Below are 72,089 nucleotides of genomic sequence, written 5' to 3'. Positions count from 1 at the left end.
AGAATGTAGTATCCAGGAAGCTGAATGAAAAAAGTGTTTCAGGGTGAGAGATGATCAACTACGTAAAAGTTCTGAGAGGTTGAATAAGATGAAGACTGAGAATGGACCTTTGTATTTGGCAGTGAAAGGGTCAATGGTGATCTTCGGAGCAGTTTTGGTGGTGTGGTGGAATTAAAACCTGATTAGAGGGGCTTAACATGAGAATAGGAAGCAAGCAGAAAGAGCAAATTTGAACACTTGAGGGATTTTTCTATAAAGGGAAGAGATAGGTGCTAGAAAAGGACATGGAGTTGAGGATTTTTTAATATGAGATAATATGTTTGATTGCTTCTGGGATTTAGCTAGCAGAGAAGGAAAAATTGGTAATCCAGAAAGGTGAAGGGATAAATATAATGAAGTCCTTGAGAAAGCAAGATGAGAAGAGCTTCATTGCACAAGTGGAAGGGTGGGCCTTAAAACAGAAGCATAAATAGTATGGTTGTGCTGGATGCAGTGGTTCACACCTGTAATCCCAGTACTTTTGGAGGCCAAGACAGGAGGATTGATTGAGGCCAGGAGTTCAAGACCAGCTTGGGCAATATATAGTAGCAAGACCCTACCTCTACAAAAAAAATTTTTAAAAATAATTAGCTGGGCATGATGGCATGCACCTTAAGTCCCAGCTACTAGAGAGCCTGAGGTGGGAGGATCTCTGGAGCCCAGATTTTGAGACTACAATGAGCAATGATTGCACTCCAGCCTGGGTGACAGAGCAAGATCCTATCTCTTAAAAAAAAAAAGAAAAGAAAAAAAGGTCTTTAAAATAGGAGAGAACAAGGAGCATTTGGCTATAGTTGTAAGTAGGTTGGTAGAGGATGGACATGGAAGTTCTCTTCTGATGTCTTCTATTTTTTCATAGAAACTAAGTCATGAGCTGAAAATGAGACATGGATGAAGAGGTGTTAGAAATTTAAGGAGAGGAGATCAGGTCACCTCTTATAAAATGGGAAAATGAATTGACTTATAAAATGGGAAAATGAATTGACTAAAGAAAGGTAGGATTGGAGGGTGGCACAGACAGTCCCTTTGAGGTATTTGGTCATGAGTTTAAAATGAGACAAACCATCATCACTGAGTTTTCTTTAGCTATGTTCAGCTACAGAGGGGAAGGGTAGAATAAGATGAAATTGGATTTAACCAGAATTTTTCTAGAGGAGTGTGACCCAAGAGAGAGGGGAAAGACAGCAAAAGGCTAGGCGTCATGGCTCATGCCTGTAATCCTAGCACTCTGGGAGGCCAAGGCGGGTAGATCGTTTGAGCTCAGGAGTTCGAGACCAGCCTGAGCAAGAGCGAGACCCCATCTCTACTAAAAATAGAAATTAGCTGGACAACTAAAAATATATATATAACAAATTAGCCGGGCGTGGTGGCGCATGCCTGCAGTCCCAGCTACTTGGGAGGCTGAGGCAGTAGGATTGCTTGAGCCCAGGAGTTTGAGGTTGCTGTGAGCTAGGCTGATGCCATGGCACTCTACTCAGGGCAACAGAGTGAGACTCTGTCTCAAAAAAAGAAAAGAAAAAAAGACAGCAAAGATGCTTATGAAAGAGAAATTGTAATGATGACCTGTAGAATTTCAGCTGGGAGGAAATTAAAGTAAGGCCTAAGTGGAGGTGGAGGGAGGTGGGAAGGGAGTTAGGGAAGTAAAAATAAATCCATAGATATTCTATTTTAGGTTTTGTTGGGATTGAAAAAAATTAAAGTTGCAGTACTAGGGGGAGGGGAGTAAGTTGAAAAAATAGGAGGTGGTAGTCAGGAAGTGAAATATTTGAAATTGAGATCTTGAGGGGTATACTTATTGGTAATGACACAAGGCCTAGGGTGTGACTATAGGTATGGATGTCTGAGATGGAAAGGAAACCTTGATCACTGGAGGAGAGGAAACCACATCAGGTATGGTGCACATCAGGTTACTTAGTTTGGTTAATATAAATCAGTCCCTCTATCAATTATTTTCTGACCACATCTAGTTTCAAAACCTTGGAACTAGGCCCTGGATGACAACAGTAATAATAATTACCATTCATTAAAAAACAACATGTCAGTCCACTTAACATTCATTATCTTATTCCTTTTTTAAAAATAATAACCCTAGCAGGTTTGCATTACTATATTTTTATAGGCAATAAAATTGAAATTTAAATGGTAAAGTACCTTTCCTAAGATCAATCATATTGAAGCACTGGAGTTCAAATTCTGTTCTGACTTGTTCAGAGTTCATGCTTTTCCACCTCATCATAATACCTGTCAGTAAACTGCCAAAGGTAAAGCTATTCCCTGAGAGGTCAGCCAACTGGGTTTCTTTTGTTGTTTTTTGTTTTTTTGTTTTTTGTTTTGTTTTTTTTTTTTGAGACAAAGTCTCACTTTGTTGCCCAGGCTAGAGTGAGTGCTGTGGCATCAGCCTAGCTCACAGCAACCTCAAACTCCTGGGCTCAAGCAATCCTCCTGCCTCAGCCTCCCGGGGAGCTGGGACTACAGGCATGCACCACCATGCCCGGCTAATTTTTATATATATATATATATATATTAGTTGGCCAATTAATTTCTTTCTATTATAGTAGAGACGGGGTCTCGCTCTGGCTCGGGCTGGTTTTTGAACTCCTGACCTCGAGCAATCCATCTGCCTCGGCCTCCCAGAGTGCTAGGATTACAGGCGTGAGCCACTGCACCCAGCCTGGGTTTCTTTTTATAAAAAAGATGCATACATAGCTAAGCACCTCTTTCAATCTCCATGATAGTTTGGACCTTCTCTTTTATATACCCATCATTCTATCTCCATGGCACTTCCTTTGTAACAGAGTTCCCCCAAACACAACATGAGTCTTTCTCTTAAAAAAATAATAACCTTTGATGAAGCTCGTTGTCAAATGCTTTTGCAAATCTATATAGATCACATCATCATTATTATCATCATCAAGGTAAATTTCTTTATTGCATCAGTATACCAGAGGATTGCCAGTGTACACTCAATTAATAAAAAGAAAAGCAAATGACCATTGCTTATTTAATGAGTGTCATACTGTCATGATCATGGTGTAATGGTTAGAGTATAGCATTATCATTTAGACTGGGATCAAATCTCAGCACTACCACCTACTATCAATGAAACTTCAGGTATTTAACCTCTCTATACATCAGAGATCTATGGAATTATAAAATGAATACTGTTAGGCTTCCTAAAATGGATTCTTCTGAATGTTGGAGCAACTTTTCACTATCTCTCAACAAAACTTTACATTTGGAGTCAAGCCTATCCACTCAAAACCAGTTTGGCCTAAATCAGTCAAAAATCAATGAATGAGCAATTTGCTAAAAAATCAATTCATTCACTTTATCAATTTACCAAAAACTTGTTTCTTTAACTACAAAATATGGGTAAAATAAGAAAAGAAATAGACATTAATATAAGTAAAAACACTGGATACATGAGTTTTAATATTTTTGAAGATTTCTGTAAAATTTCAGTAGGACAATTTTCATTTTTTTTAGCATATAAAGAAATGTTCAATTTGGAGAAAGTTAAGGATCATAAGGCAGTTTCATCTAATCTATTGTGCAAAAAATAAAATTCATATTCAGTGACCAAAAATTTCATATAAGATTAGTACTACAGGCCGGGCACGGTGGCTCACGCCTGTAATCCTAGCACTCTGGGAGGCTGAGGCAGGCGGATTGCTCAAGGTCAGGAGTTCAAAACCAGCCTGAGCGAGACCCCGTCTCTACCATAAAAATAGAAAGAAATTAATTGGCCAACTAATATATATAATATAAAAATCAGCCGGGCATGGTGGCTCGTGCCTGTAGTCCCAGCTACTCGGGAGGCTGAGGCAGGAGGATCGCTTGAGCCCAGGAGTTTGAGGTTGCTGTGAGCTAGGCTGACACCACGGCACTCACTCTAGCCTGGGCAAGAAAGCGAGACTCTGTCTCAAAAAAAAAAAAAAAAAGAAGATTAGTACTACAGTAGTCCCTTCTTATCCTCAGGGAATACATTACAAGCCCCTCAGTGGATACCTGAAACCACAGAGAGTACCAAACTCTATATATACTGTACTATTTCTTTCCTATACATACATATCTATAATAAAGTTTAATTCATAAATTAGGCACAGTAAGAGATTAACAATAATAAAATAGAATAATTATAGTAATGTACTATCATAAAACTTATGCAAATATGGTCCCTCTCTATCTCTCAAAATATAATACTATATTCATCCTTCTTCTTGTACTGATATGAGATAATAAAATGCCTATGTGATGAGATAAAGTGAGGTAAATGATATAGGCATTGTGACAGTGTTAGGTTACTACTGATCTTCTGACAATACCTCAGAAGGAGGATCATCTGCTCTGGGTGATCCTGGATCATGGAGCCATGACAATTCAATTGTCGGTTGTTAGAACAAAGGGATTATTCATATCGCAGGTGTGATGAAGCAGAACAGTATGAGATTTTATCATGTTACTTAGAATACAGTGTAATTTAAAACTTACGAATTGTTTATTTCTTAAATTTTCCATTTAATATTTTTGAACTGTGGTTAACTGCAGGTAACTGAAACCTTGGAACTCCTTGGTCTCCCTTTTGAGAGATAGAGAGGTGGGAAAGAGGTGGTGTCATTGGAGGTGACAATTGCATAAATATGGTATACATGGACCATAAATTTGCTAAGAAACAATTTAGGGTGCCACTTCTCAAATTTTAAAGTGCTTATGAATCATTCAGAATCTTGTTCTAATTCAAGAGGTCTTGGGAGAGGTCTAGAATTCAGCATTTCTAACAAGTTCATAGGTGATGCTACTGATCTGTGTACCACACTCTAAAAAACTCATTACTAAAGTAACTTCTTCAATATAAAATAACAAAATTTTGGCTATGAATTGTGAGAAATACAAAATCAAAATTAATGTTTCATTTAAGACATTGATGAAATAGTGGTAAAGTTCTGAGAGATGGGCAAAATGAAACATAATATTCAAAAATATAAAAGAACTCAAAAGTGGCCAATGAAATCTCATTAGATGCACTATTTGAAGAATTGAATGAATACTAAAAATGACTAAAGTTATTTTTTAAAAGTTGGTATTCAAAAGCATCTAAAACAATATAGAAATGGCCCAAACAATCTTAACTATGTGCTATAATTTTCATTTCAATTTGCTAAAATTAGGATATTTCTATCTAGAACTCAAAAAATCAACAAGAAAAAAATCAAACAACCCAATCAATAAATGGGCAAAGGACACGAACAGAAACTTTTCAAAAGAAACTTTTCAAAGACAGAATAATGGCCAGCGAACATATTTTAAAAATGTTCAACATCTCTAATCATTAGGGAAATGCAAATCAAAACCACAATGAAGATATCACCTAACCCCAGTGAGACTGGCTTTTATCAAAAAATTCCAAAACAACAAATGTTGGCGAGGATATGGAGAGATAGGAACACAGTTACACTGCTGGTGGAACTACAAATTAGTACAACCTCTGTGGAAAAGAATTTGGAGATACCTCAAAGAGTTAAAAATAGAAATATCATTTGATCTAGTATAGCACTATTAGGCATCTATCCAAAGGAACAAAAGACATTCTATAATAAAGACATCTGCACTCGAATATTTATGGCAGCACAATTCACTATTGTAAGGATGTGGAAATAACCCAAGTGCCCATCAATCCATGAGTGGATTAATAAAATATGGTATATGTATACAATGGAATACTACTCAATTACAAAAAACAATGGTGATCTAGCACCTCTTATATTTTCCTGGATAGAGCTTGAGCCCATCATCTGAAGTGAGGTATCACAAGAATGGAAGAATAAGCACCACATGTACTTGCCATCAAATTGGCACTAACTGATCAACACTAAGGTGCTTACACAGTAGTAATATTCTTTGGGGTTGGGAACTTAGGGGTAGATAAACTCACAACTAATGGACTTCCATAATATCCTGAAATTTAAAAAAAGGATATTTCTAATTATTAACAGTTTGCAAAATGATCTGACATGGAAGGATAAAAATCACTGAAAGCAGTATAAACAAAACCATGATGCCTAGAAGAGAATAATTTAAAGAACAATATGATCTGTACTGCCTCATCTGTAGGCTGCCATCCTGCACATCTAGCTGCCTATTGGACATTTCTACTTAGATCGCCTACCAGCATGTCAAATTAAATACTCCTGAAGTGGAATTTATCACTTCCTCCTTAGAGAATAAATCCAGTACTTACTTTGCCTGCAGTTTTTCTTATTTATTTAATAAATGTTTATTGAGCACTCATATTTCTTAGAAATTAGAGATACAAAGATAATACAATTAGATTTTCAGAGTTCACAATCTATTCATGAATATAGACGGAACAATTAAAATTATATAATGAGATGTCACCTGTACTAAAGATGTAAACGAAGTGCTGTACTCAACCAAGAAACAGCAAGCCATTTTACTCAGTGGGAGCTTCCCAGTGAAGATGACATTTTATCTGGACCTTGATAGAACCACAGGAATTGTCCAAGCAGAGAAAGGAGGAAAGAAAGTCATTCTAAGATAGAGAGTAGCATGATAAAATGTTTGAAAGTTTATGGAGAATCCCCAAAGAGCATATAGTCTTGCGACAATTGATGTCGTATGGGGTCCCTGCAGAGAGTGGTAGAAGATGAAGATGCACAGTAGATTAGACTTAAATTAACTGCAAATAAAATGGGCATTGATACCAGCAGATAACTATTCCTATAGAAAATAAAAATTACCTCTTAATCTCCTTGTTCAAAATGTCCAGCTAAGTGGAAGCCTAAGGCCATTGCAAGCATCTGATTCTGATTTCTCTTTATCTGAAAGGCTGCTTCATATTTTTTAGCAGATTAAAGAAAAAGATTTAGTTGGAAAGACACCAAAGCCAGAAATAACATAATTTGAAATAGTTCAGATGGCAGCTGTATTAGTTTTCTATTGCTGTATAACAAATTACTACAAACTAGGTGGCTTGAAACAAGTCATAGTTCTATAGGTCAGAAGTCTGGGTGGGCTGAGTTGGAATCTCTTCTTACAGTCGTACAAGGCTGAAATCAAGGTGTTAGTCAGACTGCATTCTCATCAGGAGAATCTGTAGAAAAATTTGCTTCCAAGCTCATTCAGATCATTAGCAGGATCCATTTTCTTGTGGTTGAAGGACTGAGATCCACATTTCCTTGCTGGTTGTTGGCTAGAGGTTGCTCTCAGCTCCTAGAGGACTCTTTCAGGTCCTTTCTATGTGGTCCCCTTCATCTTCAAAGCTATGAACCACAATCAAATCCTTCTCATGTTACCAGCTGGAGAAAACTCTTTGCTTTTAAAAGGTTCATGTGAGTAAGTTAGGCCCACCAGGATAATCTCCCCATTTTAAAGTCAACTGATTAGTAGCCTTAATTACATCTGGAAAATTTATTTTGCCATGTTACCTAGCAAAATCAGGCAAGTAATACCAGAAACTGAAGGATCCAAGGGGACCATTTTAGAATTCTTCCTACTACAATAGTTGACTATAGCTATCGACAGACACTTGTATTATTTATTTTACCAGGCCTGAACAACCTGGGGGTTAAAACAGGATCCCAGGTAGAGTGTTTATATAGTCCTGTCTCTACCTACTTTGTGAAAACTATGACCTTCTCAAATTCCTCCTAACTCTGAGATTCCTTAGGGAGAGTTTTATTTGAGCTCCCAAGGGTACCCTCAAGTATCTTTTCCCTGCTCTCCTTTTCTGGCTGTTTCATTGTCAAGTTGCCATAAATCAATCAACAAAAATGTACTGAGCTGGGTACAGTCCTAGTTGTAGTAAAGTAGAGTTCCTACCTTCCAAGGAGCTTACATTCTCAAGAAATACATGTATAAGTAAGATAATTACAAATACTTATAAAAATTATAAAGATCAACAAAATACTGGGAAACCAAATCTAGCAACATATTAAAAAATTATATACCATCACCAAGTGGAATTTATTCCTGGAATGCATGAATGGTTTGACAATTGAAAGTCAATTAATATAACACACATTAATATAATGAAAAAAAATACTACATGATCACCTTGATTCACGCAGGAACAGCAATGGACAATATTCAATACACTTTCATAATAAAGACACTTAATAAACTGGGAATAAAATGAAACTTAATATGACAAAGGTCATATGAAAAACCCATAGCTAACATCATGTTCAATGGCTTAAGACAAAAAGCCTTTTCTTTAAGGTCAGGAACAAGACAGGGTGCCTGCTTAGGCCCACATCTATTGAAATATAATATAGGCTTTAATTTAAGATCTTTAAGATGGAGAACATCCCTTCAATGATTAAGAGAGACACAAGATGGAAGTAAAGATTTTATCACTTACAGGTCTTGAGGGGTATATAGCATTCCTGGAGGCCAAATATGCAGAGGTCAGGGAGTATAGGCAAGGGCAGAGAAGGGGGCCCTTGGGCCAATGCCTCTATTGGGTCCAGGGCCATTATCCAAACAGGGCCATTATCCAAACAGGTTTCCCTTGAGGAGTTTTGTGGGTTTTTTTTGAGACAGAGTCTCACTTTGTTGCCCAGGCTAGAGTGAGTGCCGTGGTGTCCAGCCTAGCTCACAGCAACCTCAAACTCCTGGGCTCAGGCAATCCTCCTGCCTCAGCCTCCCGGGTAGCTGGGACTACAGGCATGTGCCACCATGCCCAGCTAATTTATATATATATATATATATATATATATATATATATATATATATTAGTTGGCCAATTTATTTCTTTCTATTTATAGTAGAGACGGGGTCTCAGTCTTGCTCAGGCTGATCTCGAACTCCTGAGCTCAAATGATCTACCCATCTCAGCCTCCCAGAGTGCTAGGATTACAGGTGTGAGACACCGCACCAGGGTTTGAGGAGTTTTAATTGGTGGGTTTACAGCAAACAAGGAAGAGTTCTAGGAGGTCATGCAACATAAAATTATAAGAATTTATTACAACATAGTTTTGGAAGTTTTAGCTAGAGTAATTAGTTAAGAAAAGAAAGAAAAGTCATCCAAACTTGGAAAAGAAGAAATAAAATTATCTCTGTTTGCAGAAGGCATGATCTTTTTCCTTAATCTTTAAGGAAAGATTTTCCTTAATCTTTATTACTGCTCCTTCTCTCTATAGTTCAGGCAACTGAGAAAGAGGACTGTATATAACAGACAGCATGTGTTATTCAAAATCTTTCTTTTTACTTCAGCTACTGGTCCTCTGTCCTTCACACATGATATACATCCACCTTCACTTCTCTTAGAATGAGTTATTTTCCAGAAGATTCTTGACACTTTATGCAGAAACCACCTGTAAATAAGACTCTGCTTCCATTTTTGATAGTTGACTGCTGACAGCTTTCAAGCCACCCCCTCATCCCCTTCTGTACCACATGTGGACAAGCTGGCAAGTAAGCTTGAGTACTCCCTCCCTTGGCATCCTAGCAGGGTGGGGATGTGGGGGTGGTTCAAATCACATAATCCCTACCTTCCATGTGGAACCCTCACCCAATCCCACCCCCTAATTACCATAAAACCCCTAGCTAAAACCACTCCCTTTTCTATCTCAAGACATTTTCAGACCAGTTTGGGAGCCTATCATGCTTTCCATATAAAGTCTTACTGTGTAGATAATAAATCTTTTCTTACTTTCTTGGTGTATGTGTCCTCAGTCTTGACATCGAAACCACATTTTGGGTGGTTTGGAGGCATCTATCCTGTTTCTGTGGAGTGACCATCCCACCATCCCAGTCTGAGCCCACAGCTCATGATTTCAACTGGAAATCTTCAGGCACAGGTATTAGGAATCAAATTGTTTCCCTATAGAAATTCTGGCTCTACTACGAAAGCACACTGACAAATTAAAATCATACCTCCTTGCTGGATTGGAACAAGACATACTGTTAAAGCATGCATAATTACTTTGCTTCCCGTTCTTTCATTCTGTGTTCTATCAGTGCTGGAAAGCACTGGCAGTTGCTAAAGGTTTAAGAAATATGGCAGAGCAAGTTAAATGTTGAGAAAAAAAATCAACTAACATTTCCATCTGTAAACTGTGATTGTTCAATTTTAGTAGCAGTATACCTCTTTCCAGCTAAGGTATAGCATTGTTCCCAAAATAGTTCGATACAATAAGTAAAAGGGCAGCGAATTTTCTCTCTCTCTGGATTTGTCACTGTGAAGATGGTGTGGGGAGGGGAGGGAAAGCAGGACCAACATGAATGACTCACAATGGGATGTATTCTAGATCCTGTCTTGAACACATCCTTTGCCCATCCTCAGTGGGCATAGGGCTTTCAGTGCTCAGGCTGTAGATGAACCTACCCCTGAACAGAGGCAAGGGGATTCCTCTTGATCTTGGATTTTGAGATATGTAGTTCTGAGGAGAATACTACAGGGCCAAGGGAACCATTTCTTCTGAGGAAGCAATGGCCCCAGCACTGCCCCAAAAGATCAGGAACCAATGGGTAGGTCTATTGGTAAAAAGAAAGTATTTGCAGGGACCTCTTCTTGTTTGGTCCTTTATTTTCTTCACTTTATCTCTTGGCAGAGTCCCAGTGAGAAACTGATGGCAAGCCAGGCATGGTGGCATGCTCCTGTAATCCCAGATACTCAGGAAACTGAGGCAGGAGGATCACTTGAGCCTAGGAGTTCAAGCCTGCAGTGAGCCATGACCACACCACTGCATTCCAGCCGGGGTGAGACCCTGTCTCTAAAAACAAACAATCAAAGAAGAAAATGATGACACACTAATTGAAGAAAGTATAACCAAAGGCCAGTGGAATACCAGCATCTAGCAACTGCAGAAAAACATTACCACCCAAGCCTGAAAGAGCAAGAGCAAATGAAGAGTATATTAGTTTCCTATGGCTGTTGTAACAGATTACCATAAACTTGGTAAGTTACAACAGAGATTTATTCTCATAGTTCTGGAGTCCAGAAGTCTGAAATCAGTTTCACGTTGCCAAAATCAAAGTGTTGGTGAGCTCCAGAAGGAGAAACCATTCCTTGCCTTTTCCAGCTTGTTGGTTGCCAGCATTCCTTGGCTTGTGGCTACAATACTTCACTCTCTGCCTTCAGTGCCTCCTCCTCTTCTGTGTCTGTCATCAACTCTTCCTCTACCTTCCTCTTATATGAATATATATGCTTATATTTAGGGTTCACCCTGAAATCAGGAAAATCCCCTTATCTGAAGATCCTTAACTTAATCATATCTCCAAAGATCTTTTTTGACAAAAAAGATGATATTCATAGGTTCCAGGGATTAGTGTAACCAAACCCAGTGTGGGAATAATACTCTAACCTGTCTCTTCTCCCACCCTTTGCAGTTAAAGAAGAACATGCTACCCCAAAATATGCTACTCTGGCATATTAATATTTTGACTTAAATGTACTTGAAAAGCAGCAGTGCAAGAAGATCACTCTGACCTTCTAAAAGCAGGAGATGAAATTCCCATGTGAAAGATGTCCTCCCTAAACCAGAAGGAAAATTTCATTCTTCTCATCAAAGATGAGAAGTTGAGGCCAAGGGAAATCTGTACAAACAAACCTTGTTAAACTAATCTTTATCTTCCTAGTCACTTTTTCACCCAATTTGTCAGATTTTCACAAGTTACTACTCTTTGTCCAACTCAGTATATAAATGTTCAACTCTAACTGCTCCTTTGAATCTTCATCTCCTTATGAAGGCTCTTCTGCCACAAAACACTTGTATTAAATAAGTTTGTATGTTTTTTCCTTTGATTTGTCTTATGCCAATTTAATTCTCAGGCCCAGCCAAAAAACAAACGAAAAGAAAACACCTTAAAAGGGTAGAGGTAAAAGTTTACTTCCCTACAGAGTCCATAGAGATCAGCCTTTTGGTGGGGTTCAGAGAGTAAAAGAATGCACATGAAGGGGCAAAACCAAAAGAGAACCAGTGCACAGCTGTAGCATTTGGTTTCTGCAAATGTCTCTTGAATCAGTAAGGTTTTAGGAAAGAGTGTCTTCTACTAATCAGTGCAGTTTGAGTCATATGGGAGCAGATACAGAGATTCAGTGCACGTGTTTTATGTCCGAGATTGAGCCATACACTGACCCTGGATGCTATGTCCTTGGTCCATCCTTGAGTCCTAAAAGGAAGTGAACCTTGACCTTTGTAGAGAAGAAAGGGAGATTCCAATAAACAGAGAGATGGTGATTTTTTTTTGCATGGGAATCCCAGGAGTGTCTGAGTAAGATCAGTTATTTCTCAGGATTTATCCTTTTCCAGAAAAGATCATAGAGGAGGTAGAAATGACTGCTTTGTTACACACAGACTAGAAACAACAGAAGACTGGAAAAGTAGGCTTTCATGCTAGGGCTTGGGTTATATTGCTTATAGAGCAGGGCCATGATCAGATGTTGTTTGGAAAGAGAACTCTGACAGCAATGTGAAAAGTAAAAAAATGAAGATCTGAAGCAGAGGCCAGTTTAGAAAGCTTTGGCGGCCAGGCGCGCTGGCTCACGCCTGTAATCCTAGCACTCTGGGAGGCTGAGGTGGGTAGATTGCTCAAGGTCAGGAGTTTGAAATCAGCCTGACCAGGAGTGAGACCCTGTCTCTACTGAAAATAGAAAGAGATTGTAGACTTACCCTGTGCTCGAAAAAGGAAGAAAAAAAAAAAAAAGAGATTGATTGGCTAACTAAAAATATATAGAAAAATTAGCCAGTCATGGTGGCACATTCCTGTAGTCCCAGCTACTCGTGAGGCTGAGTCGGGAGGATCACCTAAGCCCAGGAGTTTGAGGTTGCTGTGAGCTAGGCTGATGCCATGGCACTCTAGCCTGGGCAACAGAGTGAGACTCTGTCTCAAAAAAAACCAAAAACAAACAAACAAACAAACAAACAAAAAAGAAAGCTTTGGCAAAGTTGTAGCTGAGAGCTCAGATGTGAACTAAGCTAGTGACAGCAGCAAAGGAGAGAAAGAGACATTTCAGAGGTGGAATCAGTGGGACTTGATGACCAATTAAATATGTTAATAAGAAAAAGAGAAGAGTTGTAGATAACATCAGATTTTGAATTAAGATGATGGTATAGATGGTGAAAGCATTACCCTATTGGCATTTGGGTAGGACAGTTCCTGCTGTGCCAGACTGCAGCAGACACTTTAGGATGTTTATTGCCACTGACTTCTGCCCTCGAAATTCAAGTAGCATTCCCAAGTCAACATGATCACCAAAATGCCCTCTCTGGGCTTACACATACCACCCAGCATGGTAGCCAGTAGAAAAAGTTGGGTTGAAGATGATGAGTTCCTTCTTAGACACATTTGCGGAAGTATATGGATCTAGAGACATCTAGGAAGTAACTGGAAATGTGAGTCTTGAGCTCATGGGGAAGGCTCTGTGCAGAAATGCAGACCTAGTACACAGAAGGAATGGTTTAAGCTGCAGCAGAGAGACTAGAGAGCCAGAGAAAAGATGCTAAAGACAGAACTATGGAGAATGTCTATATTCAAGAAACACACAGAAGAGTCAAAGAAAAAGAGGTAAGTCAGAGAATTAGGGGGGTAAAGCTCTCAGAAGCTAGGTGAGAAAATTCTAAGGAAGGATTGGTGTGTGTTGTAGCATTCTACTGAGTTAGGATGTGTATGAGGAAGATCAGATTTAGCAATTAGGGTTAGTGGAGTCCTCAAAAAATTTAAGGTTTTGAATAGGTATAAATAATTACATGGTTCAAAAATCACAAGAGTATTTTAAAAAACACAATGAGAAACCTGTCACTCCTACTCCAGTCCTCTATCTATTTAGAACCCCCAAGTAACTAACTATTCTGTGTATCTATCTAGAGCTTAGATGCAGATATAAGTGAATATAAAAACATATTATTGTTTTCAATCCCTTTTTTTTTTTTTTTTTGAGACAGAGTCTCACTTTCTTGCCTAGGCTAGAGTGAGTGCCGTGGTGTCAGCCTAGCTCACAGCAACCTCAAACTCCTGGGCTCAAGCGATCCTCCTGCCTCAGCCTCCCGAGTAGCTGGGACTACAGGCATGCGCCACCATGCCTGGCTAATTTTTTCTATATATATTAGTTGGCCAATTAATTTCTTTCTATTTTTAGTAGAGACGGGGTCTTGCTCTTGCTCAGGATGGTTTCGAACTCCTGACCTCGAGCAATCCGCCCACCTCGGCCTCCCAGAGTGCTAGGATTACAGGCGTGAGCCACCGCGCCCGGCCTCAATCCCTGTTTTTACACACAGAGCATTATATACCTGGCTATTTTTCCACTAAAAAATACATCCTGGAAATCTTTCCATATAGACAGTGTCTTCATTCTTTTTCACAGCTGTGTAAAATTCAAGGATCTATAAGGAAACAGAACCTAGATAGATATGGATTCAAATACACAGAGAAAAGGATTTATTTTAAAGAATTGGCTCACATGATTGTGGGGGCTGGCAAGACGGAAATCCATAGGGCAGGCCAGTAGTTGGAAATTCAGGTTAAGAGTTGATATTACAGTCTTAAGTCCGAAATCCCCAGAGCAGGCCAGCAGGCTAGAAACTCAGGCAAAATTCTATGTTAACATCTTGAGGCACAATTCCCACCTTCTACCTCAGTTTTTGCTCTTATGGCCTTCAACTGATTGGGTGAGGTCCACCCACACTATGGGGGGTAATCAACTTTACTTAAAGTAAACTAATCATAAATATTAATCACAACTACAAAATCCCTTCAAAGAAACACGTAGACTAGTGTTTGATCAGACAACTTGGCATCATAACCTAACCAAGTTGACACATAAAATTAAACATCACAAGCAGCATAGTGTTTCATTGTATGTATGACAATTATTTAGCCAATCTCATAATGGAGGAAATTTAGGTTATTTGGGTTATTCTCAATCTTTTCCTATTATAAACCATTCAATGAATAACCTTGTATACACACCATTTTAAATATGTTAGGATATATGAGTAAATCCCCAGAAGTAAAACTGTTAGGTCTCAGGATATATAGATTTGTAAGTTTGTCAGATATTGCCTTCACAGGATTTCTTCCTCTACCAGCAACATATAAGACTGACTCTTCACAGCCTTGGCAAAGACTATGTTGTCACATCTAGGAATTTTTGCCTATCTGATTGGTGAAAATGGTATCAGTGTAGTTTTAATTTTCCTTTCTTCTACAAGTAAATATAGTTGAGTTTCAAGGGGACAGGTCAAATTTAAGGGGCTATGGAATAAGTGGATAGTAAGGGGAAGAATGAGGGAAATAGGTAGTCATCTAAAGAGATTGAAATTTGACTGTATTAGAAGGAGAGAATTTGCTTGCTGACTAATGTAGCATGTGGGTTTAATGAAGATGTTTTTAAATAGTAAAGACTTCACTAGACTTGCTTAAAGTGATAATATAATGAGTCACTAGAAAAGGAGAGATTGAAAATTGAAGAGAGTGTGAGAACAAAGTCATACAAAAGGCAGAAAGAAATGGTATCTCTGGCAAAGTTGGGATGGATAGGAGCTCAGTGGTGGGTGTGAAAAGTATGAAGAACAGAAGTTTGTGGGTGGGGAGCAGATGGCAGGCACCTTTTAAAGGGAGAGGAGGAGGAGAACTTTTGGAACAAGAATTAAAAAGGGAAGAATTAGATTCACCAGTAGGAGGGAAAAAGCACAGGCAGCAGATGCTGCACTACCCACAGGGGTAGGGATTCCTGCCTGCTAGATCCTAGGGTTTCAGATAAAAAGCAGAATCTTTGCTGGATGATTCATCCACATGGACACTGATTGATCAATAAATATTTACTGAGCATCTACTCTGTCAGGCACATTGATGTGACTTAGAATGAACTGAGACATGAAACAGAGTAGAAGGCTACAAGCTAGATGCTAAAGTCATGTATGTATGAGAGATTAGGAGGCAAATAGGTGATGGTGACAAGGGGTGTAACAGCCAGATGGGTTTGCTCCTCAATACACCTTGTGCCTTAAAAGAGACATGGTTTCAGAAAACTGTAGTAGAAATATGCCAGTGTTTGAAATTGGCAGAGTTAACCTATGTGATACCACCATCGGGTCTTTGGACTCAGGAGAATAAGAACCCTTATCTTAATAAGAAAGCAGCATCTGAGAAGAGTGGGATCTGGGAGACAGCATGGAAGTAGAAGGCATGTTCTGGGAAAAGTTGGAGGTTTCAGAGACACTATGGAAAACTACGAAGAGGATGTGTCCCAGGGGAAAGAATCACTGAGCATATGAAGATGACAGTGGAGGTGAAAATTGTTCACTTGGGCAATAGTCAATTATAACTTGAACATGAGGCAGGAAAGAATTAGCTGGCCTCACTGTTCCAAGAGAATGCTAGCATACATTTTTCAAAAAGTTTACTGCAGAAAATTTCAAATAGACACAAAATAGAATAGTTCAGTGAACTCCTGTGGATCCTTCACCAGCTTCAATAATGATCAATTCTTTGCCAATCTTGCTCAGCAATCACTGCAGCTACTCCCACTGTTATTCATTTCTGGAGTACTTTAACGCAAGTTCCAGACATCTTATCATTTGACTTGTTAGCATGTATCTCTTAACCAAAAGGATTTTTCTTCATTTTAAACATAATCATAATCACACTATCACAAATAATAAAATTAACAATAATTTTATAAAGTTGGTTCGACCATAGCAGACTCAAGCATTTGCTAGGGAGTCCAAATAAAAACACTGGTGTTTAGGAAGCCTGCAAAGAAATGTTGATAGCGGACACAAGATTAGTTCCTGTATGATGATATTCAAAAATTATTTTGTAAACAGATACTAATTAACATGGAGAAAAGTTTAAGATGAATGTATAAACATTTTAAGTATAAGCTATAACATTTTTGTTATGTATAAACATAATACACATAATTTATCTAACTCAGTGTATATAATATGTAAACGAAGCTATCTAAAATTTGAAAGGGCAACAGATATGAACAACAGATATGAACAGGTCGGGGAATATCTGAGTGGTGTTTATTTTTTGCTTTCCATCACTTTCTGCTTTTCAGGGTGTGTTGCAGAGGGCGCAGATGAGGGGTTAGCAGGGAAAATGTTGGGGGAAGGATTGTGGCTTCTATGATTGGCTGACCTAATATAACGATCCAGAAAACCTTTTTCTAGTGGCTCAGCTTTTTCAATCTCATAGCCAGCCCACGAATTAGAAATGCAGACGAATACATAACAGGCTTGGAAAATACACGTTAAATGAATAAAATCTAAGAAAAAAGGGCGAAAGCGGCACTCATAATTAACAGAAAAAGAAGTGACAGGAAGCGACTGGGGCTGCGCAACCCTTCCAAAACTACGCCCACCGGCATCTGCACAGCACTCGGCGCCCCGCAGCCCGCCCCGCCAGCCGTTAGATTCTTCGGCTGACGTCACACGGCGGTTTTCGGCGAGGGTGGAAAGCAGCCCTAAGACTTCTGGGAAATGGAGTCTGCGCACTGTGACGACTGCGGCTCGGAGGTTTCTGGGATTGTAGTTCCCAGAGCGGGCTGCGTACCCGACCAGCCCCCTCAGTGGCGGGGGAGGAGGGGCGTGTGGTTGCTTGAGCCTCCTTCCGAGGTCACTGCCGAAGCTTGGGCTTTCTTTCGAGGCCACTTCTGCTTTGGGAGGAGGGATGGGCTCCTGCCTGCTATTAAAGACGATAAGGGACCCAGCCCGTTTTTTGAACCTCATAACGGCAGCGACTGAATCCGAAGGACTGGGTAGAAAGCTTTCTACTCCCAGGTGCGGTACATGAAAGAAAGTCCTGGAATCCAAAAGTTCCTGTCTGGAGCCCTTATTGGACAGTGTGAACGAGGGCAGTCCAGCGTATCGGGTTGGGGGTACTGCAGGGATGGAGGTGGAAACAGTACCGGGTCTTTAGTACTGTATTGTCTCTGGGAGACAGGAATCGACCAGGGAAAACAAACTTGACCTAGAACATTCCAGCCTTAGATTTGGGGAAGAAGCAGGAGAGTCACACTCATGAGGAACATATTCTAAAACTGCTGAGATCGAAACCATTTCTGATTGCTTTACCAAGGAAGATTAGGATTAAGGTAAAACCGCAAAATCCTCCCTAATTATAAAAAATGTGGCGAGTGGTGATTTTTTGTTATTTGTTTCAGAACTTCATAGAATGATATGGATTACAGAAAGAGGTGGTTAAAGGGGAGAAGAAATCAGTCTCTAAAGGGTGAAAAAAACAAGACAGCTCAGAAGAGGATCCATGAAAAGAGAGCAGCAAAAAGGAACACCTCTCTTGCTTTAGGGTAGGAATGTAAGTGAGGGACCTGTAAAGTCACTCCCACATCTGGACATCCAGACCACTTCTCCTTAGGTTCTGCTGTATGTCCCAAAGTGGTCTTTGAATTTCCACAGAAAATGCATTGCTGCCTTGGAACCATTCCTTGCTATCTCTAGAATTAACTAGAAGGGGCAGTGCAATCACCAAACTCCTTTAGGGAGCCCACTTTCCAATAATGTGTCCTGTCTTAAGAGGCATCATACAACAGAAGAATGTGAACCCAGACCCAGACTGCCTGGGTTCAAGCCCTGGCTCTGCCATTTACTTGCTATGTTGCTTTGATTGAATTACTTAACCCTCTGCTTCAGTTCTTCACGTTTATTATAGGGATAATATTATGGATGTCTTTCCTAGGGTTTTGTAAAACCTATTCAATGAGTTAATTCATGTAAAGCTTTAGAACAGTGGCTTATAGATAAACATTCAATATTAGTCCTCACTTTATTGTTATAATCGTTATTACTAAATAAGAGGATCTGAGCATTTTTGCTCTTTAAGCACCTGTATGTTTTAAATTTCTTATCAAAGTGATGATACCATTGTACACTAGCTGGGGCGACAGAGAGAGACTCTGTCTAAATTTCTTATCAAAGGAGTCCTGTGGGATAAGTGGAAATAATGGGAAAACTGAGATTCATACCAACTGACATTTAGTTGTGGAAATAAATGGCATTGCTGGGGCTAGCAGCATCATCTAGTGGATTTTTTTTTTTTTTTTTTTTTTTTACCACTGCCATGTGATGTCTCTGCTAACATTCTTCTAGCTTGTATCTATGAAGCTTTGTCAAGCCTCTTGCAGAGTGACTCTGTACACACCTTAGAATCAGGTGATTGGGGATTCAGGCAGTTACTCAATTCATTAACAAACTGACCATGGGCAGCAGATAAATTTGAGTTCTAAATTGATCTCTGTGTGTTTCAAAACATCTAAGGAGAAAGGTAAACAACATATAGGTGGGCCTTATTTTGGTCCACTCTGACAATCTTTCTCTTTGAATTAGTGCATTCAGACCACTGACTTTCAAAATGATTATTGATATAGTTGGATTAATATCTATCATCTTTGTTAACTGTCTTCTATTTGTTGCCCTTGTTTTTGTCCCTGTTTTTCTCTACCATTCTTTTTCTGTCTGTTGTAGTTTTAATTGAGCATCTTATATGATTATATTAATATTTTCTCTCCTCTGTTAGCATATCAACTGTACTTGGTTTTTTTCCCCCCTTTTTTAGTGGTTACTCTAGGGTTCACCATATACCTTTTCAAGTAATCCAAGTCCATTTTCAAATAACACTATACTCCTTCACAAGTAGTGCAAATACACACACATACATATGCATCCCTAAGCATACATAATTGAATATATTGTTGCTATTATTATTTTGAACAATCTGTTATCTCAATTAAAAATAAGTATTTATTTTACCTTCACTTATCTCTTTCTGATGCTCTTCCTTTCTTTTTGTAGGTCTAAGTTTCTGACCTATATCATTTTTCTTCTCCAAAGAGCTTCTTTTAACATTTCTTGCAAGGCAGTTCTACTGGCATCAAATTCCCTCAATTATTGTTGATCTGATAAAATCTTTATTGCTCCTTCAATTTTGAAAGGCCATTTCATAAAATACAGAATTCTAGGCTAGTGGGTTTTTCCTCTCAACACTTTAAATATTTCACTCTACTCTCTACTTGTCTTCATGGTTTCTGAGGAGAACTTGGATGTAATTCTTATCTTTGCTTCTCTATTAGTAAGTGTTGTATTCCTCTGACAACTTTCAGGAATTTTTCTTTACCTTTGATTTTCTGTAGCTTGAAAATGATATGCCTAGATGTAGGGTTTTTTGTGAAATTTATTCTGCTTGGTGTTTTCTGAGCTTCCTGGATTTGTGGTTTGGTGTCTGATATTAATTTGGAGAACTCTTCAGTAAGTATTGTTTCAGATATTTTTTTCTGTTCCTGTCTTCTTTCTTTTCTGTATTCACATTATATGTATGTTACACCTTTTGGAGTTATCCCACAATTCTTGGATATTGTGTTCTATATTTTTCAGTCTTTGTCTGTTTGCTTCTTAGTTTTAAGTTTCTATTTAGATATCCTAAGGTCAAACATTATTTTCTCATCTGTGTCCAGTCCATTAATAATCCCATCAAAGGCATTCCTCATTTCTGCATGTTTTGATCTCTAGCATTTTTTTTGAGTTTTTTTCTTAGAATTTCCATCTCTCTCCTTAAATTGTCCATTTCTTCTTGAATGCTGTCTACTTTATCCATTAGAGCCCTTAGCTTATTAATCACAGTTGCTCTAAATTCCTGTTTTGGGAATTCCAACATCCCTGCCATATCTGAGTCTGGTTTTGATACTTGCTCTGTCTCTTCGAACTGTGTTTTTTGCCTTTTAGAATGTTTTGTGATTTTTTTCCCTGATAGCTAGCATGATTTACTCACCACTGATTCCTGCAGAGGTTTCAGCTTGTGGGTTTCTTTTCTGGTAAACTGGGATTCTCTATAGCCTTTCAATCTCTCCAATTTTGTGGCCATGTGACTTCACTTCTCTTATAGAATTAAGAAGAGTTGTTGCATTTTTAGTTTTTTTTTAGCTTTTTACTAAGGGCAGAAAGGCTACTTCTAAGCTTCTTATATTTTAGACCAGAAAAACCACCTACTATTCTTCATTGTGTAAGTCTGTCCCATGTACTATAGGTTGTCTAGTTTTCCTGGCCCCTGTCCACTAAATATAAGACCCATTTCCCTCACCATCATTGTGACAAAAAGTCTCCTTCCCTCAAACTTCCAAAACACAACCTCAACAGTGAGTACTGATCCTGCTAAGACCCCTGCTTTATTTGACAATGTTCTTCATACCTTCTTAAAACTCCGATATTCAATAATGCCTGAATTTTGTTGGAAGCTCTGCTTATGTATCTCATACTTACGAAGTCTTTCAGAGGAAATTTATTGCTCTTGTCATTTCTTACTGTAGATCCGAGTTTCTGACCTATATAATTTTCCTTCTCCAAGGAACTTCTTTTAACAGTTCTTACAAGGCAGTTCTACTGGCAACAGTTTTTCTGATTCATTTCCCATGTTTGTGTCTGTTTTATACTTTTTCACTGCACCTTTTCTCCTTATGTCAGAAATAACTCCAGGTGTTACTAAGATTCTTTCACACAGTTCTTCAGAAATCTATCATTGTCCTAGGTTCTTCAGCCCATTCTAGGTTGATGAATCTCATATCTTCATTGCCAGCCTTGGCCTCTCAACCTCCAGAAATGGGATTCCAGTAAAAAATTCAAAAGGGGCATGCTAATGGGAAAACTGAAAGATTGTTGGCAAGTAGGATTGATAGGAAGCAGAAATTATCAATATATTATGAAGAAATAAGGTCTTAGGTTGAGGTGGTAATAGTGAGTACATCCTAAAAGAAAGTCTATAATTGATGTCAAACTATTTCTATCATTTTCTGTTTATTTTTCTGGTAGTTTCTCATGTTTATAGACCTTTATTCTGTTCAAATTTCTCACTTGTCACTTCATTCAATGAATTTTTTTCATTGTTTCTGTACTGCACATTGGATCTATATAAATGCCCTCCACCTTGTTTTTCATCTCAGACTACAAAATCATATTTTACACCTGACCAATTTTTATTCACGTTCAATTTCATTGTTTTATCCACTTTACTTGTACCAAACCTCACATACACACACACACACACACACACACACACTCTCACACTCACTTTTTCCCCTTTAGACTGGGAAACTTGGCCTACAATCAGGAATTCAACTCAAAATCAGGATATTTCTAAAAAGAATCATCCCTAGAAGCATTAGAGAGAAGACACACAACAAATGCCTTGGAACACAAAATTGGGCAAAGTCTGAAAACAAGGGAAGATTAAAGTGACAGTAGACAAACCATAAAACAAATTGAGACAAGTTATAAAAACTCCTAAGGAAATCTTGACTAGTGTGAGAAACTTTTTTAAAAAACATTTGGGTGGAACTTTTTGTCTACCAAATTAGGATTAGATTCAAGGCCTAACACACAGCAATAAATTTCCTCTGAAAGACTTCGTAAGTATGAGATACATAAGCAGAGCTTCCAACAAAATTCAGGCATTATTGAATATCGGAGGATCTCTACATATGATAATTCTTTTAGATTTAAAGGATGTGGTACAAATTTTAATCAGAATTCAGTCTTTTTTTTTTTTGAGACAGTTTTGCTTTGTTGCCCAGGCTAGAGTACAGTGGCGTCAGCCTAGCTCACAGCAACCTCAAATTCCTGGGCTCAAGCGATTCTCCTGCCTTCAGCCTCCTGAGTAGCTGGGACTATAGGTGTGCACCACCACATCTGGCTATTTTTTTCTATTTTTAGTAGAGACGGGATCTCACTCTTGTTCAGTCTAGTCTCAAACCTCAAGTGATCCTCTCACCTTGGCCTCCCAGCAGAATTCAGTCTTTACCAAATATCCAAAAATTCACATTCGGGAGAAACCGTAAATATCATGTATGTGGAAAAACATTTGCATGAAACTTAGTCCTTAGTAAACATCAAAAAAAATTCATATAGGAATGAAATTTTACGTGTGTACTGAATGTGGCAAAGCCTTTGGTTAACAGTCTGTTCTTAGCTGGGCACAGTGGCTCACGCCTGTAATCCTAGCACTCTGGGAGGTTGAAGTGGGAGGATTGCTCGAGGTCAGGAGTCCAAGACCAGCCTGAATGAGAGCAAGACCCCATCTCTACTAAAAATAGAAAGAAATTAGCTGGGCAACTAAAAATATATAGAAAAAATTAGCCGGGCATGGTGGTGAATGCCTGTAATCCTAGCAACTTGGGAGTCTAAGGCAGGAAGATTGCGTAAGCCCAGGAGTTTGAGGTTGCTGTGAGCTAGGCTGATCCCATGGCACTCTAGCCTGGGCAACAGAGTGAGACTCTGTCTCCAAAAAAAAGAAAAAAGTCTATTTTTACTGAATATCAGAAAATTCATTCTGGTGAAAAATCCTATAAATATAGTGACTGTGGGAAAGCATTCATTTATCATATTTCCTTTATTCAGCACCAACAAATTCACACTGGAGAGAAACCTTATGAATGGAATTAATATAAGAAATCTTTCAGCCAAAGAACATACCATATTCAGCATCAGAAAATGCACATGAAAGATAAACCCTACAAAAATGTAATCAATGTGGATCAGTAAACTTTAGCCAGAGACAATACCTCAATCAACATAAAAGAATCCATACTGGAAAAAACCTTATGAATGTACTGAATGTGAGAAAGCCTTTGGTTGCTGGTCAAACCTTAACATCAGAAAAGTCATACTGTTGAGAGACTGTATAAATGTAATGAATGGGGGAAAGCCTTTGGCCATCATTCTTATCAGATAGCACATACATGATGTCAGAATTCATATTCAAGAAAAGCCCTATGAATGCTTTGAATATAGATGTGCCTTCAGTGACTGCTCCACATATATTCACCACCAGAGAATTCATACTGAAGAAAATCACTACATTTGTAATGATGTGTGAAGGCCTTCAGCCAAACAAATTACTTTATGCAGCATCAGAGAATTCATACCAAAGAAACCTTATGGCTGCAATGAATGTAGAAAAAGCTTCAACTATGATTCATCTCTTTCTCAGCATCAAAGAATTCATAATACATAGAAATGTTAGAATAATTAATAATAGAATAATTAAGTGTAATTAAACCTATAGTTGCTGGCCAGAACTAAGTCAAAAGAGCCCACCCACACAGTTAGGTCCATGTATTTTCTAATCCAAGAGTTATTTACAAATTCAGTTAAAGTAATTTTTTAACCAGGATGAGAGACTTTCCCAGCACTAGTGACTTGTGCCCTGTCAGCCTCTAATAAAACTGAAAAGATTTGGCAACTTTTGTTGCCATCTAATCCCCGTAATACCAGTGCATAAAGCCTCCAGTTCTCCAGAGTGATGGAGGGAACTCAGCCTCTGCCTCAGTCCTATTTGTTCTTGAGGTGGGTAAGGCCTGGGTAGAGAGGTAGTGTTGAAGGTGTTAGATTAATACTACTCCAAACTGAAAGGGGTCTAGGCCCTTTTGGTCTTTTTTGTTTTGTTTGTTCACAGTAAATTCCAAAGCTGGCCAGGGATTTTCTCCTGCCACAGTCTGGATTTTTAAATTTTGTGGGCTTCTCCTGGTCTGATAGTAAGATAGAATTTCCTTCATGGGAAAAACATCAATCTCCTCTTTGGAGACCTCTGCTGTAAATGCCAGGTCCATATGGTTCTACAGTCTGGACCTTTAATTGGTTTCTTTTTTCACCCTTAGCCCAAAGGACATATTTACCTTATTCTGTGTCCAGGCTTTCATTCTGGGGACCTTATTGCCCAGTAGCTGAATAGTTTTCCAGAGGTTATTTCTAGGGTGCAAGAGAAAGTTCTATTGATACCACTAGTCAGGTGATGCCAATTAAGCAAATGAGTCAATATGACCATGGGTGACTATCTCATCTGGATATTCATGTTTTCTATTGTAAACTAGGTTGGGGTTACAGTCCCCATGGGTGCTTATCAAATGACAGAAACTCTTCTCTGTTAGACTCATTTCAATATGGATTTATTAATAAAGACCCACTGCAACAAGCCCTGATAGATTTTGTCTTGTTCATGTCATCATAGAAGCTTACTCATGGCCAGGGTGGATTCAAGCATGAAGCCAATTGTTTGGTGACTGAGAAATTCCATTCCTTCTCATCCAGCAAAACTTGTGTGGTTTCTAATTTGCCACTCTCCAAATTTCTGTAGTCTCAATGGACTTTTTCCCAAGCCTCTCTCTAATTTCCTTCATTTCCTGCTTGTTGTAAGAGCAAACTACAGTATATGTCTGAGTCACCAATTGCCCTTGATCATCAGGAACTATTCTATGTGTAATTACAGCCTTCAATTGGATGAAATTCGTTGGTCTCAGTGGCACAGAAAGGTAAGCAACAACCATGGAATGCTTTAAAAAAAAATAAAGCAAGCTTTATGAGATCTTCCTTCCTTTAACTCTAAACACCAAAGTTTCAGAGACTACAAGTCAAGGGCTACTGTCCCTCTTGTCAATGAACCAGATCTACTACAGCCCATTAGGATCCTGTTCTATACCTGACTGGCTGACGCAAGGGATCTCAGCTATCTTTTTCCCAAAAGGGCATTGTGACCTTATCAGCCTCTGGAAGGAAGGGGTTAAACCCTAAACATCTGATGTAGTCAATCTGTCCGGAGTAAGTGGGACCAAGGACCTGTGTAGTGTGACCTCTTACCATAAACCAAAAGCCCAACTTTTGCAGAAGTTACAACTTTTGTATTAGAAACATCTTTATTTTGTAAAAGAAGTTTTTCTTTGATTGCCAGTGGGATTCAGTGTTGTGAATCCATTTACGTTATTTCCAAGAAACTTAGCAATCAGGCTCTGAATTTTGTTGAGACTTATCAGTTTTTTATGCTGGCAGGCAGCCAAGGCCATTGAGACTATGACTTTTAACTTGCAACCAATAAGTCATCATAAACTTTGTCCATTAGAGGAATTTCTTCTAACACTTGCATGAACACATGCAATTCAAGCATGTAACACATTTTAATGCCTTTTACACATTTTTACAAAAGTATATACAGTGAATCCACCCAGAGGGACCCAGTCTCCCTGGACTAGTGGCACCATCCCCATCACCCCAGTAGATGCCTTGGACCAACCCTGGCTCTGTGGCTGGTTGTCAGACCTCCTTGCTTCCTGAGGCCTGATCAGCCAGCTACAAGTCCAATGCCTGGGTGGAACATGCCGAGGATCCTTACCAGATCCTCTTGAACTCCACAACTTCCACAACTGCCAGCTTTCCTGCTGAAGGATGCACTAATGGCAAGTTCTGAATGATCCTATCAAACACACTTGCCCACTGTTTTTTCCAAAAGGAAAAGCAGAGAACAGAGCTCCTTGTCTCCACTCAAAATAGTGGAGCATTCTTCCCAGGCTGCTGGGGCCTGTAGGCTAAAGTGTGTGAACTAAAAATCTTAAAGCTTCCCCCCACAGGCTGACTGAATAGACCCTTTCCTGGCTAAGAGGATACCCTAAAACTGAGTTGCCAAGACAGGGAGCTCAGATAAGCCTTATCAAGCCCCCTACCCTTCTTGTAGATATTCTTTGTAACTCAGTAACAGGCCTAAGGCTATACAAGACAAACCTGCAGGTCCTTGATTTGCACAATAACTATATGGCTGGTAGTTTATCTCTGATTAACAGACTTCCTTATTTTAACTTGAAACATTCCAAGTCTTTAGACCAGGTGTCCTCAAACTACTGCCTGCGGGCCACATGCGGCCCGCCCAGGACATTTATCCGGCCCACAGTGTTTTTTGCCATGGCTGCCTGTCCTGCTCAGCAGACAACTTGTCCCGGGCCCACAGTGCGCATGTGCGGAATGTGCACCGCTCTCGAATGGCCCTCCAATGGTCTGAGGGACAGTGAACTGGCCCCCTGTTTAAAAAGTTTGAGGACCCCTGCTTTAGACAAAGCTTCATTTCTTTAAACCAATTACAAGTCAAAGTCTTTAAACCCACCTATAATCTGTAAGGCCCCCACACCCCTTTGAGAAGTCCCACCTTTTTGAGCCAAACCAATGTACGCCTTCCATGTATTGATTTAAGACTTTATCTGTAATTCCTGTCTCCCTGAAATGTATAAAATCAAATTGTAACCCAACTACAGCAAGTCCACTTGCTCAAGGCTTCTTGGGCGTGACTCTCGGTTATGGTCCTCAAATTTGGCTCAGAATAAACCTCTTTAAATTATTTTACAGAATTTGGCTTCTTTTCCTTTGACAAGTGTGTGCAGGACACTGATACAATTTTTCCATCTAGCCATATCCACAGATGTCGGAAGTCTTGGGACTGAAACTGGACTCAAAGTGACCCACAGCACTGCTCCTCAAGGACCCTTACCTGGGCAAGCTGGGACTCCCGCCATCATCCACCACCCAGGTGCACACAGACCTGCCAGAGAGGCCTGTGGGCCACCTGCTCCTCAGGTCCTGCACAATGTTCACCATGCCCACCCAGCACAGGCACGAGGTGACTCCCAGATACTATCCCGCCAATCCCACCGCATGAGTTGTCACCAAGGCTTAGAGGTGTTTTCCCATGAAGAGGCCCCATAATTTCATTACGAGGCCAATTCTTTCCAACTGGTGAAGACAATTACTTTCAATGGAGGCTTTGGTCTGTCTCATATCCCAGGGTAATGTGGACTAAGTGACCATCCAGATCACATCTCCTGAAGGAAGAGTATACCTCCTTGCATTCTCAGTGCAGCTCTGCAAGGCCTCGAACCCATGTGCAAAGGAGAAGCCCCCAAACCCATGTGCAAAGGAGATAGTGCTGAGGGCCTTCAGAGACTGCAAGAAAGAGAGGGAAGATGTATGGCTCAATGTTCCCTGTGAGATCAGTCTCTAAGAGAAGGAGCCTGGAGACCATACCAACTGCATTTAAGCCTAGGATGAAAAATGGAGTTACCTACCCCCCCTTCCTTTGTGCCCAAACCTGAGTCTCTGAAGAGAAGCCTCCATTCTCAGGGCTCACATACTGAATCAAAGACATCATCACTTCTTTATGAAGTGATCATCTTATAAAGAACTGCCAATAGGCACTCCTACAGCACCACTGGAGAATCCTCTGAGCCACAGAGGAGAAAGGGTTTCATTTCATCATTCCAGCCAGTGGAGCAGCCAGCAAAGAAAAAGAAGAATGTCATTAGTTAGACTCTTGAAAGCCTCACTGGTGTGGAGAGTCCAGAGAAATGTTAATAAACTCACAATGGGGGCTTATTGTTGTTTGTCCCATAGAAAGCCACTGAAACAATGAGGATTGTTAAAGAAGAAAAGACTATTTATAGGAAACCTGTCAACTGGGATGCAGGAAGTACAGACTGTCTCAAATATACCTGCCCTCCCCATTAACAGGGTCAAAGGGTTTTTTTGGAGGTGAAATGAATAATATATGAGGGGAGTATCATTATGTTGTTAGAGCGGGAAACCGTAGGACCACAGAACAAAGAGACAGGGTCACTGAGGCTGAAATCATCAAGAGGAGTTTTATTGACTAGCTCGAGCTAGGGTCTAAGTCCCAGAGCACCGATATGGCAGCCTCTATTGGGACAAAGACCCTGCGCACTGTGGGACAGAGCCCTTTATACCCTAGGTGCATAACCTGTCCATGAGCTTGAACTTTACATTGATTGGTTGGCCCTTGTGCCCACGTGCTTGACCTTTACATTGGTCCCTTGTGCCCACGAGCTTGACCTTTTGTTTCATCCCCCAAATTTACTGCGATTGGCCTGCTCAACCCAACTTCCTAAAAACAAGCAATATACATAAACTAAATGAAAGCAATTAGCCTGAGGCTTCACAATGTGTTTGGGGTAGAGTGTAGGGCACACAAGTACAGGGGAAAATCATGTTAGTGCATAAATTCTATGATCAAAAAATGATGGATAAGTCCCTCCCGGGGTAGGGATTTAGTATTATAATGAGCTAGGAGTTAATACTGGTCATTCTTTTAGCCTTGTGCACAGGCTTAGTGGGTCTTTGAACACAATCTGTGGTAGGATGTTGCTTATCTTGTCTTTTTTTGGACAAACAGGTGATATAAGACTCTATAATTATCTCATGGCTATAAGGAGATCTCATCATTTCTGGAAAAAAACTCAAAGAAATACATTGGTACAACAAAGTTACAGAGTTTTGGTCATTAAATCTTATTGAGAATTCTCTGTCTATTATCAGCCTACATTAAAACTAATTGTTAAACTACCGATATTGAGATAAAATTCACTATTATGGTACTGTCAATTTAAGGCCACTTAGAGCAGCCAGATCTAGTTACAATGTAAACACTTCATGTTTAAATTCATTTAAAACATGAGAAAACAAAGAAAAATTTTCTTATTAATTGAGCCAGTTACAGAAAGAGTCCATGGGAGCATCTGGTGGTTTTGGGAAGCAAAAGCAGGAGATTCAGCTACTCCCATCCAGCTCTGGGAAACAGCTGGTATTTGTAAGGCAGGTGGTGGGTCCCCTTCTCTCCCTAGATCAAAAGAGAAAAGGCTCATGAGACCAGGCTCGCCAAGGACAAAACTGCCATGCCCCGCTGAGAGGAACCACACACAGATGTCCACCTGGATGAGAATGTTTTGGCTCCTGGATTCCACAAATACCTCCAGCCCTCCTATTTCTCAATGACCACCCAAGGTTACAATGGAAAATCCCCAGCTCTGCCAAAAGTCCCTAGCCAGGCCCAAAGGGTATAAAAGGCCTCAGCTCCTTCAAATGAGGCAACTTCTGGGGCCCCCCTCTCTTTGGGCCCCAGAACCTCGTCCACGAGTGGATAATAATGCTACATAGTTTGCCCCCCCCCCTCTCTGTCTTTTATTTTAACCATCACTAAAAAACCTTACAGTATTGACCCTATGTCCAGCTTGGTTAAACAATCTCTGCTGAGGACTTGGCCTTGGGGAGGAAAGCTGTGCTCTAATAGAGCAATAAGGCCAGAGAAGATAAAACTGAGGCCAAGACACACCCAGTCACTGAGACCTGGTCTGATATTTAGCCTTCCATGTCTAACACCCTCCCTGCTGTAGGGACAGCTCCAACCCAAAGCTCCTCAGGCCCTCTGGTCTCCCACAATCTACTGGAGAGGTGACCAGTGTGGCACATCTATCTCTGAAGTCATCTAGCATACTAGCTTCATAGTCTTTATTGTCAGAGCCCCTTCCAGTCACCTCTTCAGACTCAAAGCCCACAGCTATTTTCATCCTGCTGATCTCTGCCTCTCCCAAATCACTAGTCACTGACACCACCTGCCCACCTCTGACAGGCCTGCCACATCTCCCAAATCTGTCCTCTTGTCAACTCTTGACATCTCAACCCCTTCTGTAAGCTTATCTTTGGCAATCCCAAGCTTACCTTTGTACCCCACCTCCCCAACCTGATTTTGGATCTCAGCTTTGCTGAGAAGAGTCTCAGCCCTCTACAGTTCTTTAAGGCAAACAAACCCAGATTTCTGACTTGTGGTTGCCTTAGGGACTCACTGACTCTCTCCTCTAGAGGCTGAAGACCCAAGTTATCTGTGGCAGATTCATGATGTGGCCTTATAGAAGCAAATCTTTTAGACTTGAATGGTTCTATGCTTGATGAGAATAGAGAAACATTTGCATATATCAAAAACTTCTTCTCCCCTCCTACTCATTCCTACCTTTTCTGTGGGAGCAGACATGGCAGGAAGGCATGCTTTTTTTCTCAGCTTCCCTACTTGCTATTTTTCCAGTTTGGATATATAAAGACTTACTCTTATTATTTTATCTGGTATGTGTAATGTGTGCTTTGAAATAAGTTTCGAGGCCAAATGACTTGTAGGAATGGTGCTATGTTGACAGAGCCAGATTTAACTGTTTAAAAACTTCTGGGACCTGACAAATAGAATGTGACAAGTAACACCATATTGTGGTTATAAGTGCTGAATGCTAATTTTCAAGTATTTTTACTTTAAGGGATTACATCTCACGAAGTAGTAGATGGTCACTACTATGAAGTAGTAGTAGGGCACTGCTACTTTCCCAGGGGAAGAAAAAACAGGATGACACAACTGTGCTTCTTCTCTCTATAATATAGACCACGATCACCCTGTACTTGCTAGGAATACTAAATTAGGGGACCAAACCTTACACTTCATGTTTTCTTTTATCTTAGACCTTGTCAAACCATTCCTCCACACTCAGACCTCTCTCACAGAAGACAGAGGGTAGGAAGCCTCTTGGGCCTGGGATAAAGAAAGAAAAGGGCAAGAAGAAAGATACAGGGAAACAGCAGGTTCCTAAGCAGACCCCTGCTCTGAAACCAACAGAAGGTATAAGACAAAGTGACACATTCCTTGGCACTTCTTATCATTCTGCTGAATAAAAATAAAGGCAAGAAAGACTCTTTGATTACATCTATCCCCTTCTAAATGGAAAGTCATAGAGGCTTATTGGAACAATAACCAATAACAATAAAATTTGTTAACAAAAATCAAATTCATCACAGAAACACTATGATACTACTACTACACTCATTTTTATGGATGAGGAATCTAAGGCCAAAAAATTGCTAAATACAGTAGTTCCCCCTTATTCAGTGGAATATGCTTCAAGACCTCCCAGTGGACCTTGGCTAGTAGCAAACCCTATATATGTTTTTTCCTATACATGTATACCTATGATAAATTTAATTTGTAAATTAGGTATAATAAGAGACTAACAACAACAACAACTAACAATAAAATTAAACAGTTATAACAACACACTACAATTAAAATTATGGGAATGTGGTCTCTCTCTCAAAATATCTTAATATTGAACACAATCTGGGTGATGGGCACACTTTTAACCCTGACTCACATATTACAAAAGTGATCCATGTAACCAAAAACATTCATACCTCCACAATACTTAGAAATTTTTAAAAAATCTTACTATTTTTGGCCAAAGTTCACGATGGGTAACTGAAACCACAGAAAACAAAACCATAGATAAGGGGCAACTATTATAATTTACAGAAAATCACAGAGCAATAAATGCCAGTGTAAGGATTCTGCCTACAGAGACCTTCAAATCTTCTGCCTCAGACATTGAGCTCTCAATACCTCTGATGCCCCAAACTTCCTAGTTTTCCTCCTACCTTTTGAACTACTTCATCCTTGTTCTATTATACTCTCTTGATTCTTACAGTCTACTCTTAAATCACAGGAGATCTTTAGGGCCTTTCTCTAACACTCTTCTCTACTCATGCCCTACCTGAGCTAGCCCTGTATATTATACTTGATCCTCGTATCTGGTTCACCACCTGGCACATAGAAGGAATAGGACAAATGATGAATGGATATATCCCCCACCAGTTCTATCAGAAGAACTCAGAGCTGGTGGCTGATCAAGTCTCACTGGTTCACTCTGTTGTCAAGAGGAGAGAGCAACCCTAATAGATACCTTTGTAATGCTTCCTGCCTTTTCTCATCAAAGGACAATAGCCAACACCATTTCCTCTGATTGGATGTTACAAATGTGCCATTTTGAGGGGGTGAGAGGGGAGCAGTGTTTACAATTTTATTTTAGAGCAAATATTAATATTAGTATATAGCCCTTAGGTTGGAGCTAGGGAGAAATGATGATATTTGAGCCAATAAAAGTGATCATCCAAACTGAATACTTTCTGCAGAGGGAAATACTTCCCCAATGCCCTAGCTATATGCCAAGGATGACAGGCCACTGCACAAAGTGTCTCACCCTCTAGGCATCACAAGTCTGAAAAGTTCACTTCATCTCATTCTTATATCTTTAATGATGAGGAAGCAGGGGCTACTGTAGAAGAATAGATCTCTCCCCACCTCTGAGTGGGATTTTATCCTTACCTAGAAATACACAGCCCTCCCCATGCAAAGTAGCCATACCCAGTAGTAAAGAAAACCATCTGTGCTCAGAACCTATCTGAATCTGAAACTGTACCTGTCTCTCAATGTGAGGCAGCAGACAAGTTGCCCCAACTCTCTCTGACAACTCCATAGTAACCCTATTCTCCAGCTCTCATGGATCTTATCCTTGCTTAAATCTGTGCCAGTGACCCTATGCATGGCTCTGTGTGGCTATATTGCTCCTTCATGATCCCCAGAACTGGGACAGGCATGGACTGAGTGCCTGGGTGGCTGGTCTTCTCATTCTAACATTGGAATGTTCCACTGGTTCAGTCTTGGACAGGCAAATGAGACAGCAGACAAGCAAACTTCAGACACAGCAGGATAATGCAAAAAGCACTGGATTCAGAGTCAGAGGGACTGGATTTTGAAAGTTTGGTATTTTTCTAGCTGTGTCATTGTGTTCACTAAACCACCTCTCTAAACCTCAATATCATTATAAAATGGAATGATAATAACTACTGCTCCAATAGGTTATTATGAGACTTAAATAAGACAAATTCATAACAATCACTTTGAAAATTCCAAGGTGCTATGGAAATATGAATAATGAAACTCTTCTTTTATAGTATGGGTCAATGAGACCCAGATGAGAGAAAGACTTATCTAGAGTCACACATCCTGGTAATGACTGGCCAAGGCTGACACTCAGCTATCCTAGAAAATCAAGTGATATTTGAAGGACCTTATGCCTTCTGAATACTGTACCACCCACCACTGGAAGAAATGAGGAGAGGAGAGATTCAGACAGTTATATACACTTATCCTCATATCCGAAACTAAAGAAAAATCCTCCTCATGGTTGGAAAGGTCCAGGTATGCAGCTTTAGGAGAGATACTCATAATACCAGATGAATGGGCAATGGATTTGTTCCACAGAAGATAGTTAGGAAAAAAGAAATGAGTGTCAGGAAGCATGATGAGCCAAATCCACCCTGGTAACAAATAACAGGAGCTAGATGATTTGCATTTCAATTTAGGTTTATTTATTTTCCTACATCTAAATAAGTAAACCTACTCTCTATCTTCTTGGGTAATTATGATGTGCCAGACATTATTCTGAACATATACCATTTCTTAACTCAAAATTCTCACACTATTGCTATCAGGTAGCTATTATCACTCTCATTTTATAGACAAGGAAACTAAAACACTGTTGTGGGCTAAATTGTATCCCCCAAAAGATACTGAAATTCTAACTCCTAGTACTTGTGAATATGACCTCATTTAGAAATATAGTCTTGCAGATGATCAGGTTAGAATGAGGGGTCATTAGGATGGGCCCCAATCCAGTGTGACTCATGTCTTTATAAAAAGAAAAAATCTGGACACTGAGATAGACAAGTACAGAGGAAAGGTAATGTGAAAACACAGGGAGAATGCCATCTACAAGTGAAGGAATGCCTAAGTCTATAAGAAGCTAGGAGAGAGTCCTGGAACAGATCCTCCCCCACAGCCCTCAATAGGAAGCAACCCTACTGACACCTTGATTTGGGACTTCTGATCTCCAGAACCACGAGACAATAAATTTCTGTTGTTTAAGCTACCCAGTTTGTGGTACTTTGTTACGGAAGCTCTAGCAAACTAGTACAGACACAGAAAGATTAAACTAACTTGCTCAAGGTCACATTGCCAATGATGATGAAACCAGGATTCAAACTTCAGCGATCATTTTTTCAACCACTATAATATTCTGACTCATTTTACATGATAAGAGAGGCCTAAGATAGCACTCTTAGTCCCTGCATTTCAAAGGAAGCAATAGGATTTCTGAGGTAAGAAATGTTCTAAAATATTTGCAACCTGAGACTCACTCAGTATTAAAGTCAGTCTCTTCACTTCCATTCTGCATCCAGGAGAAACCTCTCTTCCCTCATCTATCAAATTCTTATATCAGCAATTCTCAAACTTGTTTCACTAGAACACCAACTTGAAGAAAAGCCTTTTTTCCTTTAAAAAAATGTTAGTCTTTACCAGTAGCAAATATAATTATAGAGTTTTCTACATTAAATTTTTCTTTCGTAACAGTTTTACTAAAATGTGGCTATCTGATAACCAAGAAGACAAATGAAATAGAAAGAGTATCATATAACTTCACTAGTAAAAATGATGTTGTTTTGTTTTGTTTTGTTTTGTCTTTGAGACAGAATCTCACTCTGTTACCCAGGCTAGAGTGCTGTGGCGTCAGCCTAGCTCACAGCAAACTCCTGGGCTCAAGTAATCCTTCTGCCTCAGCCTCCCAAGTAGCTGGGACTACAGGCATGTGCCACCATGCCTGGCTAATTTTTCTATATATTTTTAGTTGTCCAGCTAATTTCTTTCTATTTTTAGTAGAGACGAGGTCTCACTCTTGCTCAGGCTGATTTCAAACTGACCTTGAGCGATCCACCTGCCTAAGCCTCCCAGAGTGCTAGGATTACAGGCATGAGCCACCACGCCCAGCCAGTAAGAGTCTTTTTCTCTTTGGGCTTCCCAAACCAACTGTAGAGTAGCTCAGCCTGCCAACTAAGTCCACTGAATCACAGCCATTTCCTCAATAACCTGTGATTGTAACCAGCCCACTATTATACTCATTACAGATTGTTACAGCTCATTACAGACTTTTCCTGTCATTTCATTTTCCCCTCAAAACATCCCTGTGAAGTAAGCAGGGAAGATGCTTTTAACAACGTTGTACATTTTAGGAAGGAGCCTCAGAGAGATTAAATGATTTGCTTAGGATCACTTATTGTCATAAGGCAGATTTGGAACATGAGCCCATGGGTGTTTTACGTATTTTCCCTCTATCTATCTATCTATCTATCTATCTATCTATCTATCTATCTATCTATCTATCTATGTATCTATTTTTTGAGACAGGGTCTCACTCTGTCACCTAGTCTGGAGTGCAGTGGCAAGATCATAGCTCACTACAACCTCAAACTCCTGGGCTCAAATGATCCTCCTGCCTCTACCTCCCAAGTAGCTGGGACTGTAGGCATATGCCACCATGCCTGGCTAATGTTTCTATTTTTTTGTAGAGATGGAGTTTCACTCTTTCTCAGGCTGGTTTCAAACTCCAAGTGATCCACCTACCTTGGCCTCTCAAAGTGTTAGTATTACAGGTATGAGCCACTGCACCCAGCTCCTACCTCTTTTCAAAGGGCAAATCTAGGAGCATAAGAGAGACCACTGAAAGTTGCATTTAGTTGATATCACTATTTGCCAGGCTTATTTCTGGCCAAGGGCATGACACTTACTGAGAACTCTCATCTGGGCCTCACAGAAGAAATCTGCCAAAAGAATAATCATGGGTAAGATCCAACCCTCTGGGAGTAATCAGTTTCATAGTGTTAAAGAAAATTCAAAATGGAGGCCACGGTTTGGATATACCTCTAGGCCAACTGCCCACAGACACATAACTGACACTTAAGCTATCCTAATTTCCATAACATAAATTAAAATTTTTTTTCTTGTCAGCACAATTATGAAACAATCAGCTACAGATAGAAAAGCCTATAAAGCTCTATTTTCCCTAAGGGGAATGGAAGTTTATAAGAGCCAATCACAATACAGATCAATGTATTTCTTCATTTATTCTTTATAAGCTGCACCAAAATTGTTGTGAGCCAAGCTTCTTACTGCTTTTGGTTTGAAGTCTCCCAGTTCATGAACTGTTTTTTGTTTTTTCTTTTTCTTTTTTTCCTCCTTCCTCCTCCTATGAACTGTTGTTTTTTTTAATATGCACAGTAAACTTTAAAAATTTCAACTTAATCTGGTTTTATTTTTGACAGTTTTTGGTGTCAGAAGTAGGATCTCAAGACAACCCCTGACAAGCCCTAAGGTCAGTGAATAACCAGGTACTAGTATCTATGGAGCTTACTACACTTATTGTTTTCTTGGTGACTACAGGATTCTAGGATAAGTCTCTCTTGGATCTGAACTCTGCTCTTTTTGCACTTTGAGCTCTCCAATTGCTATGCATACCCGTATTTTGTTGAAGCTCCTTGATAGGTCACCCTTATGTCTATATTGAGAGGAAATCTGTGATTCCTTGGGTTTCTAGACAGTAGTAGAACTAACTACCAGACTCACTGCAAATACAATTGCTTTAGGTACTCTAAGGCAAAGATTGATTTCACCTGATTCTAAGACTCTTTCCCCACCTCTCTCAAAACTCCCTGCTTCCTACACTTATACCCACTATGGATCAAGATCTTGTGCCTTTTTGGAAAAATAGCTAAACTTTACAAAGGACAATTTGGAATTGCAGTGGCCACTTTGAGGCCACTTTCAACTTAGACAAAATAGTTCATCTTATGGGTACCCTTGAAAAGAGAGGCTCTTGAACTTCTCAGAAATAATGCAATGTATTCTTTCATACAACTGCTTTTAAAAGACAGAATAATTCAAAAATAGCTTCTCTAAAAGAATCTCTGTGGTAAGCTAATGAAAAATTAGAGGCTAAGACTCAGACTGATTCTATAGACCCTCCTGCCAACCTTTCAACTCCTCTCTACACTCTGCTATCCGATTATTCTGAATCCACTAACCTATTTTTTAATTTATTTATTAATTTTTTTCCTATTTTTTCTTTCCTACAGCATTGAAGTGGAAAAGTACCACTAACCCTTTTGATCTCTTACCCTTCCTGCCTGAACTCTCACAACACTAGCTTCCCATAAAAATCAGACCCTCAAATGAACCAGGAGAACCTGTAACGGCTGAATTTAGACCTTGTTCTCATGCAGAACCCTGAGCCGTTATATAAGGCTTTGTTGACCCTAAAAAGGACCAAACCAAGTTTAAAGAAAAATTAAAAATTCTTCTAGAGGTGTATGACTCAGGGCTCCCTATGTAAATATCAATTTATTCTTATGATAGTGGACACAGGGGATGCTTGAAAATGTCTAGAAAAAAGTTTGCTGAGATAATCTAACTGGAGATCTTAAGCTCCTATTGAGCATGCCTCCAAAGAGGGAATATGAAGGCCAGAAAAACAGGCCAACAGTTATTATAAGATAACCCTGAAATATTCCCCATGAGAATAGACTGAACTATAATACAATCTTATAAATAAAAAAAGAATGAATCTTCTGCACACTACTGAATCTACCTACAGGAAGTGTTCAAACAATACTTTGGCTTTAAAAGCTAAATGATGAATGGCTTTCTCAGCCCATTTTGTTAATGGACTGCACACAGAAATAAGTGACTACTAAGGAAATGTAAATTAGAATGAGAGATCACTCCCCTAACAGAACTACAATATCTAGTAGAACATTTTGAAAGGAGTATAGACCAAAAATGGAACCACTGGGTAAACAAATTAACATCCTTAAAATTACAACAGTTGCAAACACCTCAACCTAACTTTCAGAAACCTACTCCCAATTTTGTCCCTGTTGATAGAGATGCCTTTTGTTACTATAAGCAGAGGGAGCACTGGGAAAAAAGGATCCCTTTCTGAATAAGAGAAAATTAGAATAAACCTCACATCCTTTTGACAATTCACAACATTGGCAGGGCTCCGAGGAATTGTGCAGTAGTGTACTCTCATGATTCCTTTAAATTAACAAGGAAAAAGCAAGCTTAAAATAAATGGAGAAATTTGTACTGTGTTGGCAGATACTAGAGCAACTCTTTCTACTTTAAAGCCCACCATGATACTTTCTTGAATGACTTCCTTGAGTAATGAAAATATCTCATTTAGAGAGTTTCCAATCAAGTTCAAAGTGTCCCTTTATCAGAGCCCAGAACTGTTATCCTTAGTCCTTTTTCCAAAAATTATGCCTTCCTATTATTTGATACTACCCCTATAAATCTATCAGACAGAGATCTGTTCTCCAAACTTGCGGGTGAAGTAAATTTTTCCTCAGAAGAAATAACTCCAAATATTCATTATTATAATAGTAATGATAATTCCAGATCCATTCACACTGAAACATTATGTGTCCCCCAGGGACAAACTGATTACCCTGAAGAAACCAATAACCTCCATGGAATCTTACATGCCATAGATCTGTCTGGAATTCCTGATACTTTATGAGCATCTTTTCTCACAGATGTAGGAAAAATTTTAAATGTTGAGACCACTGAAATACAAATTGACCCTTTCAAGCCATTTCCTAAATTACATCAGTGTCCTCTAAAACCTGAAGCAATACTATGACTCATTCCAATAATAGAAGACCTAATACACTGAAGATTAATTATCCATACAGTAGTCCTTGTAACACTTCTATCTTACCTGTCAAAAAACCCCATGAAGAGGGATGGAAATTTGTACAGGACCATAGGGCTATAAATAAAGCTGTAATATCAAGATTTCCAGTGTTACCAAATCCAAACACTTTGCTAGCAAGTATACTGACTGAATCTAAGTGGTTCACAATAATGGATTTATATTCTACCTTTTTTATTATTTCTGTAGATAAATAATATCAATATTTGTTTGCTTTTACTTAGAAAAATGAATAGTATACTTAGTAGTGCCTCAGGGATTTAATGAAGTTTCCTTATATTTTTCACAAGTTTTATAGCAGGATTTTAAAACCCTGTATTTCCCAGAAATTCTACCTTGATTCAATATGTAGACAATTTGCTTCTTTGTTCTTCTTCTAAAGAGGACTCAGAAATTGACTCTTATCTGTTATAACTAGCTCATAAAGACCATAAGGCCTCTGAGGATAAGCTTTAATTTTTACAAGAGGCAGTACATTATCTGGGTCATGATTTATCTAAAAAAGGAATCTTTCTGTCTCCAGAAAGATTAAATACTATCTAGTATTATCTTAGACCTATACCTAAGAGATAACTCAGAAGATTCCTTGAGCTTGCAAAATAATTGCATGTCCTGGGTACCCAATTGTTCTTTATTGGCTTCTCCACTCTTTGAACTAACTAAAAATAGCACTCAGGAATCTTGTCCTTAGAAAACAAAATACAAGGAGGCCTTTACTGAACTTAAATGGGCTTTGCAAAATTCACCCACATTAGGATTCCCCAACTATTCTACATCCTTCACATTCCTTGTCCCTGAAAGAAATAATCAGGCTTTAGATATCCACACTCAGGAAAATGGAGGAAGAACAGACCGGTAGCGTATTAGAGCCTGCAATTGGATCCAGTAGCCGTGGCATATCTAAAATGTTTAATAGTAGGAGCTGCAATTGCCCAAATCGTAGAATACTCCTTAGAACTTGTTCAGCAAAATGACTTATGTTTTCAGGTTCCTCATGCTATAGAATATTTACTCCCTTCTAATTTACTGGATTATTATTCTGGTTTTCCATTTCTGGTAATGGAGTTACAGACCCTGCAGAGGATGAAATGAAAGCCTACAGGCAGATGTGAAGCACTGGAATCATAACAATTAGCATTTATTGAGCCTTTACTATATGTCAGACACCCTTTTATCACTTTAATGGATAAACTCACTTATTTCTTATAACAATCTCATGAAGTGGATCGCCAAGGGGCCAGCATCCCAGGAGCTCAAAAGGAATTCATCTAAAGAGTTAGTTATATATATATAATTCAAGGCAGGACAAAATGGGCCAAAATATCTATGAGGTTACCTCACCATTCAAAAGACTAAAGAGATTATACTGTTAAAGCCTTTTAGTTTCAATTAAAATAGAGTCCAAGCCTGCATTGTACTATGTGTTAGATCGGGCTTTTAACAGATTTAAGATGATTTCCAACTCAAAACAGCTTATGGAAAAAAGAACCTGAAAACAGAAAAGTGTCTGATGTAGGAGATAATGTAAACAATTACTACAAAGGATTTCTAACAAGGTAAGGGACTGAAAGTATCACAGAGGAGGCAGGACATGAGCAGGACTTTTTAAAAAGTGTAGGATTTCTGGAGATGGAAAGAAGAAAATAGGATGTGGAAAAGGGTGCCATGTAATAGTCTAAAAAGAAACCAAGTATGAGAAAAAGGTATAGTACGGACAAAGGACAGGCCTGCCCACCATGCACTGTCTCTGTTTTGGGAAGTGATAGAAAGTAAATAAATATATCCAACTGTGAAATGCCTTGAAATTTTTATTGAGGACACTGGGAAACTGGACTATTTTTGAACAAAGTGGTAGTTTAGTAAGGAGCTAGATAATGACAGGGAGACAGAGGCAACAACAATACATTTAGTAATCTAGGCCCAAGGTACCAAGAACTTGGCAGCAGCAGAAATAAAAAGTAACCAATTATTAAGCCATTTCAAATAAAGTCTAGCAGACTGGTTACAGTGGATAAAGCGGAATCAGCAAGTAATAATTACAGGACATTTAGTGTCCACTCAGCATTTTGTGATGTTTTTATGGGAATCAAAAATAAGATTTCTGTCTTTAAGAAGCTTATAATCCAGTTGTATTACATCAAGTATTATAACCTTGTAAAATGAGATTATTCTAATCTAACCTTTGCCCCAAATCACAAAGCTGATCATTATTAATCAGAGAAGTGTTGCGAGGTAGGAAAAGTGTGGATCAGCAGAGAATCATGGATCCTAAATAAGCTCAAGTTTTAAGGCTTAACAGTGGCCAAAAGTGCCAACTCTTCAAATGTCAAGTAGGAAAAGGACTGAGCAGTAGGACTAGCTTTGTCCTTGAGAGATCACCTTTCCTAGATTGGTGAGAGTCAAAGCCAGCAGGTATAAGTTTCACGAAGTCTGTAAATGAAAGAAAAGTTTTTTAAAAAAAAACAGAGCAGCAACTGGAAACAATGTTTTTCAAGATTATGGAGGAACTAAATGTCTCCAAAATTTTCAGAACATTCTTCGTAAAAATATGATAAAATAACACTAGGATTAGTTAGACACATTAGTAAAACTGTGGGTTATACTTTAAGGAAAAAATGCTAGAGCAAAAAAGGTGGTGGAAGGAAGAAGACAAGAAACATCTTTCTTTACAAGTTAAGAGACTTGGCCCGGCAGGGTGGCTCACGCCTGTAATCCTAGCACTCTGGGAGGCAGAGGCGGGCGAATTGCTCAAGGTCAGGAGTTCAAAACCAGCCTGAGCAAGAGCTAGACCCCGTCTCTACTATAAATAGAAAGAAATTAATCGGCCAACTAATATATATAGAAAAAAATTAGCCGGGCATGGTGGCACATGCCTGTAGTCCCAGCTACTTGGGAGGCTGAGGCAGCAGGATTGCTTGAGCCCAGGAGTTTGAGGTTGCTGTGAGCTAGGCTGATGCCACAGCACTCACTCTAGCCTGGACAACAAAGCAAGACTCTGTCTCAAAAAAAAAAGAGAGACTGAATTTCCTCAACACTTGTTCCCAAACTGGTGAGAAATGTTTAGTCCTGCCTGAAGCCAGGTCCCTCTCTTCTGCTATAGGAGTCAGCAAGTATGAAAACACACACAGGATTTCCTCTTTGTGTGAAGGGGCTAATGTGGTTGGGAACAAAGGATTCGCTGCTTATTCTGGGACCCAAGCTTCATGGGACACGGTGAGAAAATGCAAGGTGTCAGGTAGTTGTATAATCTAAGGTTGGACCCCTTTAGAAAACTAGATGGAATATGTTAGGTTTTTAAAGTCATCCCTTTGTTGTATTGATATCTCACTTGAGCATTTATTAATAGTTAGAAAGAGAGTAAGGCATTTCTTCTAGCCATTTGTTCTGGGGAAAAAAGTAAAAAAAAAAAATACAAAAAAACAGGAAGGGAAAGGGGGAAGGAAGACAAGCAGGCAAGCTTGTAACTTATATAGTTAGCTAATAGGGAAGGAAAATTCAAACAGGTAAATATTTTTTTTCAGCTATGGGAGGTTATGTGTATGTGCTTTTGTGCTAATATTAATAAAAGCTCAGACATTACTCTTTAGTGTGAAGTTGCTGATGTCTGATGAGAGTTGAACTCTGACTGAAGGCTTTCCCACAGTCATTACATTTATAAGGCTTTTCTCCGGTGTGAGTTCTCTGGTGAATAATAAGGGATGAGCTCCGACTGAAGCCCTTTCCACACTCTCTACACTCATGGGGCTTTTCTCCAGTGTGGATTCTCTGATGTTCAGTAAGGGATGAGCTTCGACTGAACACTTTCCCACAGTCACTGCACTCAAAGGGGCTTTCCCCAGTGTGTGTTCTCTGATGTTCAATAAGAGATGAGATCCAACTGAAAGCTTTTCCACATTCACTGCATTCATAGGGATTCTCTCCAGTGTGTATTCGCTGATGCTGAATTATGGTTGAGCGGTCACTGAAGGCTTTACCACATTCATGACATTTGTAAGGCTTTTCTTGAGTATGAGTTCGCTGATGTTGACTAAGGTTAGTGCTTCGGCTAAAGGCTTTTCCACATTCACTACATTCATATGGTTTTTCTCCAGTGTGGATCCTCTGATGTAGACTAAGATGTGTACTCCGACTAAAAGCTTTTCCACATTCACTGCATTCATACGGTTTCTCTCCAGTGTGAGTTCTTTGATGTTCAATAAGGTGTGTACTTCGGCTGAAAGTTTTCCCACAGTCGTTGCATTCAAAAGGCTTTTCTCTACCATGAATTCTACTGTGGACAAGAAGATCTGATTTGTAACCAAAGGCTTTCTCACATTCATTGCATTTATAAAGTTTCCTTTGTGGGAAGAGTTTTTGGTGTTTAATTAAATCTGAAATGTCTTTGGAGTTTTTCCCACATATGGGAGATCTATCTCCTTTTGGAATTTTCTGTTGTATATCAAGGTTTGAACTTAGACTAAATTCACTGGATTCAGGACCTCTCTCCCCAGTGAAAATTTCTTTGAGCGTCATTGACATTTTTCTGATTGTTCTTTTCTCAAAAGATGATTTCTTCTGTGCAGGACATTTTGTCCACCTTGATAACTGGCCCTCACCTTTATAAGCTTCTTCATTTGTAGGACCCTGAGCAGTATTCCCTCTGAGACTTTCCATTGCTGACCCTGAAAACTCTAATTCTTCAGAAACAGCATGATTGACGTTGATGCTTTGGTTCAGTTCAAATCTCCCTATCTGAAAGACATTTAAAGTGCAGATGTCACCTGCTTCTAGTGTGGAGAGCAAGGAAAATAAACCAGCAGAGAATAAGACAACTAATATGCAATTCATGCACATCAGCAACTTTATATGGGAAGAAAAAAAGGAGGAGGGGATGGTGGAAGAGAAGTGAACAAAGCCAGAAGAGATAAGAGGCAGTTTTTGCAGTGAGCATGGTGAACACAGAGACATTGACAAAATATGGAAATAAGGGTAATATGCTAAGCCAAAAATAGGAAGTGAACAAATATACCTGCTGATGAGCAGGGTAGGGGATTAAATGGTAAAATGACCTATTAGTGTAGCTGATTAGTCATGGAATATGAGAGCAGGAAGAAGTATGAGAAGAGTAAATATTCTCAACTGTAAGGGGAAAAAAGCAAAAGGGATGACTCTATCAAGCTTGAATGCAACCATTTTCTTGGCACTGAGAAAAAACAAGAATTTCAGAAATGATAACTACCACATTGCTATCCCCATTGACCCCCAACCCTTCTTTTGATTAGTTTAGGTATTTATCTAAAGAAGTCTACAATCATAGAGTATCACAGGTTTAACAGAACTCAGAGCTCATCTAAGCTAACTGGTTCATCTAACAGATAGAAAACAGACTGAGTAAATTGCGTAGGTCACCCAGTAAATTGCAAGGGGTTATACTTGTCTCCTAAATATCAAATTGGTCATCTTTTTATGATGCCACTCACCTAGACAGGTATTTTTAGGCAATTCCCTCTTCAGCTCCCTGAAGATCCAGCATCTGCAGTTGCTCTTCCTCCAACTGGGTGATCAAGTCCTACTTGCATGATGGATTCCTACATATCAGAAATGATTTACCATAAGACTGTTAGTGCTGGAGACACAGAACTATTCAAAGCTCAATTTCAATGATTTTATCTATAGAAAAGTTAGGGTGAACTCTCACAGGGGCTATGGCAAGAGAGGCTGGAGAAAATGGATAACTGAACGGGGCTAAAATTGAATTCCAAATGACAGGTTACACACATCACATACACACACACACACACACACACACACACACACACACAGACACGCACACACTCCCTTATGGAAACTGTTACTCCAGACATATTAGCCTTGCCTTGGACCTAATAAACCTGATGGGGCCCCAGCATTTGTATTTTAATAACTTCATGTGACTTTACAAGTTGAACGTCCAAAAACAGCCTTAGAAATACCCTCTAGTGGCTTGAACAAAGGGCTAGCTGGGACCAGTAACCCTCTCCCCCAATATTCTTGTCACAACAAGAAGGTCTAAAACATAAACTCAGCTTCCCATAGGACAGTTGACTTCTTTCCTCTGCACAGGGACCAAAGCTTCCCAAGGATCTCAAGATTCCCAGGAACTAGGCAGCTTGCTTTCCTAGATGACTTCTGTTTAAAAGCTAGCACTTCACATTCATACTGCCTGGCACCAAGCAATGTCTTTATCTCCCCACTAACAAAGTTGTTCTTACTTACACTTGCCTTATAAGAAGGGAGAGCAACAGGGCAGCAAGGCCCTTTTGTGGAACACCAACCTACACTGAGTGTCCAGTAGAGCATCCTGGCCTCAGCAACCTTTCTGTCAGGAAAATGGGAAAATCTGGGAGTGCCTTTTCTTCTTGTCTATCTCTGGTTCTTAAGTTTCTTCATTAAAGCTTGTTGTTTGATCCCTTCTCTTGTGAATTCATCTGGAGTCCTTGTGCATTACAGGAGGCAACAAACTGTATAAAGGTTTTGTAAATGTTTCTGCTCACAGCACAATTTGAGATCTACTGGGTTAGGGAGTTGATTTGGTTTCACAAGTCTTTCCTTTCTCATAGACTAGGAACCTCTCAGATGTGCAGGTTAGCCTTAGAGGTTATCTACCAAGAAGCCACACATGGAGAACCTCAAGCGCAAGATGATGATACTGTCTGTGTCCAGCTTTGCCAAGAACATGCCTTTCAACTGGAAACAGGAACGACAAAAAGCTCTACCACTGGGTTGACTGAGGAGTCAGAATTCCTTTATTTGCTTTTTTGCTTTTTTTGAGCTAGGGTCTTGCTCTGTCACCCAGGCGGGAGAGCAGTGTTGTGATCATAGCTCACTGTAACCTCTAGCTCCTGGGCTTAAGCAATCCTCCCACCTCAGACTCCTGAGTAGCTAGGAGGGAATCCAAATTTCTTGTTGTGGAATCTTGCATTAAAATCCAGTTGCATACTTTATGGCAGCAGTCCCCAACATTTTGGCATCAGAAACCAGAGTTTCATGGAAGATAATTTTCCCACGTATGGTGGGAGGAGTAAGGCAGAGCTCAGGCGGTAATGTGAACAATGGGGAGCGGCTCTAAATACCCTTGCTCACTGCTTACCTTTTCTGCTGTGCGCTGCCCCACCCCAACCTCCTGCCCAAGTGTCATGGAAAACAATTTTTCCACTGACAGGGGAATTTTTCCACTGAAAGAGGGGGGGTGGCAGAGCTCTGCTGCCCTGTCCCTAACAGGCCATGGACTGGTACTGGGGTGGATTGCAGCTTTATGGTGCCAACATTCCTTAGTAGGAATTTGCCTTACTACTCACTTGACTGGCCTCCATTCCTATAGCCTACACCCTTAAGGGTGAAGTCTCCAATCCCCAGGCCTGTTAGGAACCCAGCCAGCCAGTGATCTGTACTTACAGCCCCACCCCATTGCTCGCATCACCACCTGAGTTCCACCTCTTGTCAAATCAGCATGTCATTTGCAGGAGAACAAGCTCAGGGCTCCCACTGATTCTGCATTATGGTAAGTTGTATAGTGATTTCATTATATATTACAATGTAATAATAATAGAAATAAAATGCACAATAAATATAATGTGCTTGAATCATCCCAAAATCATCCCCCGCTCAACCCCCACCAGCCGATGGAAAAACTGTCGTCCATGAAACCGGTTCCTGGTGGCAAAAAGGTTGGTGACCGCTGCTTTAAGGTACCTTGTTATTTTGTTGTCAGTTCACTGTTACTTACCTCTATTATTACAGTGATCCTCAAGAAAGCAGTACTATATCCTAGGAAGAGTTATGGGAATTCTTGAGGGTTTCTTGGGTTGTCACAATGATTGGAGATTGGAGAGTGCTATTGAAATTTATTGGGGGCCAGGGATGATAGACATTTCTGCAGAACAAAAAATTGTCACTTATCCTGCCTGATTTTCAAAAAAGCTGTTAATAGTTTCCTGATAGTTACCTAATAGTTAATAGTTACCTGACACTAGAGCCTAACACCACTTTACATAAAAATACAAAGTATTTTGCACAGCTTTAATATATAAATGTATTGGAAAATCAAGAAAATACATATTTTTTGTTTGAACATTATTAGGAATTGCTCACCATTTCAGGAAAATGAAACCAGTCATGGTGTTAGATTCATAAATATGACATTCAAAAATCAGCCAGCATTTGTACTTGTATTCACAGTTGTTCTAATTGGTGCAAGCAACTATTTCATCCAGTTATTTACATGCTGACATACGTATTATTCTATTATAAATCACTTTCCTTTTACTTTTTCCTTTATATTATAGTTAAGGTAATATATTGACATTTTGGAAATTATGTCTATAGATCGTTAATATTATCTAGGAATTTTATTTCAGGATAGTAAGGGGGATGGATAGTAGGTCTGAAGGGTGGAGAAATACTTCTCCATGGAAATAAAATATTGGAAATAAAATATTGACAGTTACATGACAGATAAAGAGGGCATCTCTCAGTGTGTACATTACAAAGCTTCTAAAGCAAAAGTCCTTGTCCCCAACAGAAATCCTTGAAGATATGAGAACACTCATACTGCCATAAAGGTGAAGAGGGAACTAATGGGAATGTTGTATATAGTGAAATATTATGACATTATTACATATTATATTTGTAGAAGAAAAAAATCTTGGAACCACCCCCCACACACCTCCACCTTATGCAAAAGGAAAGGTAGAAACGTCAGGTACTTATGAAGGACTGGCCCCACAGATCATTCATTAAGAAAATTCCTTGCTGGTTTATGTAAATTGTAACTTGAGGTCTACAGGCTAAGTCTAGCTCCTACAACTAAAGTCTTTTGTACTGAATTACAAGTTTATCTTCCCAGGTGCAGAACATAGACAAGACATGACAACAACATTCTTCCACTTACCCAGGGACATCTACATAATTGATGCTTCTTTCACTCTCTTTTACTCTTCTAACATTTACCTTATGTAATATGTAGATTTTCCTGGGTCTCACAAGAATATAACCATTTTGTCTCACTACCCACCCACCCCCTGCTTTCTTTTTTCCTTTTGGTATGCTCTACTCCCCTTATATGCTGAAATTACCAAATTCACTTCAGAAAAACAGCCACACATTTGTCTGTGGTTTGTGTTTTTCCTAGATGTGTCCTCAGCTTTGGCTTAATAAGCCTCCATTGATTGAGATCTTTGCCTCAGTGACTTATTTTGGGTTGTCATATTCCATTCTGGAGAATAGATATGGTTAGAAAATGTTTAGGTTTTAGAGGCACAGTGATACCAGGAAGATCTGAAATTTGAAGATCTTTGCAAATTATCTCACTAGATCCATTAAAACATAGGATACTTAAAAGTAGGCACAATATCATGAACAGAGAAAGAACTAGCACAAAGTTCAAAGGATATAGCCCATTTGAGGTTTAGGGTTCAATCTCATGTTCATTAATATCTTAATGATAGGCCAGCCAGGTGTGGTGGCTCATGCCTGTAATCCCAGCACTTTGGGAAGCTGAGGTGGGAGGATTGTTTGAGGCCAGGAGTTCAAGACCAGTCTGGGCAACACAGCAAGAGCCTATCTCTACAAACAAATTAAAAAAGCTGTACATGGTGCTACGCATCTACAGACCTAGCTTCTCAGGAGGCTGAAGTGGGGGAAAGCCCAGAAGTTCTCATGGAAGGTTGCAATGAACTATGATGATGATGTCACTGCACTCCAACCTGGGTGACAGAGTAAGACCCTGTTTCTAAAAAAATAAAATAAAATAAAAATCTTAATGATTGTTAAACTGTGCCAATTTGATATGAGATTATCTATAATCAACTAATGTATATATAATACATAGTGCAAGAGTCTCAAAATGTAATTGTTTTTGTATTTTAAATAAGCTCACTGTATATATTATGTGTTTTTGTGTATGTGACACATAGACAGTCCATTGGGGAAAGTTTTTAACTAAAAAGAAGGAACCTGTGAAAGAAATCTAACTTGGAAGTGCAGTTTCTGGAAATGGCCCTTCTTTGGGTCTTCCTATTCTAAGCATTTTATGAATACTGACTCATTTAATCCTCACAATAATTCTGAGAGGGGTACTATTATCATTCTCACAGTACAAATGAAGAACTTAAGTTTTAGAGAGGTTAAATAATTTGGCCCAAGGCCAAGTAATAAATCCTGGACTCCATGAACTCTCTATACTATACAGTACTCACTGATTCTCAACAGTCAGAAAAAGAATACCCGAGTCACATTTTCCATTCCTAGAGCCCCTAAATGGCCAAGAAACTAAACTTGGTCCCAGAAGGATATCAGCATGACCGTGACTTCAGAGTGCTGTGGGGGTGTAAAGAATGACCACCTCCTGGAGGTAATCTCTGAGAGGCAGTAAATCCCAACCATGCTAAAAACCCTGTGTAGCCTAAGGATTGAATTCTTCAGCCCCCACTGAAGGGCAAGTGGTATCCTTGGCACAACTCAATGAAACATCAGATAGAAGCCCCATAGTATAAATATTGACCAGTAATCTGATTTTGGTCATTGCTGTTTTGCTAGCTATATAGAAAACAGAGGAAAATAACCAATCTGATTTTATGTCTCCTCATCTGTAAAATGAAGATGTTGGACTTGATTGTTTGGTCCAAAGCTATCTGATTCCCAGTAGTTTAATTTTAGATCCCAAACTCCGAGACATATAACCATCTTCCTAGACTAAGATAAGACTAGAATGAATCTCCTTTTCTTTTTCAAATTCCCAGGTTTATGTAAGAGCCTCAGATCCATATTTCAGATGCAACCACTCAAGAAACAGGCCAGTAAAGCTGTGATAATCACCTACTGATGAATTAGAGTGAGAGAGTATTGAGGAAATATTAAGGGCAGTCAGCAGACAAATACAGAATAGTCCCATACTTGAAAAAATTTTGGCAAACTCATCTAAGAAGGAAAGTTCTATGAAAAGAGAAATAAATATGTCTATACTTGATAAGATGACAAACTTTAAGAAAAGAGGGAAGAATACTTAATTCATGTGGGATAGAAGCAGATAGTTGTTTTTCCATTTTCCTCCTCTCCTTGGCTTTCTTTTTGGTGAAAGAAACAGCTGGGAAAAGGTCAGAAGGCATCTAGAATCAATGGGCTAATAATGTCCCCATTTGGCCAGTTGAATGCAACCCTAAGGATTAAGAGGCAAAATGAATGCACAAAAGTAATCCCACCTCCTCTCAGATACAAAGAAAATGACAATAGATACAAGTCTGTGTATAAAGTCTACCTTTGATGATAAAAGATAAAGGGGACAGATCTGGGCTAAATCCAAACTCTCTAGGTGATTCAGCCTCTTTTACAATCTCCTTACATTGGGTATGAGTTCAAAGAGAGCATGGCACTAGTTACCCTTACTTCTTCCAGAGAGTCAAAACAGAAAGCACTTGTCAATGCTCAGAGCTCTGTCTCCCTGGGCAAGTCACTCATCTTCCTTAAAAACCTGGTCTCACATTATAAAACATCGTTACTAATACTTGCTTGACTTTTCTTACAAAGCTTTTGTGAGTGCTACAATCCCAAATAGGGCAAAAACTTGCAATATAGAATATCATATACAACATAAAGAGAGTATGTTATTGCTGTGCTCATCTCAAATCAATTAATTTGAAATTGTGATGGTGCAGATTTAAGGAAAGATGTTCTCAGAGGATTTATGAGGCTCCCTCAGCAGCTGCTGCATTAGAACAGGGACAGATGCATTCTTTTTCCTGGCTTTGGAGGATATATATGAAATGAGGAAGGGAGCGCTGGTGGATGAGATAAAAGTTTCAGAGAGAGCCCCCAAATATCTTTCAGAGAGGCCAAGAGGCTACTATCTCTACAAGGTTAGAGCCTTAAGTTACCCTTATCCAGATTCCATCCAATGGGTTCCTCCACCATAATGTGGAAAGTTGCTTACTTATCCTTTTCTCCATTTTTCCTCATACTTCAGTTATTTGGATCACCTTACTGCTCTATGGATACTGTATCCTCACAAAATCGTTATTCTCTCAAGTGGTCACAGCTTGTTGCAGCAGCAGCAAACCTGATTTGCTCCTTTTTATGCCTCTAACTTTCCAGTCCTAACAGCTCTGGCCACCTACTGTTGCCCTAACCATCTGAAGTTCTTTTGACAATGCTATTTCCTCCTATAATCAATTTCTGATCCAGGAATAATTCGCCTTTATTTTCTACCTCCTTCAATATACAGAAATCATTTCATTCAGAAGGAAGCAGATTGTGAAGGTATTCCAGAGCTATTCCAGAATAGCTCTTCTTCCCGCTGCTTTGCTTTGTGGCACTGGGCTGTTTACTTCCTGGAGCCTTTGCCAATGCACAAAGGAATCAGCAGGAGGGCCTAGGCAGCCTCAGTTCAACCACAAAACAGAGAAAATCTAGTCCTGCCAAAACTTGGTCTTCAGGCAACAATATTCATGGAAATTGGCTCAAATCACAAGTTCACACACATAGATACACAGAATTTGTCAATACATTTACCAACAAATAATTAACAACTATTTTATTCAAATACCAACCTTTATCTTCAGAACCACAAAATAAAAGCTACCACTCACTAGCTCTGTAACTTCCAGCAAGGTACTTCAATTTCTGTATGCCTCAATTTCCTTATCTGTAACATGGGGACAATAATTGTACCTTACTTCATGAGGTTAATGAGAGGATTAAATGACTCTTGGAGCAGTGCCTGCACTCCGTAGGCATCTGGGAAACCCAGAGGTACAGAAGCCCTCCCTCGCCCAGCTAGAGGGGAATGGGAAGCAACCTTTCTCTTTTCCATCTCTCAGGGGCGCAGCTGGGGAACATCACTGACTGTCACTGCAGCAGAGACTGGGCGGAGCCCGCCGGTGAGACAAGAGCTGGGGGCCACCAAAGAGACTCGTCGCCACGAGGCGTCCCAGTCGCGGAGGCTCCTCCTGGCTAGACTTGCAGCCAAACCACCCGCAGCCTTTTCGCCAGTCTCCTCCGAAGGAGCCAAGTGTTTCCGCGTGATCACTTCCCAGAACCTCTAGACCCACCCACTCTGGTCCCTGGCCCTGCGCGCCCCACTCACCGGCCGCCTCTGGCCGAGCGCCCTGACACACCCCGGGCCCAGGCCACACTTGGAGCGGAACCTGAGTGCGTGAGGCTTGGAGAAGCCGGAAGGATTAAAGAGAAACCCAACCGTCGACCCGCTGCTCCAACGCCCACCAAGTTTCCAAGGGTCACAGGCACTGTTCCGCTCAGTCCTCTGATCATTCCTCGCTCGGTAGGCGGGCCCAGTAATTGTCCGAGCAGTCGTCTGGACCGTATTCTCCCAGCATGGACCATGGGTTGCAGAACAGAGACCATACCGAGAGTGGGCAACATATTAGCGGTCGCAGCTCTGCGCCTGCGCCCGACAGCCAAAGGCTGGCAGGCTGTGCTCCGACTTATTTTCCTGGAGTCTTTGCAAAGCCCCTCCCCTGCTGCGTGAGAGGCTGAGAGCTTGATGCTGGAGGCATGAGAAAGGGGGTCCACGAGAGCTCCTGAAGACCTTAGTACACTCTGCAACATATAGCCCAGACCAGTGATTTATAAAGTTTTAAATAGCGTATACGAAACACCGTGAGAGCTTGTTAAAATTCCGATTTGTAAGACTTATACTTAGTTATTGACTCATTGATCCACAGCGGGTCCCAGGAAGATTGCATTTTCATCCCAGAAGATTTTGATGCAGGTGGCCCCTAGACCATTTCTGGAGAAACAGGCTCCATTGCACAATCTAGATGTTTAAATGCAGGACACTTTTCAAAGTCCACCAAGAGCCAAAGATAAAATCAGGACACTACCCTATTACACACACACACACACACACACACACACACACAAAACAAAAAACCCTACAGATAATTTTAGTATAGGGTAATAGAGTTGCACCCAAAGCGGTACAATTTGCCCTGGGAGCTCAGAGGCAAGGAAACTTATGGGATGAGGGATATTGGGGTGGTTTGACTAAGGGAAAATTTAATGGAAAGCATAAAGGAGGGCAACCTTAAAAATAGTTGATGAGCTAGAATAGTGGAAAGCATGTGCAAAGTTACAGATCTGGCATATGACAGCTGTGTGTAAGTATTATAGAAAAATGAAGTAAGTATAAAGCATGAAGTATGAAGTAAGTATAAAGGAGCAGGATCCAAATTAAAGGAGCAGGATTCCAGTTTCCTGGAACCTGGAGACAATTTAATTTTATCATTTCCTGGATTTTTTAAATTAAAAAACCATTCAAATTATAGTAAACCATGCATAACATTAACATTACTATTTTAAAGTTGTACAATAAAGGTTTTAGTATCTTCACACCACCACTACCTAATCCCAGAATATTTTCATCACCCCTAAAGAAACCCTGGGCCCACTGGGCAATCTTTCTCCATTCCCTGCTCCCCACAGCCCCCGGTAACCTCCATTTGATTTTATGAGTTTGCCTACTCTAGGTGTAGTGATATCTCATTAACGTTTTAATTCGCAATTCCCTAACAACATATAATTTTGGGCATCTTTTCATACAGTTTTCCATCTATATATCTTCTTTGGTGGAGTGTCTGTTCAGATCTTTTTCCCATTATATTTTTAACTTATTGTGACTTTTAACATTCTATATATTTTGCATACCAGTTCTTTATCAAACACATCTATATTTTGCAAATATTGTCTCCAGTCTGTAGCTTATCTTTTCATTCTCTTAACAGTGTCTCTCGCAGAGCAGAAGAATCATGGGGTGGCCTGAGCTAGGGTCTGAGTCGGTACTTGCGGAGGGCTGTAGACAGGATAACCGACTTGCCTCCTCTGGAGCCTTAAAGCCGCTCCTGATGGCAATGGTCCTGCGTTCTTCAAGTGCGAACAACCGGAAGGGTGACTGGATTCGGCCTCTGAGAGGCGCTGAAAGAGCCAGGTGGTGGCTCCTGTTTTCTGCGCGAATGACTAGCACCTACTGGCTGCGGCGAGAGCAGCAGTAAAAGAGAATGGCGGGAATCCTCGATCAGCCGCCTTTCCGGACTGTTATCGCCACAAATGCCATCCTGGTTGCCATCGGGGCTGCACAGCTCCACCACCGGCCCAGGTCTCCAGTCCTGCGCACAAGCAAGAGCTGCCCGCACTCACCCTGCGGGGCTCGGATAGCACTCCCCACTTAGACGTGGGGGAACTGGCGGGCAGACCGATCCAGGCCGGAGCTCTGAGCCTGGACCCTCGAGGCCCGTCGCAGTCGGAGCCTGGAGCCCTGGCGCCAGCTCGACTGAAGCTCTGCGCGACTCGGTGAGCCCTGGCCACTTGGTCCGGGAGCGGCACTGCTGACACCAGGGCGACGGGCCACGCCATTCCTGTCGAGTTCCTCTCCCCACGCCGTGTGCTGCAACTCCAGCTGAGAAAGCAGAGGTCTGAGCGCCCCGCTTAGGCCTCAAAATAGCCGAACAAGCTACTGGGGCCACCAAAGCCCCGCGTGTCCCCTATTCCCGTGGATGCGGGGCCTGCAGGGTGCCAAGCGCCCTGATACCCTCGCGCTTTCCTCGTGGCTGGATCACAACCGTCACCCAAACACTGCACTTCGACTGGGGTAAATTCCGCAGGCATCCAAAACCTCCGAAGCTGGAACCCTACTCAGTCACTGGCCCCATTGTATCTCTCCTTATGGGCAGTTACCTGGGCTTCAACTCGGCCATGGCTCCGAACCCGCCCCACAGCACAGACCTGCGAACAGGCTGCCAAACTGGGATCCTGCCAATCCCACCACATGGCTGGTTAATGAGGCTTGGAGGCGCTTTCCCATGAAGAGGTCCCACAATTCCATGATGGGGCCTCTTCCCTCAGAATGGGGGGAAAGTTACTTAAAGCGGAGTATTTGGTTTCTTCGGCACCCAAGGGGAATTCGGAGCCCAGTAACCGTTGAGCTCACTCCTCCTGACCGGAGAGTGCCTCCTTCCATTTCTTGGGCAGATGTAGTCAGCTCTGCGGGGCCCTCATCCTCTGAGAAGGCCCGAGACCCGTGTGCAAAGGAGACAGTGCTGAGGGCCCTCAGAGAGTGCAGAAAGGGGAGAGTGAGGTTGGAAGAACAACTATTCCCTTAGAACTTGGACAGGAAGAGGAAGAGTCCAGAGACCAGACTATCTGCATTTAAGCCCCTGATGAAAACTGGAGCCCTCGCTTCATTTGTGCCCAGGCCTGGGCCTCTGGAGAGAAGCCTCCACTCTGGAGCTCAGACCACAGCTTGACTAAGAGGCCCAGTTGCTCCTCTATGAGTTCCTTGGCCAGCGTACACACAGGTGGCCCCCTCAGCTCCAAAAGGAATGCTATTACCAGCTGTTACAGCTCTTCCAGAAATTTCTCAGAGCCTTAAAAAAGAAGTGTTCTCAGTGCATCATGCCAGATACCAGAGTGACCAGTAAAAAAGAAAGAAAAGAGTCACTGTCACTCTCTAATCCCTCTAGTATTAGACAGTGAGTCCCCAGGAACATCTGAAAGTTCTGGAAAGCAAAATCAGAAGATTTCGCTGCTGCTGTCTAGCCCTGGGAACTTGCTTTCTGTGACTCCTCCTTCCCAACGTGGTTATGCAGTCCCCGAAGAAGCTCTGACCTTTGGGGAAGAAAGCTAGGGTACAATGGAGCAACAAAGCCAGAAAAGAAACAACTGAGGCCACCACAGACCCTGTCCCTGAGACTTCGCCTGCTATTCATACTTCCATGTCTCTTACTCAGCCTCCTTCAGTGACGGCTCTAACCAAGAGTACTAATGCTCAGTTGGAAAACTTAAAGAAAATGAAGTCTCCAGGTCCACTGACCTCCCCACAGTCTCCTGGAGACGCAACCAGTATGGCCCATTCACCTCTGAAGACACCCAGCCTACTGACCCCACATGAGTGCTCACAGAGCTCCTTCCAAGCATTTCTCCAGACTCAAAGTCCACAGCTACTTTCATCCTGCTGACCACCACCTCCCCCACATTAGCAGTCACTGACATCGTTCGGCCACCTTCAACCTCTCAGGCTGACAGGTCTGCCATGCCCCCAGACTCACCTGCCACTACCCCTGCAGGACCCAACGTGCAAAGTACTTTGTTTGGAATGAGTAGCCTAACTCACCATCTTCCTGCATCTGCACTTCCCTCTGCAACTTCTGCTCACCCCATGTTACGACCCATTTTGCTCTTGCTTAATTGCTCTAACTAGAACTTCCAGTACAATGTTTAATGGCAGTGGTGAACATAGATATCCTTGCCTTGTTGCTGATCTTAGGAGGAAAGACTTCAGTCTTTAACCATTGACTATGATGCTGTGGATTTTTCATGAATGTCCATTATCATATTAAGAAAATTCCTTTTTATTCCTAGTTTTCTGAGCAGTTTTATTGTGAAAGGGTGTTGGATTTTGTCAAATACTTTTTCTTCATCAATTGAAATGCTCATGTGGGTTTTGTCTTTTTTCTGTTAATGTGGTATATAGCATTGATTAATTTTCTTATGTTGCACCCCCCTTACATTCCTGAGATAAATATCACTGGTCATGGTGAACTATCCTTTCTGCATGCTGTTAAAATTGATTTGCTAGTAGTTTGTTGAAGATTTTTGCATCTATATTCCTTAGGGATATTAGTGTGTAGTTTTCTTATGGTGTCTTTTCTGGCTTTGATATGAGGATAATATTGGCCTCAGAAAATGAATTAGAAAGTGTACCCTCCACTTTTATTTTTTAGAAAAGTTTGAGAAGGATTAGTGTTAATTCTTTAAATGTTTGGTAGAATTCGCTAGTGAAACCATCTGGTTCCAGAATTTTCTTTCTTAGGATGTTTTTGCTTACTAACTCAATCTTTACTTTTTACAGATCTGTTCTGATGTTCTATTTCTTTTTTAGTTAGTTTCAGTAATTTTTATGTTTCTAGGAATTTGTCCAGTCTATCTAGGTTATCTAATTTGTTGGCATACAATTGTTCATAGCATTCTTTTTCAATTCTTTCTATTTTGTAAAGGTAGTAGTAGTATCTCCAGTCTTGTTTTCTTATTTTATTTATCTCTGCTCTAACCTTCACTATTTTCTTCCTTCTGCCACCTTTGAACTAAGTTTGCTCTTTTTATAAATTCCTCAAGATATAAAGTTAGGTAATTAATTTGAGACCTTTCTTATTAGTTGGATTAATTGGATTTGCAGGCACTGTTTTATCAGCAAGCCCCAGAAGAGACAAAGAGGTTAGTAATATAATATCAATGATAAGACATTTGAACCCCCCTCGTGACTTACCAGACAATTCCTTTTAACCAACCTAAAAGGTTTTCTGATCAGCTTCGTATCACTATTACTTTTTTTTTTTTTTTTTTGAGACAGAGTCTCGCTTAATTGCCCAGGCTAGAGTGAGTGCCGTGGCATCAGCCTTGCTCACAGCAACCTCAAACTCCTGGGCTCAAGCAATCCTCCTGCCTCAGCCTCCCCAGTAGCTGGGACTACAGGCATGCGCCACCATGCCCGGCTAATTTTTTCTATATATATCAGATGGCCAATTAATTTCTTTCTATTTTTATAGTAGAGACGGGGTCTCACTCTTGCTCAGGGTGGTTTCGAACTCCTGACCTCGAGCGATCCGCCAGCCTCAGCCTCCCAAAGTGCTGGGATTACAGGCGTGAGCCACCGCACCCGGCTTATTACTTTTTTTTTTTTTAAAGAGACAGGATCTCTCTATGTTGTCCAGGCTGGAGTGCAGTGGCTATTCATAGGCATGATCATAGCTCACTGCTAGAGCCTCCAATTCTAGGCTCAGGTGATCCTCCTGACTCAGCCTTCGGAGTAGCTGGAACTATAGATGTGCACCTGGCTGTATCACCGTTACCTTCTAAGTACAGAGCTGGTAAGTCCAATTTAAAAAATACCATCCTCATGTCTAGATTGTAACAAACAGGAAGTAGCCTTTGGGAAACAATGTACCTTTAGGGACGCAAAAATTTCTTAAACCACATAAGCTTGTACAATATAAAACTTATACTTCAGCATTATCACTTTTATATTCTTTAGAAATATACGTTTCCATTGTGGTTATGATTTCTCAGTTTCTTCTTCTACAATATAAATAGGATTTCTGCTCAACCAGAATATCCTAATAAAGTTGAGACATGGTGTCTATCAACTGTAGGAACATGGTTTTTTGTATTTTAGAGATTTCATTTTAAAGCAGTCTAGACTGTACAATAAAAAATACAAATAACTGCCATACTAGGAAGAAAGGAGATTCTAACCAAGGTGATATTCTCTTTAGGGGTGTGATTAGAGTTGAGGTAGACAGCACAGTTTTGCTATTTTATTAATTAAAGCATTTTATTTTGGCATGTGTAAGCATTCTATTCACAAGGCATTGGGTTAAGTTAGGAATGAAAATGGATGAAGGGCTGTAAGAGAATTGGCCACTTCGCTACTTCTCAGTCTTTTCTCTGTACCCCAAAAGGTCCCAACTACAAAGTACCACACCTATTTTTTTCCTTTGCTTTAGCTCTACTCTTTGTGGCCTCTTCATAGAAACCATCAAACAACATTTAAGAGAGTCCCTAAGCTCTTAGAGGTGGCATTACAGAGTTTCTGAGCATGTATCTGTGGATAGCATTTTCTCTCAAAGGAGAGAAAGACCACCTTCCTAATTTAGCAGTTACAACGTGAAGCTTTCATATTTCCTAAGTCTGTGTATTCCTTAACTCATGGACAACATAAAGAAAACCTGTCTGTTTTTTGCATACATAGACCTTCAAAAAATGGTTAGCTAAATGAAAGGACATGATCTTCACCTGTCTGAGAATGTGCTTCCAGAAAACAAATATCCATGTTCTTGTTTTGTCTCTCTTAATTCACCTCCCATAATCAATACGAGAGAAAATGGATTTTTTAAAGAAGTAATACATTAAAAAGCAACTTTCTTCTTATTTAGTACAAGGCTTTCAAGATCTATCAGAGCCAGTACCTCAATTACATCTACCATTCTGTCATGCATTAGAGGTTATAAGCAATCCTGCCTTCCTGGAAGGAGGGCAAGGCTTGACAAAGCAGTGTTTTATATTGATGGGGTGTTATCTGTGCAAGGTGCAGCTAAGGCTCTTTTTCCAAATGGTGCAGGGGATTTTCTCCTGCTCCTAAGGAACACTTCATGGCTCTACAACTTAATTTTGGAAGTTATTCTCTGATCACTTGTGCCTTAGCTCCCTGAAGTATGCATAGAATGTACTTTCCTTCCTTTCTTCCTCCCTCCTCGACTTCCATCCTTCTTTCCTTCCTGCTTTCTTGCCTGTCTTTTTTTCAGTATTTTTTGAAGTATACTTTACATATAATAAAATGTAAAGATCTTAACTATTGCTAGAGCTCAGTGAATATTATATATGTGTAATTCCATGTAACTACTACCCAGATCAAGATTGAGAAAATTCCCATTACTCCTAAAAATTGCCTGTGCTCTCTTACCAGTCAATACTACATCTTGCAAACTAGTTACTATTTGGACTTCTATCACCAGATGTTAGTTTTGCTTGCTCTTGAACTTGATATAAGTGAAATTATATAGTGTATCCTACAGTGTGGCATTTTTTTGCTCACAATGGTGGTTTTGAGATTTACTTGTGTCATTTGGAGATTTATTTGTATCATTAATTCACAGAAGGCCATTTTTTCTTAGAGCTAAATAAGATTTCATTTTATGAATAAACCAGATATGAATAAACCAATTCATTGATAACAAGGAAAATGAGAGAGTAGATGATGTTCATAGGAAGATAACACAGGAAAGCTTGCCCATTGCCAAGCAGAGTGGCGCAGCGGAAGCGTGCTGGGCCCATAACCCAGAGGTCGATGGATCGAAACCATCCTCTGCTAGTTTTGCTTTTTAACACTTCCTGTCTTTTCCCAAGATTGCGGGCAAAAGAAAAGAAAATCACTTCCAGGTGCTCGATGTCTCCTTATTTGACCTCTCTTAAAATTTATTACCAGTCTCTCACCTAATCTTTATAAACATATTAACCATGTTCTTTTCCCATTTTTTCTTGCAATACCTGCTCTTCTCACTCATTTCAGAAGGAGGCAAATCTCTCTCTATTTTACTTAGAAAGAGGTGACACATTTATGATTAATTTCCAGTGGATTAGCGTTGTATTTTTTAGTGAATAGAAGACACACCTATCTCTGGTATGTTATGGTTTTATATATTTTTTTACACTCCAAGGAAAAGTATTTTTGACTTCTGCCTAATGACTATACACAGTCATCCTCAGTATCTATCGAGGATTTGTCCAGGACCTCCCACGGACACCAACATCTACAGGTGCTCAAGTCCCTGATGTACAATGGCATAGCATTTGCATGTAACCTACGAGGGCATGTGTTTCCGTTTCCTCCCTCTGCCTTGCTACCTCCCTCCATCTCTTTCTTCCCTTCCTCCTTCTTCCCCCTTCCTTCCTCCCTCTTTTCTCCCTCCCTTCCTCCCTCCCTCCCTTCTTCTCTCCTTCCCTCCCTTCCCTTTTTCCAGACAGGGTCTTGCTCTGTTGCCCAGGCTGGAGCAGTGGCACGAACATAGGTCACTGTAACTTCAAACTCCTGAGCTCAAAGCTATCCTTCCATGTCAACTTCCCGAGTAGCTGGGACTACAGACATGCACCATCTCCTGTATACTTTAAATTATCTCTATACTACTTATAATACCTAATACAATGTAAGTGCTATGTAAATAGTTATATTGTATTGTTTAGGGAATAATAACAAGGAAAAAAAATCTACATGTTCAGTATAGATGCAATTTTTAAAAAAATATTTTCTTTCTGTGTATGATTGAATCTAGGAATGCAGAACCCATGGTTAGGAAGGGCATACTATATTGCATTTGTAATTTGGTAGGAGTCTTCTGTTTATTGTCAGTCCTTTATGTAGGCATGACTTGTGTAATTTAGATGAAGTTAATGGAAATGCTTTGTGAATTCTCTAAAGCAATACATGTTGCAAAAATCATGAAGATATCATTTTTATTCCCACATACATGAACTAGATTCCTGAGGACTTTATGAGAAAAACAGAAGCAAAGAAGTTAAATATGAAATGGTAGAAAAATTGAATCCATTAAAAATTTCGAAAGTTTATTTATCGCGATTCCATGGGCAGTCAGGGGGTGGGAGAAAGGAAGTTTTAGTAAGATATTTGCAAAATTTTTTGAGGAAAAGTCTTATTTTATTTGTCTTTTTAACCTAGGTTGCAAAAATGGGGAAAAAAAGTTTTAAATTAAAGCACTCTATGTGAGCCCCTGCATATGGCAAGAAAATATAAGTTCTGCTAAACAGTGATCACTCTAAGTGATAAGAATTCATACCCAACAAATTCAAATGGAAAAATAGAAATAAGGTGATAAGGGAAACAAGTTTTGTTCCTTTACTTTGTTGCTTTGAAGATTTTATTATCTGGAGGTCCCCTAGACCAGTGGTCTTCAACTCATTTTACCCACTTACCCTCAAAAGCATTTTGACTAAATTTAAATGTCCAGGAATAGGAGACTGGTTGCATACCTACAGTACATGTACACGCTGGAGTACTATGGAGCAGAATGGATAGGGAGGATACCTATTAACTGATATGGAGTATTTTCTGAAGACATTGTTAAGTAAAGAAAAAGCAAAGTGCCAAAGAATATATATAGTACTATATTACTTTTTGTGGTGCAAGAAAAAAAAGGGGGGGAACGAGAAGACATACATATAGAAGGATAAATCAGAAAGCAATGAAGTTATATAAAAGGGTATTGAGGGTGGGTGGAGTTCAGTGGAAGAGATTGAGAAGCAGTGACATTGCTCTGAGTATACATTTTTTTTTTGTATGGGAAGCTGTAAAAATCTCACAATGCCTAAAACTGAAAGCAAAGTGAAAGAAATTATTCCAACTATATTTTGAGTGAATACCATACCATACCAAAGAGACAAAAAGATCCAAACCAAGTTATTTTTAAAACAATATCTGGGCCCGCCTTGGTGGCTCACGCCTGTAATCCTAGCATTCTGGGAGGCCGAGGCGGGCATGATCCCTAAGGTCAGGAGTTGGAAAGCAGCCTGAGCGAGACCCCGCCTCTACTAAAAATAGAAAGAAACTAATTGACCAACTAAAAATATAGATACAAAAAATTAGCTGGGCTTGGTGGCACATGCCTGTAGTCCCAGCTACTTGGGAGGCTGAGGCAGGAGGATCCCTTGAGCCCAGGAGATTGAAGTTGCTGTGAGCTAGGCTGACGCCATGGGCACTCACTCTAGCCTGAGCAACAAAGTGAGACTGTCTCAAAAAAACAACAAAAAAACCCCCAGTATCTGTTCGCAAAAATAGAGCTTTTAAAGGAAAATAATGAAAAACAAAAGAAAAAATACAATATCTGAGTCAGGATAAGATCTAAAAACAAATCCTGGACTCTTTTTAATTGATTTGTTTTCTCTGATTATATGGACAAAGCTATTCTGAAGCTATTTTGGGTATATTATAGGATAGGACCCATGAGTAAATGTGTTGATGTCATTTCAGCAAGTGTTCTCATTGTGGAAGAAGGGACATAAACATAGAAGATAGGGTGGGGGAAGGCAAAAAACAACCCAATAGGGATAGATTAAAATTGGAAATATCATTGTAAATACATGATTATTAAAATATGCACATGTACATGTATACCCACATATGTGTGTACATATATATGTGTGTATATGTTATGTATGTATATTTATGTATTTCCTAGATAAAAGGTCCTAGATGCAAAGATATTACAGAAGCCATAGGCACACCTAGACCTTGAATATTGGACTCTAACGCTATTCTTCACTAAAAGGTCACCTCTGAAAAGTAACTGACTTCAGGACCAGGAAAGGGTAGATGTAGTCAAGCCAGGAACAACTTATGATGCCAGAAATTAAGAAAGTCCTAAAAGCTGTTATGATAAAACATCACAAGGACACAATAGTCACCTTGAAGGGCTCCCACTGACCAAATATAGGTTAATTTGAATACCAAAATAAAGACAATAATGAACTGTAAAACACTGAAAAGTAGGATTTTGTAAGTCCATACTCAAAATAAATACATAAATAACTAGAGGTTAAGGGAGGACTCTTGCTTACAAAATGCAGACTAGTAAATATGAAGAGAATGCTAGAGTTGAAAAATCATCACTTCGCAACCATCATAGTAAAGATGGTTCCAGTAGGAATTTTCAATAGATGATAAATCTGAAAAAGAAAACCCACTAAAATATCTCCCATAAATGTCTCTTCTTGGGGCAAACAAGATATTTGCTTGGACTTATGCTTCCTTATGCTCTTTGTCACTAAGGTCTCTAATCCGGACAAGCGCGATATATTTTGCCTGCTTTTATGCTGACTGCCACAGAGCTCTCTTCCTGGCTAAAGCAAGATATACTGCCTGGTTTTATGCCCTCTGCCACAGAGGTCTCTTCCCGAGGCAAGAAAGGTATAGGTGCCTGGTCTTAGGGTGTCTGCCACTAAGATCTCTTTCAGCGGTGAGCAAGATATATTTGCCTCATCTTATGCTATCTGTCACAGAACTCTTCTCCTGGTTAAAGCAGGATGTGTTGGCCTGGTTTTACACTGTCTGGACAGAGGTCTGTACCAGGGGCAAGCAAGATGTATTTGCCTGTTCTTATGTTGGCTGCCACAGAGGTCTCTTCCTGGGGTAAGCAAGATATATTTGCCCAGATTTATTCTGTCTGCCACAGAGCTGTCTTCCTGGCTAAAGCTGATATATTTGCCTGTTCTTACGCTGTCTGCCACAGAGGTCTCTTCTTGGGGCAAGAAAAATATATGTGCCTGTTCTTCCACTGTCTGCCACAGAGGTCTCTCACTAGAGAAAGCAATAGATATTTGCCTGGTCTTAGGATGTTTATCACAGAGCTCTCTTTGTGGGGCAAGCAACGCATTTTAAAGGTCTTACACTGTCTCTCAATTGTCTCTTTGTAGGCCAAGCAAGATATTTGCCTGGTCTTTTGCTATATCCTACAGAACACTTCACGGGGCCAGCAAGATATTTGCCAAGTCTGGATCTGTCTTTCACAGTTGTCCCTTTGAGGATTAAGCGAGGCATTTTGCCAGGTCTTGTGCTATCTCTCACAGATGACCTTTTCTGGGCCAACCAAGGTATTTACCCAGACTTAAGCTAACTCCCACACGTCTCTTCGAGGCCCATCCAACTATGTGGCTGGTCTTGAGCTGTCTCCCACAGATATCTCTTCATGGGGCAAGCAAAATGTTTGCCTTGTCTTAAGCTGTCTTCCACAGAAGTCTTCTCATGGGGAAGCAAGATACTTGCCTGGTCTAAAGCAGTTTTCCCACAGATATCTTTTCATGGCTCAAGCGGGATATTTGCCTGATCTTAAGCTGTCTCCCAAAGATGTCTATTCATGTGGGAAACAAAATATTAGCCTGGTTTTAAGCACTCTTCCATATATGTCTCATTGTGGGCCAACAAGTTATTGGCTTGGCCTTAACATGTCTCCAAAAGATGTCTCTTCGAGGGGCAAGCAAGATATTTGCCTGGTCTTAAGCTGTCTCTCACAGACATCTGTTTGTGGCCCACACAATATATTTGCCTGATCTTAATGTGTCCCACATATGTCAGTTCGTGGGGCAAGCAAGATATTTGTCTCATATTAAGAAGTCTCTTGGATGTGAGGGCGATCTCTCTGTGACATCTATCACCCCATTGATTGCCAGGGTAGATTCTACTGATTTGACTGGCTAGGCGGGTGTCCCCTTCCTCCCTCACTGCTCCATATGCGTCTCTCCTGAAGCTGTAAGCTGGGTCAAAGAGGACGACCTTCCCTGATAGAGGAGGACCATTCTTCAGTCAAGGGTATATGAGTAGCTGCTCTCCCCTGTTAGAACCTCCAAACAAACTCTCAAGAACTCTCCAAAAGATATCTCATCATGGACCAAGCAGGACATTTACCTGAGCTTAAGCTATCTCCCACAACTGCCTCTTCATGGGGCAAACAAGATATTTGCCTCATCTTTAGCTGTCTCCCACAGTTGTCTCTTCATGGGGCAAAGAAGATATTTGCCAGCTCTTAAGCTGTTTTGCACAAATGTCTCTTCTTCATGCATGGAACATAGTTGCCTGGCCTCAGGCTGTCTCCCACAGATGTCTCTTCGGGGAGAAGCAAGATATTTGCCTGGTCATAAGCTGTCTCCAGGAGATGTCTCTTTGTAGCATAAGCAAAACCTATCTTAGACTATCTCCCAGAGATATCTCTGGGTGCAAGCAAGATATCTATCTGGCCTTAAGCTATCTCCCTAGATTTCTCTTTAGGAAAGCATGAGATTAGTCTGGATTTGCACTGTCTGTCACAGATTTCTTGCTTTCCCCCAGAGAAATCTGTAGTAGATAGCTTAAGGCCAGACAGATACCTTGATCATCCCAGAGAAATATGTGGTAGATAGCTTAGGGCCAGAGAGATACCTTGCTTGCCCCATGAAGAGACATCTTTGGGAGACAGTTGATGACCAGGCAAATATCTTGCTTGGCCCACTAACAAATACCTGTGAGGAGACAGCTTAAGGCCAGGTGAAAATCTTCCTTGCCCAACAGAGACATCCTTGGGATACAGCTTAAGACCAGTAAAATATCTTGCTTGATCTATGAAGGGACATGTGTGAGAGACAGCTTACGAACAGGCAAGTATCATGCTTGCCCCAGGAAGAGACATCTGTGGTAGAGAGCTTAACCCCAACAAATATATGGCTTTTCCCACAAAGAGATATCTGTAGAGACTTCTTAAGACCAGGTAAATATTATGCTTGCTCCAGGAAGAGACAACTGTGGGAGACAATTTGAGACCAGGCAAATATCTTCTTTGCCTCATGAAGAGACATGTGTGGGAGACAGCTTTAGACCAGCAAATATCTTGCTCTCCTCATGAAGAGACATTGGTAGGAGACAGCTTAAGACCAGGCAAATATCTTGCTACTGCTTGAAGAGACATCTGTGAGATACTGCATAGGACCAGGCAAATATCTTACTTGCTCCATGAAGAGATATCTGTGGGAGACAGCTTAAGACCAGGAAAATATCTTGCTTGCCCCACGAAGAGTCATCTGTGGGAGATGACATAAGACCAGGCAACTCTGTGTGGCCTTAAGCTATCTTCCACAGATATCTCTGGGGGCAAGCAAGATATCTATCTGGTCATGTGCTGTCTCCCACAGATTTCTTGGCTGACCCCAAGGAATCTGTGGAAGACAGTGCAAACCCAGAGTTATATATTGCTTGCCTCCATAGAAATCTGTGGAAGACATCACATGGCCAGACATATATCTTGCTTGCCCCAAGAGAAATCTGTGGGAGGCATCTTAAGACCAGATAGATATCTTCTTATCCCCAGAGAAATCTGTGGGGGATAGTTTAAGACCAGACAGATATCTGGCTTGCCCCCAGAGAAATCCACAGGAGGTATCATAAGACCAGATAGATATCTCACATGCCCCCAGATAAATCTGTGGGAGATAGCTTAAGAGGAGACAGATATCTTTCTTGCCCCAGAAAAATCTGTGGGAGATAGCTTAAGCTACCTATGAGCCTGATCTTAAGCTATCTGCCACAGATGTCTCCTCATGGGACAACAACATATTTGTGAGGTCTTAAACCGTCTCCCAAAGATGTCTCTTTGTGGGTGGACAAGATATTTGCCTGGTTTTAAGCTGTCACCTAAAGATGTCCCTTCATGGGGCAAGCAAGACATTTGCGTACACAGTGCGCCCCCTCTTGGGAACTGATGGTAAAGCGCAAACAAAGCCAGGTATTGTTCTAAGAACTTTAGGAGCACTGTCATTGAATTATACAAAGCCCCATGTAGTGACCATTATCATTATCATCTTTATCATATTCTTATATATTTTACATAGGAAAAAATATTTCCTCAAGTCATTAAATAATAGAGCTGGGGATCCAACCTAGGCAGTCTGGCTCCAAAGTGAACTCTTAAGAGCTAAGAACCATTGTGTGATATGGTCTGCCTTATTTTACTTCCTGAAGTGGTGTTAGAAATAAGTACTTCTACGTCTAGGCTCAGAGAATTATTTATGTTTTAGTTCCTATTAAAGTGTCATCAACATTAGTAATATTTTTTTAAACAGCGAAAAAGTCATGAAGATTTAAGAATGCTCCTTTTACACATTTAACCTCAAATGATCAGAATGAAATGTCTTTGCATTGCTAACTCAATGACTTTACTAAAAATGCATTGAGAGGAACAAGCCTGTGACCTCAGTGTTTGTTCTCCCTCACAACACCTGAGACTTCCTTCACCCGCAGCTCTGAGGCAGCCAGTCCTTGTCTCCAGAGAGCAGAGCCTAGAGCAGTACCCACATCCAGGGGTCAGCTTGACCAAATGAAGAAGATGGACCATTTTCTCAGAGCCAAATGGAGCCTAATCTAGGGTCTGAAACCACAAACACTGATGGAGACCAGGTTTTTCTAAAAGAATGAAGAGGAATGTTGAGCTACATTAGGTTGCCTCCTGTCAACTTTGTGTAATAAAAATTCCCAGAAATTGCCAGAATTTCTTGAATGTTTTGCTTGCATAAATAATAAAATAATTACACACCAGAGACCTATAAAATGCATATTTCAGGCCCATTTTTAACATGATAAAACTATAATATCTTTCCTAGAGACTTGTTCAGTAGCTCATGATAAGTAATAATTCCAGCTTTGGCAAACTGTCCTTCAAAAATGAAGGAGAGAGGCCAGGCGCGGTAGCTCACGCCTGTAATCCTAGCACTCTGGGAGGCCAAGGTGGGCGGATTGCTCAAGGTCAGGAGTTCCAAACTACCCTGAGCAAGAGCAAGACCCCGTCTCTACTATAAATAGAAACAAATTAATTGGCCAAGTAATATATAGAGAAAAAAAATTAGCCGGGCATGGTGGCGCATGCCTGTAGTTCCAGATACTCGGGAGGCTGAGGCAGGAGGATTGCTTGAGCCCAGGAGTTTGAGGTTGCTGTGAGCTAGGCTGACGCCATGGCACTCACTCTAGCCTGGGCAACAAAGCGAGACTCTGTCTCAAAAAAAAAATGAAGGAGAGGCTGGGCGCGGTGGCTCTCACCTGTGATTCTAGCACTCTGGGAGGCCCAGGTGGGTGGATTGCTCAAGGTCAGGAGTTTGAAATCAGCCTGAGCAAGAGTGAGACCCTGTCTCTACTATAAAGAGAAAGAAATTAATTGGCCAACTAAAAATATATACAGAAAAAATTAGCCGGGCATGGTGGCACATGCCTGTAGTCCCAGCTACTTGGGAGGGTAAGGCAGTAGGATTGCTTGAGCCCAGGAGTTTGTGGTTGCTGTGAGCTAGGCTGATGCCATGGCACTCTAGACTGGGCAACAGAGTGAGACTCTGGAAAGAAAGAAAGAAAGAAAGAAAGAAAGAAAGAAAGAAAGAAAGAAAGAAAGAAAGAAAGAAAGAAAGAAAGAAAGAAAGAAAGAAAGAAAGAAAGAAAGAAAGAGAGAGAAGAGAGAGAAAGAAAGAAAGAATTACCTTGAATAAAAATGGATTAAATTGTCCAATCAGACGACATAGAGTGGCTGAATGGATAAAAAACCAACACCTAATTATATGTTGCCTACTAAAGATCCATTAGTCTATAATCACGCACACAAACGAAGTGAAGGGATATATAAAAAATATTCTATGCAAATAGAAACCAAAAGAGAATATTAGTAAATATACTTATATACTCATATCAGATTTCAAGTCAAAACCTGTAAAATGAGGTTCATAAAGCATTATATAATGATAAAGGGATCAATTCATCAAGAGGATATAACAATTATAAAAATATATGTACCCAACATCAAAGAACTAGATAAAGCAAATATTAATAGATTTGAAGAGAGAGATAGGTTGTAATACAATAATAGTAGGGGAGTTTAATACCTCACTTTCAGTAATGAATGGACAGATTATCCAGACAGAAAATCAATAATAAAACATCAAGCTTAAGACTAAATGGACTTAACAGATATATACACTACATACCATCTGACAACAGAAGAATACACATTTTTCTCAAGTGCCATGAAATATTCTCCAGGATAGATCATATGTTTGGCTACAAAACAAGTCTTAACAAATTCAAGAAAATTAAAATCATAGCAAATATCTTTTCCAACCACAACGGTATAAAACTAGAAATCAATAACAGAGGGATTTTGGAAAATTTACAAATATAGAGAAATTGACATGCTCCTAAACAACCAATGGGTTAGTGAAGAAATTAAAAGGGAAACTTAAAAACATATAGAATCAAATAAAAATGAAAGCACATGTACCAAAGCTTATGGGATGCAGCAAAAGAAGTTTAAGGGGGAAGTTTATAGCAATAAGCACATAAAAAAAAAATCCCAAATAAACAACCTAACTTTACATCTCAAGAAACTGGAAAAACAAAAGCAAACTAAACTCAAAGTTAGCAGAAGTAAGGAAATGATAAAGATCAGGCAGAAATAAATGGATTAGAGAGTAGAAAAACAATAGAAAAGATCAACAAAACTAAGAATTGGTTTTTTGAAAAGGTAAACAAACCTTTAGCTAGACTAAGAGAGAAAACTCAAAAACATAAAATCAGAAGTGAAAGAGAAAACATTACAACTGATACCATATAAATAGGAAGGACCATAAGAGACTACTATGAATAATTCTATACCATCAAATTGATTAACATAGAAGAAATAGATAAAATCAGAGACACATACAACCTACCAAAACTGAATCATAAAGAAACAGAAAATCTGAACAGACCAATAATCAGTGGGTTAAGAAACAATGAAGGCAAGGGATTTGGAACTTTATAGAGCAGGGATCCCCAACCTATGGTGAGTTGTGTAATTGTTTCACTATATATTGCAATGTAATAATTATAGAAATAAAGTGCACGATAAATGTAATGTTCTGGAATCGTTCTGAAACCATTGCTGTGATTTCCCGTCTGTGGAAAAATCGTCTTCCCTGAAAATAGTCCCTGGTGCCGACTATTGAGGATCACTGTCAAGAGCATTGTACATTCTTCCCTGAATTTTTTTTTTTTTTCTTGAGACACAGTCTCGCTTTGTTGCCCAGGCTAGAGTGAGTGCCGTGGTGTCAGCCTAGCTCACAGCAACCTCAGACTCCTGGGCTCAAGCAATCCTGCTGCCTCAGCCTCCCAAGTTTTTGGAATATGCCACCATGCCCGACTAATTTTTTTTGTATATATATTTTTAGTTGGTCAGTTAGTTTCTATTTTTAGTAGAGATGGTGTCTCACTCAGGTTGGTTTAGAACTCCTCAGATCCGAGCAATCCTCCTGCCTCGGCCTCCCAGAGTGCTAGGATTACAGGCGTGAGCCACCACGCCCGGCCTATTCCCAGCATTTTAAGAAGTAAAATTGGCAAATCAGTGGCCCGTACGGGGATCGAACCCGCGACCTTGGCGTTATTAGCACCACGCTCTAACCAACTGAGCTAACCAGCCATTCACGTTTTCTTTTTTGGATTCTTCTGAAAAGTCAAGTGTGTCAATATAAAGTCCTGGGGTATAAAGAATGTCTTTTTTCTTACTGATGTCTACCTTTAATAAAAAGAGTCGGAAACTTTCTCTTAAAAACAAAACAAAACCAAACCACTGATTTTTAAGCCGTATTCGTAGACTTCAAACAGTTCGACGATTAAACTTTTCAAACTGGGCATAATGGCCCGGGATCCATGGAAATACTTGCTGCTCTCTAAACGTCTGGGAAGTACTGCGTCCGCACGACCACACTCCGTGAACTACTACTACCGGGTCCTTGCTCGGTAAGACCCACTCACTAATACAACGTACATATTGGTGCCTGAAGGATGTTGCCGACGACCGGTCTGAGTCTCCATTGTCCCCGAGTCTCCCAGGTTTCTTATGCCTGACGCCTCCAGGCCCAGACTTGGTCGCTCTTCTGGAGTCTTCCTATTTACCGGTTGCCTCAGATTTCCAGAGTGACCTCAAATGAAGATCACTTCACAGACCTTGATATTGGTAACTTCTAGAAATGTCACCATCCCAGAGGATGTTAAACCCAATCTTTCTGTGAGCCCAACTTTTCTACCTAGTCCTTGTTCCCCCAAAGATGTTACCGTTGTTTTTAGTATCTTGTTTATCGTTTCAGAAATTTTAAATGCCTAAACGAAGTTATGCAAATGTTTTCTTTTTTATTCACAGATTGCAGCATTTTATCCACATTTCTTCTGTCCATTTAAATTTTTTTTTACCTAGAACATATTTTTGAGATCTTTCCATATCAAAACAGAAAATTTATTTATTCTCTTTTAGATATGTATAGTATTCAATTATATGGTATTTGCCATATTTTAATGTGCAGTTACTTCAATTTTCAATCTTGCTATTGCAAACACTATTCATATCTGTGAACATACACCAGTACTACATCCCCTCTGTGCCACGATACCTTGCATACATCTTACACTCATGTGCAAAAGTAGCATTCAAGAATATGTGCATTGGCAGTTTTGATGGACATTATCTAACTGTGCTTCAGGAGGCTGACTCCAGCAGGGCTTTTTGTTTGTTTGCATGTTTGTCTTAACGATATTGAGCACAAATAGGATCCTGGCCAGATTCCTACTCCTCCTTCTTCCTGAATTTCCTCGTATGAGGCAAAACTAGACAATCCATGAAATGTAGAGGAATTCACACTGGGGCATGCTAGATTCTGGCATATTGCTCTAAAGGGAATGTGGTAGAATCAGGTGGGAGAGAGAAGGGGCAGTGGAGAGCAGGGAGAAGGAGCCACCAGTAGCTTTCTTTTGTGCACCTCAGAACAATATGGGCAAAAACACCCGAGGGCAGGGGAGCTAAGACATGTCAGTCTGTATGGAGATTGAGACTGAGTTGCAGAGTGGTGCAAGGGTGAGTAGTAGGAGATGAAGCCAGAAGAG

The 72,089-nt window shown here is 40.2% G+C and overlaps 3 protein-coding genes, 1 long non-coding RNA gene and 2 other non-coding genes across 10 annotated transcripts in view; 4 read left to right on the top strand and 2 right to left on the bottom strand.

Annotated features, from left to right (window-relative positions):
- Positions 1-1,392, top strand: part of ZNF184 (zinc finger protein 184) — a 24,157-nt gene extending 22,765 nt beyond the window's left edge. For all 3 annotated transcript variants that reach the window (XM_012741986.3, XM_012741984.3, XM_012741983.3), the window contains exon 6: positions 1-1,392. This exon is cut by the window's left edge and continues 5,125 nt beyond it. The gene's annotated coding sequence lies outside the window, so the exon portion shown is untranslated.
- Positions 1,393-17,598: 16,206 nt separating this feature from the next.
- Positions 17,599-52,003, top strand: LOC105858701 (uncharacterized). The gene is made up of 4 exons (XR_012923228.1): positions 17,599-17,789; positions 18,173-18,324; positions 36,642-36,691; positions 51,922-52,003. It is a non-coding gene; the product is annotated as an uncharacterized LOC105858701 (long non-coding RNA).
- Positions 28,347-52,713, bottom strand: ZNF391 (zinc finger protein 391). Of its 3 annotated transcripts, none has more exons than XR_012923227.1 (3): positions 52,188-52,713; positions 44,551-44,658; positions 28,347-29,454 (listed from the first exon to the last, which is right to left on the bottom strand). XR_012923227.1 is itself a non-coding variant. In XM_012741994.3 (3 exons), exon 3 carries the CDS (start codon positions 43,742-43,744, stop codon positions 42,668-42,670), a length of 1,077 nt encoding a protein of 358 aa, XP_012597448.1. In that variant the 5' UTR covers positions 43,745-43,822; positions 44,551-44,658; positions 52,188-52,713; the 3' UTR covers positions 42,144-42,667. The 3 variants fall into 3 exon arrangements, 2 of the variants coding, with proteins under 2 accessions (XP_012597448.1, XP_075866649.1); XM_012741994.3 differs by lacking the exon at positions 28,347-29,454 and adding an exon at positions 42,144-43,822; XM_076010534.1 differs by lacking the exons at positions 28,347-29,454; positions 52,188-52,713 and adding exons at positions 42,144-43,822; positions 46,836-47,152.
- Positions 52,714-54,117: 1,404 nt separating this feature from the next.
- Positions 54,118-56,445, top strand: LOC105858669 (POM121-like protein 2). The gene is given in 6 exon segments (XM_076010760.1): positions 54,118-54,215; positions 54,289-54,409; positions 54,721-55,336; positions 55,339-55,724; positions 55,726-56,011; positions 56,014-56,445. Coding segments are annotated over 6 exon segments (1,809 nt in total). The 3' UTR covers positions 56,316-56,445.
- A 3,464-nt stretch (positions 56,446-59,909) lies between these two features.
- TRNAM-CAU (transfer RNA methionine (anticodon CAU)) lies at positions 59,910-59,981 on the top strand. Its single transcript has one exon. It is a non-coding gene; the product is annotated as a tRNA-Met (tRNA).
- A 10,577-nt stretch (positions 59,982-70,558) lies between these two features.
- On the bottom strand, positions 70,559-70,632 carry TRNAI-AAU (transfer RNA isoleucine (anticodon AAU)). Its single transcript has one exon. It is a non-coding gene; the product is annotated as a tRNA-Ile (tRNA).
- Between the last annotated feature and the right edge of the window lie 1,457 nt (positions 70,633-72,089).

The sequence above is a fragment of the Microcebus murinus genome, chromosome 15 (genome assembly GCF_040939455.1).
Source record: "Microcebus murinus isolate Inina chromosome 15, M.murinus_Inina_mat1.0, whole genome shotgun sequence".
Taxonomy (NCBI): domain Eukaryota; kingdom Metazoa; phylum Chordata; class Mammalia; order Primates; family Cheirogaleidae; genus Microcebus; species Microcebus murinus.
Note: the sequence above shows the minus strand (reverse complement) of the source record. Positions and strands in the feature narration are given on the sequence as shown.

Bases quoted from the DNA above. Each gene is read 5' to 3' on its own strand.
- ZNF391 (XM_012741994.3), bottom strand. From the start codon at position 43,744: ATGGAAAGTCTCAGAGGGAATACTGCTCAGGGTCCTACAAATGAAGAA.